Source organism: Gymnoscopelus microlampas (assembly GCF_963454915.1).
Source record: "Gymnoscopelus microlampas genome assembly, chromosome: 2".
Classification (NCBI taxonomy): Eukaryota; Metazoa; Chordata; class Actinopteri; order Myctophiformes; family Myctophidae; genus Gymnoscopelus; species Gymnoscopelus microlampas.
The window spans coordinates 16,046,971-16,119,059 of record NC_139939.1 but is presented as its reverse complement, the minus strand read 5'-3'; the positions used below and the strand labels follow the sequence as shown (position 1 = coordinate 16,119,059).

Below are 72,089 nucleotides of genomic sequence, written 5' to 3'. Positions count from 1 at the left end.
TTTTAAAGGAGTACAATTCTAAAACTATTAAACATTTCAAAGATTCCTTTTCAGGAAAACATGTCCACAGTAAGATGAACATTTTAAAGTATGAATGAGGTTACTAGGCGTATGTATGTAGTTGTAAGCCTGCCTTTAAATATCCATTTCCGCATTAACAATGCATGGGGCGCTTAAAGTTAAATATCTCCAAAACTACAAATGATTTCAAAGAAAAAATCTCAAGCATGCATGTCCACAGTAACGTGGAATTTTTGAACTGTGAATGGAGTTTCTAGGTGAAAGTGTTTTTTTGAGGTCCCAAAACCTTCCATCCGCCTCCATTATAAATCTCTGAACTTTTAAAGGAGTACAATTCTAAAACTATGCAACATTTCAAAGATTCCTTTTCAGGCAAACATGTCCACAGTAAGATGAACATTTTAAAGTATGAATGAGGTTACTAGGCGTATGTATGTAGTTGTAAGCCTGCCTTTAAATATCCATTTCCGCATTAACAATGCATGGGGCGCTTAAAGTTAAATATCTCCAAAACTACAAATGATTTCAAAGAAAAAATCTCAAGCATGCATGTCCACAGTAACGTGGAATTTTTGAACTGTGAATGGAGTTTCTAGGTGAAAGTGTTTTTTTGAGGTCCCAAAACCTTCCATCCGCCTCCATTATAAATCTCTGAACTTTTAAAGGAGTACAATTCTAAAACTATGCAACATTTCAAAGATTCCTTTTCAGGCAAACATGTCCACAGTAAGATGAACATTTTAAAGTATGAATGAGGTTACTAGGCGTATGTATGTAGTTGTAAGCCTGCCTTTAAATATCCATTTCCGCATTAACAATGCATGGGGCGCTTAAAGTTAAATATCTCCAAAACTACAAATGATTTCAAAGAAAAAATCTCAAGCATGCATGTCCACAGTAACGTGGAATTTTTGAACTGTGAATGGAGTTTCTAGGTGAAAGTGTTTTTTTTAGGTCCCAAAACCTTCCATCCGCCTCCATTATAAATCTCTGAACTTTTAAAGGAGTACAATTCTAAAACTATGCAACATTTCAAAGATTCCTTTTCAGGCAAACATGTCCACAGTAAGATGAACATTTTAAAGTATGAATGAGGTTACTAGGCGTATGTATGTAGTTGTAAGCCTGCCTTTAAATATCCATTTCCGCATTAACAATGCATGGGGCGCTTAAAGTTAAATATCTCCAAAACTACAAATGATTTCAAAGAAAAAATCTCAAGCATGCATGTCCACAGTAACGTGGAATTTTTGAACTGTGAATGGAGTTTCTTGGTGAAAGTGTTTTTTTGAGGTCCCAAAATCGTCCATCGACCTCCATTATAAATCTCTGAACTTTTAAAGGAGTACAATTCTAAAACTATTAAACATTTCAAAGATTCCTTTTCAGGAAAACATGTCCACAGTAAGATGAACATTTTAAAGTATGAATGAGGTTACTAGGCGTATGTATGTAGTTGTAAGCCTGCCTTTAAATATCCATTTCCGCATTAACAATGCATGGGGCGCTTAAAGTTAAATATCTCCAAAACTACAAATGATTTCAAAGAAAAAATCTCAAGCATGCATGTCCACAGTAACGTGGAATTTTTTAACTGTGAATGGAGTTTCTAGGTGAAAGTGTTTTTTTGAGGTCCCAAAACCTTCCATCCGCCTCCATTATAAATCTCTGAACTTTTAAAGGAGTACTATTCTAAAACTATGCAACATTTCAAAGATTCCTTTTCAGGCAAACATGTCCACAGTAAGATGAACATTTTAAAGTATGAATGAGGTTACTAGGCGTATGTATGTAGTTGTAAGCCTGCCTTTAAATATCCATTTCCGCATTAACAATGCATGGGGCGCTTAAAGTTAAATATCTCCAAAACTACAAATGATTTCAAAGAAAAAATCTCAAGCATGCATGTCCACAGTAACGTGGATTTTTTTAACTGTGAATGGAGTTTCTAGGTGAAAGTGTTTTTTTGAGGTCCCAAAACCTTCCATCCGCCTCCATTATAAATCTCTGAACTTTTAAAGGAGTACAATTCTAAAACTATGCAACATTTCAAAGATTCCTTTTCAGGCAAACATGTCCACAGTAAGATGAACATTTTAAAGTATGAATGAGGTTACTAGGCGTATGTATGTAGTTGTAAGCCTGCCTTTAAATATCCATTTCCGCATTAACAATGCATGGGGCGCTTAAAGTTAAATATCTCCAAAACTACAAATGATTTCAAAGAAAAAATCTCAAGCATGCATGTCCACAGTAACGTGGAATTTTTGAACTGTGAATGGAGTTTCTAGGTGAAAGTGTTTTTTTTAGGTCCCAAAACCTTCCATCCGCCTCCATTATAAATCTCTGAACTTTTAAAGGAGTACAATTCTAAAACTATGCAACATTTCAAAGATTCCTTTTCAGGCAAACATGTCCACAGTAAGATGAACATTTTAAAGTATGAATGAGGTTACTAGGCGTATGTATGTAGTTGTAAGCCTGCCTTTAAATATCCATTTCCGCATTAACAATGCATGGGGCGCTTAAAGTTAAATATCTCCAAAACTACAAATGATTTCAAAGAAAAAATCTCAAGCATGCATGTCCACAGTAACGTGGAATTTTTGAACTGTGAATGGAGTTTCTTGGTGAAAGTGTTTTTTTGAGGTCCCAAAATCGTCCTTCGACCTCCATTATAAATCTCTGAACTTTTAAAGGAGTACAATTCTAAAACTATTAAACATTTCAAAGATTCCTTTTCAGGAAAACATGTCCACAGTAAGATGAACATTTTAAAGTATGAATGAGGTTACTAGGCGTATGTATGTAGTTGTAAGCCTGCCTTTAAATATCCATTTCCGCATTAACAATGCATGGGGCGCTTAAAGTTAAATATCTCCAAAACTACAAATGATTTCAAAGAAAAAATCTCAAGCATGCATGTCCACAGTAACGTGGAATTTTTTAACTGTGAATGGAGTTTCTAGGTGAAAGTGTTTTTTTGAGGTCCCAAAACCTTCCATCCGCCTCCATTATAAATCTCTGAACTTTTAAAGGAGTACTATTCTAAAACTATGCAACATTTCAAAGATTCCTTTTCAGGCAAACATGTCCACAGTAAGATGAACATTTTAAAGTATGAATGAGGTTACTAGGCGTATGTATGTAGTTGTAAGCCTGCCTTTAAATATCCATTTCCGCATTAACAATGCATGGGGCGCTTAAAGTTAAATATCTCCAAAACTACAAATGATTTCAAAGAAAAAATCTCAAGCATGCATGTCCACAGTAACGTGGAATTTTTTAACTGTGAATGGAGTTTCTAGGTGAAAGTGTTTTTTTGAGGTCCCAAAACCTTCCATCCGCCTCCATTATAAATCTCTGAACTTTTAAAGGAGTACAATTCTAAAACTATGCAACATTTCAAAGATTCCTTTTCAGGCAAACATGTCCACAGTAAGATGAACATTTTAAAGTATGAATGAGGTTACTAGGCGTATGTATGTAGTTGTAAGCCTGCCTTTAAATATCCATTTCCGCATTAACAATGCATGGGGCGCTTAAAGTTAAATATCTCCAAAACTACAAATGATTTCAAAGAAAAAATCTCAAGCATGCATGTCCACAGTAACGTGGAATTTTTGAACTGTGAATGGAGTTTCTAGGTGAAAGTGTTTTTTTTAGGTCCCAAAACCTTCCATCCGCCTCCATTATAAATCTCTGAACTTTTAAAGGAGTACAATTCTAAAACTATGCAACATTTCAAAGATTCCTTTTCAGGCAAACATGTCCACAGTAAGATGAACATTTTAAAGTATGAATGAGGTTACTAGGCGTATGTATGTAGTTGTAAGCCTGCCTTTAAATATCCATTTCCGCATTAACAATGCATGGGGCGCTTAAAGTTAAATATCTCCAAAACTACAAATGATTTCAAAGAAAAAATCTCAAGCATGCATGTCCACAGTAACGTGGAATTTTTGAACTGTGAATGGAGTTTCTTGGTGAAAGTGTTTTTTTGAGGTCCCAAAATCGTCCTTCGACCTCCATTATAAATCTCTGAACTTTTAAAGGAGTACAATTCTAAAACTATTAAACATTTCAAAGATTCCTTTTCAGGAAAACATGTCCACAGTAAGATGAACATTTTAAAGTATGAATGAGGTTACTAGGCGTAAGTATGTAGTTGTAACCCTGCCTTTAAATGTCCATTGCCGCATTGACCAATGGCAATGGATATAGAGCACCGAAGTGTGACGTCACTGCCAGTAGAGGGCCAGTAGAGGGCCCAAGAGTCAAGACCCAAAAGAGTCTTGAGTCGAACGCATTAGATCCAAGTAGACATCAAATTTCTCTTTTGGGCCTTAAGTCCCAAGACTCAAGGCCCAAAAGAGAAATTTGATGTCTATACTTGGATCTAATGCGTTCGACTCAAGACTCTTTTGGGTCTTGAGTCTTGGGACTCAAGGCCCATAAGAGAAATTTGATGTTCATACTTTCTGTGGTCTCTTGCACGCTCTTCAGTGAAAGATCAGATAAAGGTGCAAGAGTCGGGTAAAAGTTTGAAAAGCGTGCTGGTTGGATTTGAACCGGGAACCTTCTGGTTACAAGTCCTGTATCTAAACCACTGCACCACAGAGGTCCTTACCTGTTCTGTTGACTTGTGTGCAATTTTCTCAAAGATTAGATAAAGGTAGTGCATTTATTTTTTCACCATTGGGTCACTGGTAATTTTCGTTTCGGTAAAATGTATTTTACCGAAACGAAAGTTAAATCCGAAAAAATCACTAAGTGTGGAGGCCAAAATCGTCCCCCAAAAAAACTGTTAGGAGTACGTTTCAGGCAATTTAGAGTTGATTGGTAATTTTCGTTTCGGTAAAATTTATTTTACCGAAACGAAAGTTAAATCCGAAAAAATCACTAAGTGTGGAGGCTCAAATCGTCCCCCCAAAAACCTGTTAGGAGTACGTTTCAGGCAATTTAGAGTTGATTGGTAGTACCATTTGTAGTGACTTTTTTTGGTCCCTAACATTCATCGAGCTCTGGACTTAGTAAATTTATTTTTTCACCATTGGGTCACTACCGAAACGAAAGTTGGTCACTACCGAAACGAAAGTTAAATCCGAAAAAATCACTAAGTGTGGAGGCCAAAATCGTCCCCCCAAAAACCTGTTAGGAGTACGTTTCAGGAAATTTAGAGTTGATTGGTAATTAAATTTTCGTTTCGGTAAAATTTATTTTACCGAAACGAAAGTTAAATCCGAAAAAATCACTAAGTATGGAGGCCAAAATCGTCCCCCCAAAAACCTGTTAGGAGTACGTTTCAGACAATTTAGAGTTGATTGGTAATTATCGTTTCGATAAAATTTATTTTACCGAAACGAAAGATAAATCCAAAAAAATCACAGATTGTGGAGGACAAAATCGTCCCCCCAAAAACCTTTTAGGAGTACGTTTCAGTCAATTTAGAGTTGATTGGTAGTACCATTTGTAGTGACTTTCTTTGGTCCCTAACATTCATCGAGCTCTGGACTTAATTTATTTTTTCACCATTGGGTCACTACCGAAACGAAAGTTGGTCACTACCGAAACGAAAGTTAAATCCGAAAAAATCACTAAGTGTGGAGGCCAAAATCGTCCCCCCAAAAACCTGTTAGGAGTACGTTTCAGGCAATTTAGAGTTGATTGGTAATTTTCGTTTCGGTAAAATTTATTTAACCGAAACGAAAGTTAAATCCGAAAAAAATCACTAAAGCCCCAAGTAAAAGTTAGAAAAATGTCCCTGTGGGATTTGAACTCAGGACCTTCAGTATGCAAGGCCTGAATCTTAACCACTGCTCCACCATGGTACATACTTTCTATGGTCTCTTGCACGCTCTTCAGTGAAAGATCAGACAAAGGTGCAAGAGTCGGGTAATAGTTGGAAACCTATCCTAGTTGGATTTGAACCGGTAATCTTCTGGTTGCAAGTCCTGTATCTAAACCATTGCACCACAGAGGTTCTGACTTGTTCTGTTAACTTAGCCTATCAAATTTTGTACGTTTTTCCCTTTAAATATCCATTGCCATTGACAATGAATGGGGCGCTTAAAGTCAAATATTTCAAAAACTACAAATCATTTCAAAGTAAAACATCTCAAGGATGCATGTCCACAGTAAGGTGGACTTTTTGAACTGTGAATGGAGTTTCTAGGTGAAAGTGTTTTTTTTTTAGGTCCCAAAACCTTCCATCCGCCTCCATTATAAATCTCTTAACTTTTAAAGGAGTACAATTCTAAAACTATGCAACATTTCAAAGATTCCTTTTCAGGCAAACATGTCCACAGTAAGATGAACATTTCAACGTAGGCTATGAATGAGGTTACTAGGAGTAAGTATGTAGTTGTAAGCCTGCCTTTAAATGTCCATTTCCGCATTAACAATGCATGGGGCGCTTAAAGTTAAATATCTCCAAAACAACAAATGATTTCCAAAAAAAAATCTCAAGCATGCATGTCCACAGTAAGGTGGCATTTTTGAACTGTGAATGGAGTTTCTAGGTGAAAGTGTTTTTTTGAGGTCCCAAAACCTTCCATCCGCCTCCATTATAAATCTCTGAACTTTTAAAGGAGTACAATTCTAAAACTATGCAACATTTCAAAGATTTCTTTTCAGGCAAACATGTCCACAGTAAGATGAACATTTTAAAGTATGAATGAGGTTACTAGGCCTAAGTATGTAGTTGTAACCCTGCCTTTAAATGTCCATTGCCGCATTGACCAATGGCAATGGATATAGAGCACCGAAGTGTGACGTCACTGCCAGTAGAGGGCCAGTAGAGGGCCGAAGACTCAAGACCCAAAAGAGTCTTGAGTCGAACGCATTAGATCCAAGTAAACATCAAATTTCTCTTTTGGGCCTTAAGTCCCAAGACTCAAGGCCCAAAAGAGAAATTTGATGTCTACTTGGATCTAATGCGTTCGACTCAAGAATCTTTTGGGTCTTGAGCCTTGGGACTCAAGGCCCAAAAGAGAAATTTGATGTTCATACTTTCTGTGGTCTCTTGCACGCTCTTCAGTGAAAGATCAGATAAAGGTGCAAGAGTCGGGTAAAAGTTTGAAAAGTGTGCTGGTTGGATTTGAACCGGGAACCTTCTGGTTACAACTCCTGTATCTAAACCACTGCACCACAGATGTTCTGTTGACTTGTGTGCAATTTTCTTAAGGATTAGATAAAGGTAAAAGCCCCAAGTAAAAGTTAAAAAGATGTACTTGCGGGATTTGGCCCCCCCTAAGTGTGGGGGCCAAAATCGCCCCCCCAAAAACCTGTTAGGAGTACGTTTCATGCAATTTAGAGTTGATTGGTAGTACTTTGTAGTGACTTTTTTTTTGGGTCCCTAACATTCATCGAGCTCTGGACTTAGTAAATCTTTTTTTTTCACCATTGTGTCACTACCGAAACGAAAGTTTGTCACTACCGAAACAAAAGTTAAATCCGAAAAAATCACTAAGTGTGGAGGCCAAAATCGTTTGAATCTTTGAATCTTTACAGTCAGTTCACCTTCTTTTGGGTCTTGAGTCGAACCAATTACTCCCGCGGAGACATCAAATTTCTCTTTTGGGCCTTGAGTCTTGGGACTCAAGGACTCAAGATTTTGGCCTCCACACTTAGTGATTTTTTCGGATTTAACTTTCGTTTCGGTAGTGACAAACTTTCGTTACGGTAGTGACACAATGGTGAAAAAAAATGTACTAAGTCCAGAGCTCGATGAATGTTAGGGACCAAAAAAAGTCACTACAAAGTACTACCAATCAACTCTAAATTGCCTGAAACGTACTCCTAACAGGTTTTTGGGGGGACGATTTTGGCCTCCACACAGTGATTTTTTCGGATTTAACTTTCGCAACCAGAGACCACAGGGACCAGGTGTTTGAGGACAAGGCGTTAGAAAAACAACTGTTAAGTGTGGAAATTGAATTCTGACGTTATCTCGTCTTGGAAATAGTCTTTAATAGCAGTTTTTGTAGGCAATAAAATTATGTACATCCATTTTCCATTTTTTACAGGAGCTGTCTTTATTGGAAGGCGTCTCAAAAACACCAGTGACAAACAATGTCACAGCAACCCGGTCGTGTCTGGGGATGGAAATGTGAGGCTATGAGGTGTTTATCTTTCGGATTTAACTTTCGTTTCGGTAGTGACACAATGGTGAAAAAATAAACGTACAAAGTCCAGAGCTCGACGAATGTTAGGGACCAAAAAAAATCACTACAAAGTACTACTACTACCAAACTTTCGTTTCGGTAGTGACAAACTTTCGTTTCGGTAGTGACACAATGGTGATTTTTTTTTTACTAAGCCGGCCTGTGAATCAGAATGTTATAGGTTTGAAATGGTTGTCAGTGCATGACAAAACAAGCTCAGATATGGACGGATGACAGCCTCCCGCAGATTAAAGGCATATAACGTGTAATAATTAAATATGTAATTCCTATTAACTTCAGTAATGTAGTGCCATGTTTGAACACTTAAATTACAATTTGAGATTACCAGTGGCTTTAATGTTTGCTGGGGAACAGTTTATGATAGATTTAATGACAGTTTTTAGATCACATTATCATCTGATTTATAGATACTGAGCAAAGAAGATTGGATGAATACAAGGAATGTTGCAGGAGTGTAACAGAATGGCTGACATGGTGAAGTTTACAGATATGGATGGTTAATGTCAACATAGATTATGGTTATTGTTCAAAAATGTTAGCTGTGTAATAATGGTTGACATGCTGCTGTGGATCATGAAATAGGGTCAGGGTGTTATTGTCACTTAGCACAGAGAGAGATGAGGAGCCTATTCAGGAAAGGGTTACGTTTTCTCACTCTTCTATAATGTAGAAGTTATAAAGAAGAATAAAATTAAAAACATTAGCAATTAATGAAGCCCTGAGGCAAAGCAAGAATTCATAAAAGTGTTTGCATAATGCATATTGGTTTGAAGAGTGAAGAGTACATTTGGTATTGAGGACAAATATATGAAGCATATATTTTAGAAGCATGTAGTTACGTACTTTTGACATTTCTATTAGCAAAAATGCATGTACAAATATGAACATATATTTGCACATAACTGGTAAAAGCATTTCCATTGCAGTACTTTGACGGCATACTGTGTACATACTATACTTCTAGTCCGATACCAACTTTCCTGTGATCCAGAAACAAAAGTCAGTTTCATATATTCAACTGCACATTTTCTTAGTTTCATCCAGACATGATACTGACCATGATACTACCCTGGCATTGGCCAGACTGATAACGTGGATTCACTCTCACGTTCGTCCCCGGTAAACGTGTGAGTGAATCCACGTTATCAGTCTGGCCAATGCCAGGCTATCATGGTACTACAGTAGTTGGTGGTTTAGGAAGGCCCTCCCTCGGGTCGTCTGTGACGCGTGTGTCGAGTCTGAAGTCGGTCGGTCGAACGGTTCTCGAGATACGGGGATTACAGACGCACGTAAGTATGTACATGTAGATTCTGTGAATTTATTGTAATAATAAGATGGGTTCCCAGATTGAGCTCTAACAAATAAAGTTATATCTGGAATGACCTTTTAGATCTACACAGGTCTACCTGGAATGACCTTTAGATGTATCAAATACATGTCTGTCTGCCTGTCCTGACCTGTAGAAAGACAGTGTGGTGCAGTACAGTAATAAGTGACCAGCTGCTCAGTGTGAAAGGAGTGTTTTCACGTGTCCTCCTGTCTCCACAGACAGACCTAGATTTGAACAAAAGCCTCCCTGGATAAAAGGCTGTCAGAGGCTTGTATTGTTGTTCACTCAATGACCACACAGTCCCTCCCAACCAGAGACCACAGGGACCAGGCGTTTGAGGACAAGGCGTTAGAAAAACAACTATTAAGTGTGGAAATTGAATTCTGACGTTATCTCGTCTTGGAAATAGTCTGTAATAGCAGTTTTTGTAGGCAATAAAATTATGTACATCCATTTTCCATTTTTTTTCCATCTTTATTGGAAGGCGTTGTGCTTTTGCGTCTCAAAAACACCAGTGACAAACAATGTCACAGCAACCCGGTCGTGTCTGGGGATGGAAATGTGAGGCTATGAGGTGTGAGAACAGGATGTAACCGTATCTTTGGAATAACAATAGTGACACAAACTGGTCCTAAAATGTGGTTTCCAACTTGCATGCCAACTTGAAGCTTTTCATACAGCACTGTGCCAGACAACACTGGTGCTGTGATGCAACTCTGTAGAGTCTACTGTATCATGTATCTGAGAAGGAAGTGTTGTGCGGCGGCTCATATCAGGCCAGACTGGCACAACAGTATGGAGGGGGGGTCGCATGAATTCCCCCCGCAATATTGTTGCTGTCGGGCAGAAACCTCTTATCTCCATTCTAACTTTGTGTGTTTTTTTGTAAATGAATGCCCTACTTCAGTGGTTCTCAACCAGTGGTCCTTCTGGTGGTTCCAGGGGGTCCCCAGCAAAAGGTGTTAATACATTTTCACCCCTTTATCCATATTGTGTAAGTTGGCTATTCAAAAATAGCAGATATACAAGCTCACAGCACGTCACTTTGTGCCGCGCTGCGAGCTTGTATATCTGCTATTTTTCAACATTTTCAAAAAATCTTGAAAGTGCTTGAAGAATTTTGTAGAATTTTGTCATTTTTAACACAAATCTTCTCTTCTGTGGGTCCCTGGCACACAATGTTTTCAGATGGGGGTCTGCGGCCAAATGTATCCTTGGGGTCCTTGGCATGAAAAAGGTTGAAAACCACTGCCCTACTTGATCATACTACTACAGCGTCACACAAAAGCATTAAAAGTAGCAGATCTGAAAGCGCGAAACGTGTAGATCTGCTACTTTTGCCATTTTTGAATTTCAATCCGGAAAAGTAACAGTTTTGGACATATGAGGTTTCCACCCGAAAGAGACGATATATATACTCTTTTTTTTTGTATTCATTAAATTCATGCTCCACCCAAATCCGTGGGAAATTACCAGATGTATGTTATGTTTAAAAGGAGTAGAGCTAGTCCGATATATCGGATTGACTGATATTAGCATTTTGCCCCATATCTGTATTGGCAGCTAAAGACACCAATATGGCCTATTTGTTTTTGTTTTTAATTCATGGAGTTTGTGTTTGTTACAAAATACATAATTATGCACATTGTTGATTAAGATAATCATAATCCGGTGCATGCATTTTGAATGCATAAAGAACATTTCGAGCCTTGAAAAATTTGCATGACCTCTAAAGAGTCTCAGTCTTAAGTTTTCTAATCAACTGTAGTCATGAATATGTATTCCAGCCCAAGGGAAAAGACTGAAGGGAAAAACCCCTCAAAACAGCCAGAGTTTGACTTGCAATGTCCTTAAATATTCCAAAAATGGCACAACCTTCCCAAGTACAGTAGTTGTAGGATTGTTTTAATTAATTCCTGTGCACATACAATCTAAAAAAGATGATGCAAGAAAACTGACGCATTAAATTATAGGTATTTTATCCTAGTAAACTGCTGTTGGTAGAGAACAAGAAGCATCTCTTACAACTGTACCGCTTCATGTAACAAAGTGTACTCGACAGAACCCCCCATGTCCAGTTTCTGCCTGGGTCCAGAATAGTCTTTAACCCTCAAAATAAGAAATGTGAGCTGCACAGTCTCTGCTTTAACAACTGTGAAACTGAACATAGCTAATAATATAGTACAAAGGTTTAAATGCTCTCTAATCAAAGGGACAGTGATGAAAAAAACATGAGTTCATCTTTAGCACAACCTTACTGAAAATATGGCAATAGAAACTTTCTGAAAAAGAAATATACCCCTTAAATACCCTACATAAATACCCCGGTCCATCAGGAAATATGCAACGGCTATATGAAATACCTGAAATATCAAAACATTTGCATAGAGTGCTACACTTCCTTGACATATTTTTTTACATAGCATGTATAATGTACATCTGTGGTTCCCAAACTGTTCAGTTTAAGACCCAAAAGATACATTTGATGTCTTTCTGGGACCCAAACTTAAAAAAATATATTATGAATGAAACAGTCCCATTTCTAAAATAGTAACAATAGCTGAACTACAATCTTACAAGGTGTCACGATGTGACGCATTGTGAGTCTAGTATTTTCACTATTTCTCCAACGTTTTTTTAATGTATGGATTATTTTTCTTGTATACATTTCTACAATTCGTTAAAAAAGATAATTTGTATTTTTTGAAAATCTTTTGAAATACATATTTTTTAGATATAGGGAAAAAGGGGGGAAAATGTGAATATTTCCCATAATATTTATGTGACCTAAAACAGGGCCCGACCCATTGTTTGGGAACCACTGATATATATTACAAAGCGGTACCAAGTTAAGGCGAAATAGTACAATACTAAGAAACATCCTGGTTGTGCTGCACAGGTCTGACATGTGAAGTCTATGATTCTTCCCGTGATGCATTGTGGGAAAGCGAGTTCACTAAAGGCTGTAGGAAAGCTGTACATTCAGAAGCTCCTGAGGTACGGTTCTGAACAAAAACCAAGTCATACAAACAACAAAATTAAATTAAAATTAAAACATTTAAAAATAAATGATCTCATGAAACCCCATTTCATGACTTACAGTATAAGAACCTTAAAGACAATAAATATGATTTGCATTCTGCACAAAAAAAAGATGACAGTGATTTAACAGGTATGTGTACATGACAACAATGTGTGAAAATTAAAGGTGCTGTAACTTCCTGAAAGTGATTTTTTTTGTTGCTAAATGGCTCTATATTCTGATAGTAATCTTGCTAGAGTTGCAGCCCATTGGTGAACAGAAAAAGCATTTTCAGGTTAGGATACCAATTTGAGCCAGGAGAGAGAACTCATAAAGGATACAGGCTAAACAAGTGAAAGGTGATGAACAAATAAGTGATCAGACCAAATTTGGAACTGAAACACTATACATTTTAAGATGATAAATGAGTACTACTCTTCCCCCTTGACTGGATGAAACTGTCAACCCACCTGAACATTTTATTTTCTATACGTTCTGATTATTATCAGAATATAGAGATTTCACTTTTTAACCAAAAGAAATATAACTTAAAACTACCTTTAATGTGTCTCCCTGTGTAAGTGAAAATGACAACACCACCTGTGCAAACTACTCCAATAAGATCTCCGTTACAGTCAATATACAGATCGTGCTGCCCTTTCAAAGGTTCAACCTCACAAAGCAACATGGGAACACTGGCTCCACATGATGCTCTGTTGAGCATGCAATCCTATGGCAGTGGTTCTCAAAGTGGGGTCTGGGGACCCCCCAGGGGGGTCCTTGAGCGGGTTCCAGGGGGTCCCCAGCTAAAGTAGTTACTTAAACACCAGCATCCGTATTGTGGGGAGAGCTTTCACATAAAATAGCAGATTGTCAATAGAATCGACAATAGCTTGTCGATCGCTCAACCATATGGGGTTTAAGTGGTTAACAGAGCATCAAAATCAGTTTAACCACTTGAACCCTTTATATACATTGGCTATTTTCTAACAATAAAAAAGGGTAAAAACACAAATTGTTTATGGGGGCCCGTGGCCAGATACATGTTAATTTGGGGGTCCTTGACTATGAAAAAGTTTGAGAACCACTGTCCTGTGGCATCGACAAGGCAGCAACACTCCAGAAAGGCCACATAATATACACTAGTAGTGTTACATAATTATTGTAGTACCACATTATACACTAGTAGTGTTACATAATTATTGTAGTACCACATTATACACTAGTAGTGTACATATTGCAGTACCACATTATACCACTAGTAGTGTTACATATTGCAGTACCACATTATACCACTAGTAGTGTTACATATTGCAGTACCACATTATACCACTAGTAGTGGTACGTATTGCAGTACCACATTATACCACTAGTAGTGTTACATATTGCAGTACCACATTATACCACTAGTAGTGTTACGTATTGCAGTACCACATTTGAGTTTTGGACATCGTAGTCGCAGCTGGTTGTTGAGAGGACATTCAGACAATAAGGCAGGACGCCTGGCATTTGATGGGAAAATCAAACCAATTAGGACAGCTGACGGGGAAGATGGTTACTCGGATATTCTTTTAACTCCCCCACAGTTCCAAGGTTCCATTCGTGTCTTTGGTTTATTGACCTATTTTGAAGCGGTCCGTTCAAAAATGTTATTAGCTGGTCATTCAAATATCATAAGAGTAGGTCAGTTTTCTGCTGCTGAAAATCTGGAACGTTGTGCTTGGATGTATACAAGGCAAGTACCAATGACAATCATCCAAAAGTATTGCAGTTAAAAAGGAAAATAAATTTAGGCTAAAATATGTACTCTGCTAAGGCCCACTGATTATCTTGGAAAAATATATTATATATTCTCTTTTGTTTTTTAAAAGTTACCTAAAAAATAGCTGTAGTAATAAATTCATACACAAGGTTCATTCTTCATCAAGTAGTGCCGGAAAATATAAGATACAGACAAGGCTGACGCCAATTACATACCCTTTTGTATACCATGTTAACGACAACAGAATGCGGATGTTGTTGGCATGCACACATTTTTTGTACTTTTGAATACTTCATTATATATTAACAAAAAGCATGTACTTCTGAATGCTTAAGTATTTTCAAAAGCAAGTTCTCCAGAACTTTAACTCAACTCTTTGAGTGAGTTATTTTTCACTTTTTTAACATAATTATTTACAGTATACTTTGACTCAAGTACTGGAGTTGAGTACTTTGTCCACCACTACCTAGTAGTATATGATCTGGATAACACCTCGCTGGGGAATTCCTCGCAGGGCTCAAGGCTACTTCTGTCAGCGCACCCGCCTCGTTTTCACTGCCAACTGTTTTAGGTCCGTATTCCTTTGGCGTCAACATGGTACGCAAAAGGCATTTAGTCGCCATGGTCCACATTACTTCCGTCATTTGACGGCGTCAATATGGGAACGCAAAGGGCTGCCCCTGGCGTCACGATAATGACGCTGGGGGGTTTCAGCCCAATCACGTTACAGGACAACTTTTACATTTTCCAGACATCATACACACACGTGCGCGCCGACAGACAAAATGTAATCCCTAAGTCTCGCCAACCCAAGCGGGCAAGACAAAAAAATGTCTAAAAATAGTTCTTTCAAACAGTTTCTTTTTTTAATCAAAGGAGGACCGATGACAGAGCCTGGTGGGATGCCGTCACTCCTCCATTGGAATGTATGATAATATGGAGTGCTCCTGAGCAATGGCCGCCAGCTCTTTGAGGAACTCCGTGAAGAGGACAGTGGCGAAGACCTCGGTGCGAGCCAGAGAAATGGTCTTAGGTTGTGGTGGTGGGGGAGAACTCTGCAGTGTCAGCCCCCCTTCCCCATGGCTGGAACCTCTGGGGTGGCCAGGGGCTTTGTCTGAAAATAACAATTATCCCATTAAAACCGGGACAGCATCCGTGTCATTTTAGAATTTAGCTACAGTATATAGTATAGTATACATATATATAGCAATGACGAGTTTTTCAGCTCTTAGATTTAAAACGGTGGTTCTCAAAAACAGCAGATATACAAACTCACAACTCGAGCTTGTACATCTGCTTTTTTTGTAAAATCTTGAAAGTCTGAAACATTTTCAGACGCGGCCAAATACATATCATTTTGGAGGTCCTTGGCACGAAAAAGTTAGCAAACTACTCGTTTAGAAGGCATTTGTAGAATCAGTCTCAGGTCTTGAAGGGTTATTTATTGACGTTGAATAAAAATGGCCCAAGTTGGGTATCGTTGCTGTCGGGCAGGAACCTCTTATCTCCGGATTATTATTTTTTTCCTAAATGAATGCCCCACTTGATCATACTACAGCGTCACACAAAAGCATCACAAGAAGCAGATCAGCAAGCTCGAAACTCGGCGCGAAGCGACGCGTTTCGAGCTTGAGGATCTGCTACTTCTACTACTGTTATTTTTTTATTTGAATCCTGAAAAGTAACAGTTTTGGACAAATGAGGTTTCCACCCGGCAGTGACGGTATGCTGTGTTAAGCCTTATTCAAGCTCAAAACGCGCCTCATCCGATACGCGTTTTGAGTTTGTAGATCGGCTAGTTTCAATGAGTCGTACGACGGAGCATAAATTAGGCACTAGTTATCTAAATGTTATGAAAGTGTTGTGTTCATAAAGTATTCCTGTTAATAAAAAAAGAATATCGAGGTCAAGTTGTCAACTCCTATGATGTCACATCAAGGAGATATCTTTAGCAAAACATTACAATCACTAAACAAGGTCCTCGAGTAGCCGTTTCTAATATCAAGACAACCCTTACAAGAAAGGAATAAAGATTCCGTTCACCCACTTGAAAATTCCCTTTAAGTAGCCTTCTTAGTGAATTTATTTTTTATATGTTAGTATTTTGTTTCATATCTTGTAAAACTCCACAGGGAAACATCAAAGTCTAGTGGTTGTCTCTTAACAGCAATTCTGCTTGATCAAAACAAGATCAAGTAGAATGTATTCTTGTCCTCATAGGAACCAAACAGATCTGATATGGTAGATAGTTTCTTTTTTTTCCCATCCGTAGCATGGAGGAGGGGGGCCAAAAGCAATGCAGATTTATTTCTATTTGTAAAAGCTTCAAACATATTCAAAAACTCTGTGCGGAGTATAGCAGATGTGCGGTTTGAGGACAGTGATTCTCATACAGGGAATAATGAATAATGAAGTTGGAAAACAAGAAAGCCCCATTTTTTAACCCATTCAATCCGGGACCGCATCTCTGTCATTTTAGGTTTCTTTGGCTGTTCAAAAATAGCAGATCTACAAGCTCATAGCGCTATGAGCTTGTCGATCTGCTATTTTTGAAAGATCGCGAAAATTCGTGCAAATCTTAGAATTTTTTAAAGCGAGGATTTGTAACTCAAATCTTTGCTTCTGGGGGTCCCTGGAACAACAATATTTTACAAATGTTCGCTTAAAGATAAATATAATCAAAAATTTGCCAAAAGAAAATCTATTATTTTTTTTTAAACGGCACTCTATGAGCTTGTATATCTGCTATTTTTGAATAGCCAAAGAAATCTAAAATGACACAGATGCGTTCCCGGATTGAATGGGTTAAAGAGTATGATAAACCAGAACACTATGAAGTCAACATTTACATTAGCCGATTCTTTATGCAAGCAAGATCAATACGGAACATCGGCTCAGGCCTCGACAAACCAATGGAATATGACAGTTTAAAATACATTCCATTTGTAAGCAATGAAGTAAAAACTTGCAATTTGAGTTTGTGAAAAGCTTGTTTAGTTCCAATTGCGCCTCCTCAAAACATTTTGGGCATGAATAAACATAGCTGATATCGTCTCTTGTCGGGTGGAAACCTCATTATGTCCAAAACTGTTACTTTTCAGGATTCAAATAAAAAAATAGCAGATTTACAAGCTGGAAACTCAGCGCGAAGCGACACGTATCGACCTTGTGGATCTGTTACTTTTGATGCTTTATTGCTTTTGTGTGACGCTGTAGTATGATCAAGTATAGGGCATTCATTTACGAAAAAACACAAACAGTTAGAATATGGAGATAAGAGGTTTCTGCCCGATAGCAACGATATGCTTTAAACATTCTTTGACATTCTGGCAGTGCTGGGAGAGGGGGGGTATGTTTTATCCCTGCTTCTGACCAGAAGCAGGGATAAAACAAATCCCCACTCAAATAAATACATGCATTTGCTTTGCTTCAGGGGAATGTAGACCGTCTGATATGTTCATGTTTGATAACCCTTACATCACTATATTGGGCAAATTAGTCCTAATTCGTTTTTTATTTAAAAGATTGCCAGTCTAAAAGCTCACAATGCGTCACACTGCAACACGTTGTGAGCCTGTAGATCAGCTCTTTTTGCTATTTCACATACAACAACGTATATAAGGCTTAAAGGGGTTAAGAAAAGATCCCCCGCCTTCTGTTTGTGTTTGTTTTAAATCAAACCCTGAATCCTGGCAGTTCAACCTATTATGTTAGGGATGCAACAGTCTAATCGATTAGCTATCGATAGATGTGATATTTTCGCTATTCTCACCTTGTATTTCCGGTCAATATTAACTGTACAATAAAACAAATATGCAACTAAATCTACATATTGTCCAAAACTGTTGCTTTTCATGAAATGGGAAAAAATATAACCTGTGTTCCTCTGGATCCAGTGTAGTTATTATTTAGTTACACGCTCTTGTTAATACTTTTCATTGGTTACATACTGTATATCGTCTCTGTCAAGTGGAAACCTCATATGTCCAAAACTGTTACTTTTCAGGATTCAAATTCATAAAAAGCAAATCTGCAAGCTCAAAACGCATTTTGAGCTTGCAGATCTGCTATTAACCCATTAAGACCTGAAGCCGATTCTACATGTCTCCTAAATCTCAACAGTATTCTGAAAAACGTATGTTTCTACAGTATATCAGTGGTGCTCAATGTTTTTCATGTAAAGGACCCCCAAAATTATATGTATTTGGCCGCGGACCCCCATCAAAATATTTTGTTCCAGGGACCCCCCAGAAGCAAAGATTTGAGTTAAAAATGTTTGCTTTAAAAATATATATATATTCAAAGATTTGCACACATTTTCAAGATTTTTCAAAAATAGCAGATCTACAAGCTCATAGCGCGGCACTCGGTGCCGCGATGTGAGCTTGTATATCTGCTATTTTTGATTAGCCCAAAGTGTGAAATAATGCTTTTTAGTTCCAGGTCTCAATGGGTTAATGATTGACCTGACGCTGTAGTGTGATCAAGCACGGCATTAATTTACTAAATAACACAAAAAGTTGAAATATGAAGATGGTTTCTGAGGTTTCTGCCCGACAACAACTAAATACTTTTCATTAGCTCAATATTTATATAAAAAAAACACAGACACACTGAACCACTTTCAATGTTTTTTCCAATCTAGTATTGTGGTGGATTAGAGTGAGTTGCCTCTCACCATGTGCTCCAGCAGAGGTCTCTCTAGCTAGGAGCCAGTGCTGTGCAGCCGTGATCATCTCTGGGAAGTCCTTCCTGCTCACACACACACCTTCTATCTGGTTCTTTATGGAAGCTAGGACCTATACACACACACACACACACACACACACGCACACACACACACACACACAGAGAGAGAGAGAGTGTCATGTCCAGTGGTGGGAAAAGTACTCAAATGTTTTACGTAAAAGTATCAACACTGCTATGTAGAAGTACTCTGTTACAAGTAAAAGTCTGGAATTAAAAATTTACTTGAGAAAAAGTACAAAAGCATTGGCATCAAAATGTACGTAAAGTACCAAAAGTAAAAGTACTGAAATATTTGAAAATAGCAGATCTAAAAGCTCACAACGCGCCGCGATAGGGCTAAATTGGTTAATGCATGTTTTATAATGTAATCATTTATATCTGCTGTAGTAACTAGTAACTACAGTTTTCAAATAATTGTAGTGGGGTGAAAGTACAATATTTGCCTCTGAGATGTAGTAGAGTAGAAGTGAAAGTACAGAAAATTGGAAATACTCCAGTATAGTAAAGAATACCTCAAAATTTGACTTAACTCATTCAGTGCCTGACTCATTCAGAGCTCATTCAGAGCAGTTTGGCTCTGAGTGCCAGAGCCAAAAATACATTGTAAAAAAAAAAGCTTAGGAAGCGAGATACAGCCTTTTTCAGCAAGATGTTAAACAAGAAGTGAATGGAGCAGCAAATCTTCAAATCATGATATCTTGGGTTCTGAACATTATTTTATTTTCATGACGTCGGCGACGTTGGCACTCTGGGCTTATAAAAAACATGACGTTGGCGACGTCGATGGCACTGAATGAGTTAAGTACAGTACTTGAGTAAATGGGAACGGCCCTGCCTGTTTTTCAGTTCATTGAGTGACTACTGTATACTTAACGCAGGCGGAGCGGAGCTCCAGCCGAGCACTGAACGAACTGGTGAACGAATTATTTGAATCCAACTTTTTGGTGAACTGTACTGAATTAATCAGTACACTGAAAAGAATGCCAATTCCCATCACTTATGTCCCCGCAACCCGGCTTAATTAGTCCATTGTAGATAATCAGATTATTTTAACCCATTAAGACCGGGAACGCATCTGTATACGCATCTATGAGCTTGTAGACCTGCTATTTTTGAAAAATCATGAAAATGTGTGCAAATCTTTGAATGCATATTTTTTAAAGTGAATCTTTGTAACTCAAATCTTTGCTTCTGGAGGTCCCTGGAACAAAATATTTTGAGATGTATATATATATATTTTTTTTATTATTATTTTTTTTTTTCAAGAAACTGTTCGAATTTAGATTTTTTTTTTAGAATGGGCCTCAGGTCTTAATGGGTTAATCTAGAAGAGGTTTAAATGAAACCAAGTACACCCATGGCTGCTGTCCTCTTGTTAAACCCGAGCTCTGCTCTCACAGCACAGCCACACTCTCATTAGCATCCAAGCTCTCTGGTTCAATTATAGATGAACCCAGCAGATGGAAGAAAACGCTCCTCCAATATCTCAGTGAGGAGATGTTGAACATGATACCATGCTCTGATTTCACTGCGTTCCTATACATCCCGTCTCACTTCTCAGCAGTTGAAGCCTTATACTTTGGTATAATTGGCATCCTGTCACGCACTGAGAATACACAATACTACAAGTTCACAACGCGCCGCTCTGTGGTACGTTGTGAGTTGTAGAAGGTCTTTTCTCTGGTGCGCAACTTTAACGTAAGTATAATAAATCAGACGTAAGCTGCTGGCTTTTTGGTAGATTGGGATGTTCAGCGTCCAGTTACATTAACCGATTAATACCTGAGGCCGATTCTAAAAATGTCTTCTAAATCCTAACAGTTTTCTTAAAAACCTATGTTTCTATGTCAGTGGTTCTCAATCTTTTTCATGTCAAGGACCCCCAAAATTATATGTATTTGGCCGCGGACCTCCATCTCAAAATATGTTGTTCCAGGGACCCCCAGAAGCAAATATTTGAGTTAAAAATGTTCTTTAAAAATATACAGTATATATATTTAAAGATTTGTACACATTTTCATGATTATTAAATAGCCAAAGTATAAAATAATGGTTAAAGTGGTTACACAGATGCGTTCCCGGTCTTAATGGGTGAACACACTTCCAGGGTTATTTTCATGTTAACATGTGTGCGTGCACCCCAGACAGTTGTTGAGTTTCTAGATTCATTTAATCAGACATGCCCCCCTTCTATAAGCTCTTTCAACTTCAAACTCTATGTTAGACGCATTGATAACACAAGCTTCTGGTGAAGGATGTAGTCCTAATGAAAGGGGAGACCGTCATTTTTCAATTAGGTATTTAATTATGTTAATATGTTCTGCATCAAGGAGTCCTGTAAGTCCATGCACGTGTGCTTTCAATTAGTCTTGAAGTTGAATGGGCTTATATAGGGGAGCACACAAAAGTCTCAGTAGACGATGAAAATGACCCCGGGAAGTGTTTTAAAGTATATGATTGAATGAATGAATTATTTTATTTAAGTGTCATGCCACCTCGTGGCCCATCCCTCATGGGCTTATATGACATCTTTTCAGGCAGTTACAATATTCAAAGTTATCATTATTAATGACCCTTTAATGACCCTTTAACAAGAGAATATTAAACTCTGTTTGCTGGTTCTTATTTGGCCAGCTCAGCGGGCGTTTCCCTTAATGGTTCTCTAACCCTGTTTTTGTCTGGAACAATGTGCATTTGAAAGAGACACAAACACTCTCAACCCCTACACACCACACACCACACACACACACACACACACACACACACACACACACACACACACACACACACACACACACACACACACACACACACACACACACAAGCATGTTACCTGGTACAAGGAACGGACGCTGGGCTGGAAGACCATGTTGGTGTTGAGGAGGAAGGAACGCAGCAGGGGTTGTGGGTAGGCTGCCAGCTGAGCCAGGATGCCGGTCAGCAACAGGTTGACATGGACCGAGTTCTCCAACATGTTTTCCAGACGAGACAACAGCACGCTGACAAATGGACCTACAGAGACACAGGGTCAGAGACTTTAACCACACGAACCCTAGTGTCCCTATTCCTGGCATTGACATAAAGGGCAAACAATAGAGAGCCGGATTCTGACGTCACTGCCGCAATTTTTCCTATTGATTTCGCGATCTAAGATTTCCTAATCTTAGATCGCGTATGGGATTTTCACAAATTTGTGAGCTTGTACTTTTGATGGAATTGAATACTTTATTAGCGGTGCGCAAAAAACCCAAGAAAGCCTATGGCTTGTTTCCATTGGGGTCCTTTGTACTCAATTCATCGAAACATTAATGACAGACAAATATACTAATAATACCATGTAAAACATCATAGTTGGAAATCAAATCGAAAAATATGTACAGTAAACAGTTCAAGGCTTTGACTTTTACAGGGGCCAGTTTCGAATTGCAGACACCTGTAAGTGTTCTGTTAGAGCGGTTTTCTGCTATGAAGAACTTAGATGTGGAGGGAAAAAAGGAGGGAATCAAGTATACAGTAGACTACTTGAGAAGGGGGGGCGTGGTAACATTCTTATGAGACTTGTGTTCTTATCTTTTGCCGTTCAACTTTTCTTCCCTCTAACTATCTGTGGATTTATGTACACAGCATCCTATTAGCAGTGACCCAATTTACCATCCAGGATTATTTAATTCATAATTTCATACCACTAGCATGACCGAAACGACTGGAACGTTGTTACATCTTATAAATATTCTCTTGAAGCGTGCAAGTGGCCCTTTTGATCTTATATGTCACTAGTACACAACTAAATGGTACAATTTGTCAAAACAGGGTCGACAGATGTTCTGAGAGGATCATATTCACTTTGTTCTTGTGTAGTGTCCCTATTGTGGGGTGAACCGTTCACAAAATAGCCGATCTACAAGTTCACAATGCGTTGACATGTTGTTAACTTGTAGCTAGATCTTTTCAAAGAGATCTGGTGTAAAGAGAAAAAAGGAGGGGGGCCTTGTATAGAACCCTGGGGGACTCCATTCAGTGAAGTATGTCGTCTCTGTCGGGTGGAAAATGTCCAAAACCGTTACTTTTCAGGATTTGTAGCAGATCTACAAGCTCAAAACGCGTCGCTTTGCGCCACGTTTCGAGCTTTTAGATCTGCTATTTTTGCTACTTTTGTGTGACACTGAAGCATAACCAATTAGGGCATTAATTTACAAAACAACACAAAAAGTTAGCGACGATACAGGGTTTAAGTGGCTGGACATTAACATTTACAACCAGCTCACCTGTAAAAGGTGCCGAATGGCTTCTGGTTCCACTTTTGGGCTTCGTCGTCCCAAACGGCGACTGAAGCTTCTCCGGCTCCGGGGTCTCCGCGGAGAAGGAGCCAAAATCCATGTCCTCCTCGTCCATGTCCACCGTGGGGGAGGCGGGGTTCCGGACCACCTCTCTGTCCCCTTTAACGGAACCGCTGCCCGCCGCCGCCGCTGCTGACGCCTCGGCGCTCAGGGTTTTTATTAGATCCTCGTACTGAGCCAGGAGGTCCTCTCCAGGCTCGCCGGTAATGCTGCCGGGGCTCTGGAGGTTAGAATTGCAGTCTGGTTGACCTTTCATCGCCTCAGCGTCCGAACTGTTCTCACCGTTATCCTCCGACATGGCGGAAGGAAGCGCCAGGCTGAGACCGTTTGGGAGGCTGAGCTGCTTGGGAGACGAGCCCTCCTCCTCCTCCTCCTCCGCCTGTGTCCCGTGGGGGTCGTCCTCCTCGCCGTCCTCCTCGCCGGTGTCCCTGCTGTCGTTCTTGGCGACCAGGTTATAGACCATGACGTCGTCCTGGAAGTCCGACTCCTCGATGTAGGAGCCTTTGATCAGCATGGTGGCCGTCCTCCTCATCTCCTGGATGTGCCTGGGTGTAGGGACGCGACCGTTAGTCATAGTATCCATTTTTATTCAGTATTCAGTGAAAGAGAGAGAGATAAAACAAGGACAGAGAGAAGGACATGCAGCAAAGAGCCTCAGGTCGGATTCGAACCTGAGTCGGATTCGAACCTGGGTCGGCTACTTAACCCATTAAGACGCATCTGGGAACGCATCTGTGTCATTTTTAGATTTCCTTAGCTATTCAAAAATAGCAGATATACAAGCTCATAGGAATATGCAATTAAGAATACTTTATTGACACCATTTAAAAGCAATACAATTACCTTTTAAAACAAACGTCGACATGGATATACACTTACTGGTTTCCATTGTAGTCCAATGGAAACAATAACAATTGTTGCACAACTAAGTATAGAATAAGGCTTAAGTGGTTAATCAGACTAATCGATTTAGTTGACCATGAAAAAATCTATACACATTTTTTAGCATTGATTCAAATATAGATTGATAGCTAGATAATTATTAGTAGATAGCTAGATAGACAAATAGACAGATTAAAAAACTTTTCACTTTTCCATTATTCGATTAACTGAAAAAGTAACCGATAAGACTAATCACTAAGAAGATCCTATATTTGCAGCAGTACCTGGGCGGCTCAGCAGGGGGCACCAGTGGGGGCTTGCTCCCCTCATCAGCCTCCTGGGCGGGCTGCATGGGACAGGCGTCATAGCTGTCGTCCCACTCCAGCTCCAGCTGGTTGACAGAGGGGGGCGTCTCTGTGGTCTGGGCCGCGCTGGGCCCAGGAGGACACGAAGACGATGGCTGCTGCTGCTGCTGCTGATTAGTATGAGTATGATACAGGGTTATTGTACTAAAAATAACTAAATAAACAAAACTATGATTGAAGAAATATGTGTAGGAGTCAGGGATTAAGCTTTTGTTGTTGGAACATTATTTCATGACATACTATTTGTTACAGATTTTCTTTTTTTAACCAATGAAGGGCGTTTATAATGGCAGATCTACAAGCTTCATGCGACACTCGCTGAGGTGAGGCCTGAGGTTCACCCTGCAAGATTTTATTTGAAAATAGCCGATCTACAAGCTCACAACGTGTCGCATCGCGACGCGTTGTGAGCTTGTAGATCTGCTATTTTCAAATAGCTGATGTATAAGTTAAAGTGCTCGTGTGGCTCATAGTCGCTTCTTTTGGGCTGGTTTTCCTAGACCTGGTTGCTTGTTTCTCTCACAGAATGGCAACACTGCTCCAGATCTGTAACAACCCTAAGCCTTTCGAAAACTAAAAAGTAAACTAGACCCTAAAAAACGAATCAAAACTAAACTGGAATAGAAAACAAAATGATAATAAAACCGGCAAAAAATGGCAAACGATACCAACCTTGGTGTGATGCTGATGATGATGAGGAGGCAGTCTTTTGGGCACGGTGGGGACTTGCCGGCCCCTGACCCCTACGTCCTCCAGGACGCCAGGCTGGTAGTCCTCGGGAGGCGGGCGCTCACCGTCGTAGGGCGCCGACCAGACCTGTAGGGGTGTCCACAGTTAGTCAAACTAATCCATTTAATTATTTGAAAACAAATTGGTAATTTAATAAAATGATCGATTAATGCTAACAAGTATAGTGCTAAAAGACTGTTACACCGGTGCGATCAATTTAATGTCACCATTATAATTATACATTTTTTAATATATTTTTATATATTTATATATTTATTGTATTCTTTTTCTTTCTTTTCTCCATTTTTTTACTGGGCAGCTAATGCACAGAAGATGGCAAACACCCAGCTGTATTCACTTGAAGTCGCACTTTTTCAAAAGCTTGTCCCTGGATCCCTATTTTGAGCATGTCAATACAGGTGAAAAGTTTTAATTTAATTGATTTGTTGATATACAGTATAATTATATATTTATTTAATATAAAAATACCTGCACGTATAATTATATATTTTTAACCCATTAAAACCGGGAACGCATCTGTGTGACCACTTAAACCATTATTTTATACTTTAGCTATATACAGTATATATCTGCTATTCAAAAATAGCAGATATACAAGCTGATAGCGTGGCACCGAGTGCAGCGCTATGAACTTGTAGATCTGCATTTTTTGTAAAATCTTGAAGATTTGTGCAAATCAACCTTAATGTATGATAATATATCAATTAATCAAATTGAATTTGATTAATTGAAAACGCTATGGATAGAAAGTAATGGGTAAGTGTCAGACGGCCAGCCTATGCAGACCTGGCAGGCGCGCAGACAGCTGGTGATGCCTCGCCGGGCGTCGTACAGGTAGTGCAGGTAGCTGACATCCAGGTAGATCTCTGAGCCGATGACACAGGAGTTACCCGAGCTGTCAGCCTCCACCTCCAGGAAGCACTCCTCTGTCCCTGATTAGAGAGAGAGAGAGAGAGAGAGAGAGAGAGAGAGAGAGAGAGAGAGAGAGAGAGAGAGAGAGAGAGAGAGAGAGAGAGAGAGAGAGAGAGAGAGAGAGACACACACAGAGAGAGACACACAAACAACAACCATTTCAACTCAATGTTCGAAACAGGTTTTGGGACATACAGACATTGGTAGTTCATAAAAGGATACATTATTCACATGTATGTATGTGTATATCTACACACCGTCTGTCTGTCTGTCTGTATCAATGACCTAGACCAGATGTCGAGGACCCTCAAATTGACACTTATTAGCCCGCGGACCCCCATTTCAAAAGATATGCCAGGGACCACCCCCATAAGAGAAGATTATTACGGCTCTAGCAGTGATTCTCAACCATTTTAATTTCATGGACCCCCAGTTTGACATGCATTAGGCTACAGACCCCCATTTTAATGGCATTTCTATCGCTGGGACAACAATTTATATTGTAAAATCAAACAAATGGACCCGTTAAGAGTCAATTTGGTTCCATTTGTATACTGTCAGAGTTACAGACCCATAAGGGTCCATTTGGTTCCTAACTATCTATCATTTAGCTGGGGACCCCCTGGAACTCCCTCAAGGACCCCACTTTGAGAACCAATGACCTAGACAAGTCTTCTAGCTTGTCTAGGTCCCCAACTAAATTGATTAATCTGATAAACCACTTAAAGCCTATATGTTTGGTCCATATATGGGCATATCTGCACGCATACCACATACGGTCACCGTCTGCCCCAACTTTATTTTGTCGGACAGAAACCTTGTATCTCCATACTTCAACGTTTAATGTTTTCTTTTATACATCATACAATATTGTCACAAAAAAGTAGTTAAAATAGCAGATCTACATCCTCAACATGCGATGTGTCACGTTGTGAGCTTGTAGCTCACAACGTTAAAATGGGGGCTTGTAGCTAATTTCACTATTAACTTTAGATACATATAATAAAAAGGCACACGCACACAATGTTCCCCTCCCATTGGAAAACAGTAGCTACTGTATTTTTTTTATTTTTTTCTATCTTAGAAAACCGTAACGTTTTAGAACATGTTTCAACAGGCAATTAAAAAGTCAACATAAAAATGTAATAGAAAGAAATCTGTTTTTAGTCAACTGGATCACGATTCAGCAACCGAGTCGAAAAGCAACATGCTGTTCACATCCCTAGCACCAGCCCTAGCCACCACCCTCCGCATTAAACTCCTTTTGACTTTTTTCTCCAGGCGTGAGCGGCTTGTGTTGCTGGTGCTCGGTTTCAGGTCACTGAGGTTCGGGTGTTTCTTCTTTCTCTTCCCTCTGCCCCGCCCCTTCCCTCGGCCGAACGCCATGTCGGAGCCCAGGTCTTCCCCGGTCGCCACCTCGATCTCTCGCATCAGCTTGTAGTCGCGCCAGTCGGGCTGCTTCTTCCTCGTCCTCCTCTCCTCCCGTTCTCTGTCCTCCTGTCTGGTGGGCCGACCCCGGGCGTCACGAGGGACGATCACCCCGTGGAAAGGACACTTGACCCTGTCCTGCCTCGGACACAGCGTCCCGTTGGCCAGCGGTGCGTGACAGTGGTGGTCGACGGGAGTGAAGCCCTCCGGGAAGGAGGCAGGGTCTTTGTGGACTGCTGGAGTCGTAGACGTGGAAGGACGGGGGTCTGGGCCGTACTCCTCTCGGAGGCGCTCTAGAATGTGTGGCTCAAATCCCTCTTTTTCTGGAACCTCTTCAAAATCATCATCATCATCCTCCTCTTTGTATTCAATGTGGAGCTCTTTGTGTTTCTCCAGAGCGGCTTCCAGAGACATCTTCAGATCCAGAGCTCGCCTTAACAGCCGCTGATCCAGGCCCGACCTGGTGAAGACCTGGACCCAGCTCTTCACAGCCGGCAGGTGTTTGTCTGTGATCAGTCGATGGAGGTCCGTCACCGCGGAGACCACTGCCTCGTTCTCCTCCGTCTCTTCAACGCGGACGCCAGGCTCCAGGCTGATGTCCAGACTGTACGAGTGAGAGACGAGGCCAGAGCTGCGAATAAACGCCACTTCATCGACAACCTCCTCCGCCTTCATCGTCCCCTCGATGCTTCTCTCCGCCTCTTCCTCGCTCACCTGCTCCTCCTCTGCCCTCTTCCTCCTCTCCTCATCCTCGTCCAAAGCTGTGCGTTTCCCTTCTTCTTTGGCTTTCTTCCTTTTCTTTTTACCCGTCGCTGCTTCACTCTTCCTGTCCTCCTCTCCTCCTAGGCTCCCGTTGTCTCTCCTGTCCCCCTCTTCTATCCTGGCATTAGGATTGGCAGACACCACTGTATCAACGCCTGCAGTGAGCGTTCGTTGATCGATGTCGGGTGGCTGCAGACTCTGGGGGCTTCCGCTGGTCATTTGTAAGTCCAACATGTCGAACCCGGTGGAGTAGAGCAGCTTCATACAAGAGTCCATCTCGCTCAGAGTTTGCTCCATCTCCTGGCGGGACTCCTCCATCTTTTTGGCAGCCTTCTCCACTTTCTCTCCATAGATTCTCTCCATCCTCCTCCGGCCGTCCTCCTCTCTCCTCCTCTCCGCCGGCGTCCAGGACTCGACGCCGTGGAAGTCCACCTTCTTGACCTGCTTGAGGAAGTGATAGCCCAGCGCCAGCTTCTTATAGGCGGATCCGTAGGAGGCCTGCCACGATTGGACGGTCCGGACGGCCAAGCACTTCAGTTTCCTCGCTACCTCTTTGGGAGGCGGGAGGGGCTGGTCGAAGTCCGTTTCCACCGTCAACTCTACGAACACCTTGAAGTTATCCACCAGCAGGGTTCTGAAGTGGTGCGATCTGGAGAAGAGCTCCGAGGCCATCTGGAAAGCTGACAGCCTGATCTCTGCATGGTCCTGGCTGAGTTGGGACATGAGCGAGCCGTACGCGTGGTCTACGTAGTCTTTGGAAACCTTGCAAATCTTCTTAACTTCTTTCATCTTCTCTTGGCTGAGCTGTGGCTCCCCTGACGTGGTCAGCTCCTCCACCAGCTCTGACAGCCGGGCGCTTCGTGCTAGATCCATCCCAACCACAACCGCACCATGACTAGTTTAAGTCTTTCCGTATAGGAACGTACGACCATTGAGGTAAGCCTGCACACAAGCCTGTGGCTACAGTTAAACCCGGGCAACGGTTTATGTTGTGTCTGACGTCACATGCTCATATATGGAGATCCCCGACAGTCAGTGCAAATTGATTATGGCCAAGTATGGACATAGCTAGAGAGCGATAAACAGTGAGAGGGATGGGAGAGAGAGGGGGAGAGCTCGATCAGGAGTGAGAGAAGGAGAGAGGGGAGGAGGAGGAGAGGAAGGAGGGAGAGAAAGGGAGAGCCTATTTCACCCAAAACTGGAACCTGAACATGCCAATCAATGCGTCGCAAAGCGGTTGCCAGCGACATGTTGCCAGCGACACGTTGCCAGCGCAATAACCCCGGGCAAAGCCAATAATGCAGCGCAAAAGTCCCACGTTTTCTGCTTGTAAATGTGGACAAAAAAGAAGTATGGAAATATTCAGCCAGGAAACACAGAGGTGGAGATTGGCAGTCTCGCTCCAGCTCGACATGCAGATCGGCCGGGTGAAAAGCAGCATTAGATGAATGTTGGCACGCTCCGCTCTCTGCACAGCCCTCATACGGCGCAGAACTAATGACTGTGACGAGCAGCAGGCGGGGGGTAAAGCGATTTAATAAGAGCTTCCCAGCAGGAGGGCTCAGCATTGATAAAACACCTCTAATCAGACGCCTCATATGCATGAGCCAAGAGAATGCAAATTAAGCAAAGACTTAGGCATGCATGGTAGCCATAGCAATATATTTGGAATGGGCTTTGGCGTGCACAACATGGCGTCTTTATATGACTAATAAAGTCATTGTTTTCAGTACTTTATGGAGCATTGGGGTAATAAAGCGACGTGGCAGGGAGGCCGCAGAGGACACAAATGACTCCATTTTGTTGTACGGTTAGCGATGATTAATGTTAATGTAATAACACTACAACTGGCGTGATCACAAATTGTATTTCTTATACAAAGCATATTTCCTGCTCGTTGTAATGTATATAATATAGCTCTGTTAATCTGCTCTGTGAAAGGCAGAACACTTTAACTTCTCCAGGTTTTCTTATGTTGGTTTGGATACTGACAGGCTGAGACAAACGCCAACCAAGTAATGTTATATTGCTAGTCAAATCTCATTCGTCGTGCTACACACTACACTTGCGAGCAACAAGACAATGAAGTAAACTGCCCTGAATACAACAAAGAGTAATGTTCACACTCTTTGTTTTTTTTATCAAGTCTGAACAGCAGCAACATGGAAACTGATTAGACTTTAAAGTGGCACTATGTCACTTTTTCTTAATGAATAAAATGTAATTTTGTCCAATCTGTATACGGTAGAGTATACAATATAACTTTTACAATCGGGGTGGTTGTATTTTGTCTCCCTGCTCTTCTATTGAGACATTTAAATCGTATCAAAGGTCATGTCTCACCTAGACACAGGATCTGGCATGAATTTTGACCTGATGGTCAAGATTCAATGTATCCCCTGAGCAAGCAGGCCGGTTCTATTAGCTCAATGGTAAAAAATGTCGGCACTTGCACAGGAAACCGGGTTCAACCCTGGGGTAGAAGAGGAAAATTACATAACCAAATTCCTAGGTGGTTTGAAATATGATTCAAATCTGTCGGACAAAAATCGGACACTGAAGCCTGATAATACTTAAAAATAGACAAAAATAGGCGATCTACGAGATTTTTCTGCAATATCTCATTTTATAGTTAGTTAGGGACTACGGATGAAAATTCCAAAACTCCAACATCTTTACACTGCATTCCAACTTTACTGTATGTCGTTTTGTTGCTGTGTTCATGAATATGTTCTGTCCCTCCCAAATACACAAATAACGTAAAGTACAACACGCCAATGCCATGTAGTTGTGAATATTCTGATGGTCAAGATTCAATTTATCCCCTGAGCAAGCAGGCCGGTCAAGGACCCAGGGCTCCTTGGGGGGGTTCCAGGGGGTCCCTAGCAGTAGTTAACATAGCAGATCTAAATAGCAGATCTACAAGCTCACAGCGTATAAATCTTCTATTTTTTTTTTATATTGAAAATGTCTGGAGAATTTTGAATACTTTTGAAAAACAATTGACACAAATCTTCTCTTCTGGGGGTCCCTGGCACAAAACGTATTCAGACGGGGGTCCGTGGCCAAACACATATCAATTTGGGGGTCCTTGACATGAAAAGGTTTGAGAACCACTGTAGTTAGCCTACTGAAGATCAGAGGGTTAGAAGCCCATCAGATTTGCCTGCAGCCTAAACAAAGCCAGAAGTCTGGATCAAAGGTGGCCTGCAATTGTTTCAGCTATAATGTGCAGCACATGGTAGCATGACAGCCGGTCTGTAAATGAGGAGCGTAGAGCAGAGACACAGCCTCGCTCAATCTGGCGATCAGGTGCAGGACAGAATGTCAGCATAAACAATGATGCAGTCTGCACACTGTTGTTAGCTCCTACTGTTTATTGCAGAGTTCAGCTTAACGTTTTAAATCACTAATCCTGACGAATGAACACATAGGACCACAATGGAAACAACAAGTCCCCAGGACCTTGTAGCCTTTATGTCTGACTTAATGAAGACCCTTTGGCAATCGAAATGTTGATCTGATCTCTGAAATAAACAGTGGGAGCTAGCAACAGTCTGTGGACTCTTGTTTTTATGGGGTTTTTTTAACAGTCGGTCTGCCCAGAGGAAGTTAGGCGTCATTCCTATCTTTAAACACTCAACCTTTCTTTCTTACCAAAAATAGCCGATCTGTATAAGCTCACAATGAGTCACTATGTGAAGTGCTGTGAGCTTGTAGATTGGCTATCTTCGCTAATCGGCATATGACAAAGTACTGTATGTAGGTAGGGCTTATATAGCATCATGAGCTCTTAGATTTTTTTGGTGAAGAGATTTCGTGAAAAAAAGAGTACTAGTGTAGTTGAAACTCAAGCCCGTTTTACTAAGTGCAAGAGGCTTTCATTTAATAATGTGACGTGTGTCCACACCGGGAGTTTCCTCTCACCTGTGCTGGTGTTGTTGTGGCCCTCGCTGCCCTTTGACCAGTGGATGGAGTCCAGCTGCCGCAGCGGCGGCGGGCTGCGTTCGGGGGAGCAGCACGACGGCGTGAGGGCCAGCATCTTGGCGGCCGACACGGAGTAGCAGTCTCTCTCTCGGACCACGCGGCGCTGACTCAGCATCATGTGGTTGCAGGGGATCAGGTACCTGAGACGGAGAAACACATCAGCGAAGGAACAGGAAGTCAGGAACATTTAGGAAACCGGCGTGCAGCTACTGTAAGTACAAGTCAGGACTTTAAAAAAAAAGGGGGAAAAAAGCATTGATAAAAAATTGCAGTTACAAACGTGTGTGTGTGTGTGTGTGTGTGTGTGTGTGTGTGTGTGTGTGTGTGTGTGTGTGTGTGTGTGTGTGTGTGTGTGTGTGTGTGTGTGTGTTTGTATTACTACCACAAGTATTGTAAAACGTGTGTGTGTGTGTGTGTCTCTTAAACGTACACTAACCTCAGTATGAGTTGTAGCATAACATCCTCACAGTACAGGCCAATGAGCGTGCGAAACAGAGCCAGTGACACAGTGCCCAGCTGCAACACAATGAAGAGACACTCGTAAAAACCAGGGCAGCAACGATATATATATTTTTTTTAAAGTTCTATAACTGTTGCATTCCCTAATAACAACTGTTCCACATGCCACACAACATGGACCATCACAGAGGTGCTTATAGAGTCACAAACGTCACGTTATGATGATGTTATGATGACCAGGTCCCAGCTGTCTAAATGATGAGCAATAATCAATCGAAGGCAGTGTCTAATAAAGATGTTTGACTCCGAATTGTGGTTACAGTATGTATGTACCAAGACCAGAAGGTTGCAGGTTTGATTCCCATAACAGCCAAGCGAGTTTACGACAGGCTCCATCTAACAGGCACGTTCAATAAGGCAGTAATTAATTAGTTAACCACTTTCAACGTGGTGTCCCTATTTTGGGCATGTCAAGAATAGAAGAGGAGCTTCCCAGCTTGTGTTTGTGTCTCTGTGGTGACCCGCTGTACAGTACCTGGAAGGGTGTGTTGACGCGGCTGACCAGGGTGTCCAGGATGTGGACGTTCTCGTGCCGGTGGAGCAGGATGAAGGACAGGAAGGTCTGCAGGAGGGCCGGCTCGGAGACACTCCTCAGGAACAGGTCCAGGTACGCTGTGGTGGTCATCACTTCTTCTAGGGTCAGCTACGCACAGGGAGGGGAGGGTGTTAGTGTGCGTGTGCGTGTGCGTGTGCGTGTGTGTGTGTGTGTGTGTGTGTGTGTGTGGGATATATTAACTTCTACATTTGCCACATTTGTCCTGTATGTCAATGGAATATACAATATGCAAAGTCCACAAGAGTTGATAGTCCATATCACCAGTAGACAAGGTGTCATCAATGCCTACATATATACTTTACTTACAGTATTATGATTATTAAAATCAAAGCTACACTCCACAAGTTGTATGTCTCTCTCTCTCTCTCTCTTCCAAAGAGAAAAGGTAATTGCAAAAATGATAATTGAACTACAATAAAGATGGCCGTGCATCTAGTGCCTGTAGGGAGATCACCATTGTGAGGGGGGAGACCACCTCCAGCCTCCACACAGATGCACTAGTTATATTGTGTTAACATACTCTACCATACAGATTGGTTAAAATAAATTTTTATACACTAAAATAAGTCCCGGATTTGTAACCTTAAGACTTGGCAAAGGCCACCGACCTTGTGTAGAGCTGGTGCCAGCACGGGCACCAGGAAGCCATTGTAGATGTATCCCACTAGTTGATCTCTGATGTCAGGGTGAGCTACCTGGGAACAGTTCAGACACAAGATGTTAATTATCACAAACATTAAAGTAGAAAATACTAACCTAGGGAATAGATCACTTCCATACAATATACAAACTACCGTCTCAATAAGAACCTGGCGACAACTAGACAAATACCCATCGGAATACATAAATTGATTGAATATTCAGTTAATTTATTATTATCGTTGATATCCTTGTACAGTGAGACGTACAATCACACAAAATGTACATGTATCAAAAATGACATGCAGTGCATTGTCCCCAGAGTAAAGGGCTGAGAATGGAACACTGCACACAGGGAGCTACAGTAGGCTGGTGTGGTTATCGGATCAGCTTCCTCCTCACCTGGATGACGGCATTGCAGAACTCCAGGGAGTTGAGGAACTGGATGAGGGCGGGCATCTGGATCCAGTCCTCCCTGTGGAGGCAGTGCCACTCCTCGCTGGGCACCTCCAGCTTGGTGGGCAGTGACGAGTACAGGCCACTCAGCCCTGTGGCCAGCACCTGGAGAACACAGGGAGACACAAGGGGACAGCTCAGACACAAGTCCATCCATAGACCCAAGGACTTAAAAGGGGGATGAAACCCTATAGGCTGATTTTGTTTTCCAGTTCAGGTAAAAAAGAAAATACAGCAGGGTAAAAACATGGCAGGCTGTATAAGACTGACTTTAATTAAATGAATAATGGGTGTGTTCATTAGCACACCCAGAGCCATATAAGGAGAGTTGCGTCACCTCCGTTCACTTCATCGGGCCAGTCTTCTACAGAGCCATCTATTGGCGAATAGTGACAAAGCCCTGAACCGGAAGTTTACGGAATGCACTGGAGTCGTTTGATTAGCTGCAGCTGTGTTGCTTACTGTACTAGCCTGCCATGTTTTTAATGGCCACGGGTGAACGACATCCTCACATCAGTGTTAGTCAAGGACAGCTTCTTACAAATCCTACTAGACATGATAATAAAGACAGGTGATAATACAGATTCTTCATAAGGGCCATTTTTTATGCTATGTTGGTTCATTGAATACACAATGGACCACAATGGAAACAAGTCCCCAGGACTTTTTTTGTGTTATCCTTTTAGCCTAAATGTCTGACTGTACCTCGTACTGTTTACATTTCTGACTAATAAGTATTCAATCAATCAATCAATCAGTTTGTGTTATTCACTGATGGACGGCCGTGTGGTCCTGTGGAGACACACACAGATGTCACCAGTACTGTAATTCTTTATGAGACAAGTTTCTACACCATCAGCACAGAGTCAGACAACCCGCTCTCCTTTACCAAACAATATGGGCTATGATTAATGCCACGGGTTCCTCGCCATATTATGATGATTATGCAAAATAATTGCGATTATCTCAAATAATTGTGATTAGGCGATTATGTAATAATTTGCCAGGCCTGCACAGAGGAACACTCCTCCAGATGGCTCGCCCCTTAGGTGCCAAGCGGTACAAACAACCCTGTCATTGTATGATTTGTTATGTGTTTCTATTTTAAACACTCATACCATTTACCCCTTTTGTTTTCATTTAAACCCTATCTGCAATTAAAATCTCCCTTACAGTAACCCCCCCCCCGGCCCCCAACCCCACCCCACAAAAAAGCTTTGAATTCTCTTAAAAATCTTCAAATTGAGTGAAGTATTTACACTGGATAAGCTGATACATCACGCTAACTGTCTCACCGTCCCCAGTTGGGATATTTGATATACGATGTGGGAATATGATGACCAGATCATTGTCATTATTTCATTGACACCTGTCAAAAGGAATTATATACAGAATCAAATACTGCACTTATTTGTAATTCAATTATGTATCATGCCAATAAGGCATACACACCACTGCAGTTTATGTATTGTGCATTCATTGACTAGAAGGAGTGGACTGCCCACTCTTCTGTTAAAGCAATATAAAGATCAGCTCTATTTAGCCAGAGAAACTCTATTTAGACAGAGAAACTCTATTTAGACAGAGAAACTATATTTAGCCAGAGGAACTCTATTTAGACAGAGAAACTCTATTTAGACAGAGAAACTCTATTTAGACAGACACTCTATTTAGCCAGAGGAACTCTATTTAGACAGAGAAACTCTATTTAGACAGAGAAACTCTATTTAGACAGAGAAACTCTATTTAGCCAAAGAAACTCTATTTAGACAGAGAAACTCTATTTAGCCAGAGAAACTCTATTTAGACAGAGAAACTCTATTTAACCAGAGAAACTCTATTTAGCCAGAGAAACTCTATTTAGACAGAGAAACTCTATTTAGCCAGAGAAACTATTTAGACAGAGAAACTCTATTTAGACAGAGAAACTCTATTTAGACAGAGAAACTCTATTTAGACAGAGAAACTCTATTTAGACAGAGAAACTCTATTTAGACAGAGAAACTCTATTTAGACAGAGAAACTCCCACTCACCGTGCATCTCCTCATGCACTGTACTTTCCTTTCTGGAAAGTAAACAATAACGCACTCTAAACAGAGACTATGAATAAGCACCAGTTGCTATGTGTAATATTTACTTAGTCGTGCGACAGAGTTGCGTGGCAAAAATGCCAGATCTACTGGAAATGCCAGGGTTAATGTGGTTTGAAATGAAGTCATACTTTATTGATCACCGTGGGAAAATTCATCCTCCATATTTAACCTATCCCAAGTACTGTATCTATGACTATTGGGCACTGGGTAGCCCAGGGACCAGATCCAGCTCTAAAGGCCAGTCAGTCCCTTGCTAAAGGGCAGAGGTACAGAGCTCCCTCCGTCACTCTACGACAGTGGTTCTCAACATTTTTCGTGCCAAGGACCCCCAACTTGATATATATTTGGCCGCGGACCCCCATCTGAAAAGGTTTCGTACAAGGGATCCCCAGAAGAGAAGATTTGTGTAATCTTCTTAAATATTGTAGACATATAAATGCTCAGTGGTTCTCAAAGTTGAACCCCCTGGGTCCCCAGCAACCACAATCAGTTTAACCACTTTAACCATATGTTATACTTCAGCTTTTCAAAAAATACCCTATCTGCAAGCTCACAAAATGAAATATTTGCAAAAATCGTTTTTTTCTTTCTAAATTAGGGATAATTCATAAAACGTTAACACAAATCTTCTCTTATGAGGGTCCCTGGCAACAACAAAAAAAATCCTTTTAGGTTCGGGTCCCCAGCCAAACACATAAGTGTGGCTGTCCTTCACATAAACATTTTTGAGAACCACTGGGCTGTAACGGGCATAATATAAGTAGCTCAGTCCAGAGAGCTGCTGTACGCCCAATGCAGAGCCCTTACATCATCACACCCTATTACATAAGCAGCCTACATCCACAGAGCATGTACAACGCCCAGCCTCAGCCGCGTATGGGTCAGACGCAATGGGTTATTGAAATCCAATATGTGTGTGTGTGTGTGTGTGTGTGTGTGTGTGTGTGTGTGTGTGTGTGTGTGTGTGTGTGTGTGTGTGTGTGTGTGTGTGTGTGTGTGTGTGCGTGCGCGTGCGCGTGCGCGTGCGCGTGCGTGTGCGTCTCACTCTCGATGAGATTAAGTATGCAGAGTGTTGATACTGAAATACTATCTCTCCCCCTCTCCCTCTCTATCTCTCTATTAAGTGTTGGCACAGTGTAGGTTGTTAGTGTTGGTGTGTTTCACTAGCTTTCTTTGGCTGTGGAAATGCTATGGACTATATCAGCTGCACGTACTGTAGCTCTCTACTGGGACAATAATAATATTTTGACCGTGCACCCATATGCATTTGACATCATATATCTGACATTATGTATATTTGACATTGTGCCTTCTTGTTATCGGACTTTGTTTTCCTTATTTCTTAATTCTCTCTCTTTTTTCTTGAAACTACAAAATGTCAGGAGTTTGTACAAAACAGAATTTCACCCACTCTTACACCTGTGCGACAATAAACTTGAAGTTGAAGCAGCTGAAGTTGAAGGACATTATCCTTCAATAAAATCCTCGTAAAAAATACATAAACCTACAGTAAACCGATCTACCATCTCACAACGCGCCACAACGCGTTGTGAGCTTGTAGATGGGCTATTGTCACTATTTCTGAAACATTTTGAAAGTGGTTAAGTGTGTCTGTGGTAATATAAATATAGGCCGAGAGATGTGATCCGTGTCGTTCACACTGACCGGACAGAAGTAGGTGTTCTCGGCGATGTGCTTGGCCACGCGCGTGTTCTCCGCCGACAGGGACATGATGAGCAGCAGGGCGTCGCGGGCCTGCTGGCCCACCGTGCCCTCGCGGTGGATGAAGGGGATGAGCAGGGAGAAGATGAGGAAGTTGGCCGCCCCCTGGTCCTCACTGGTGTGGAAGAACATCTCCAGCACCGACGGGTCCTTGGCCAGCACGCAGCACAGCTGGTTGAGCAGGAGGACCAGCTCCGCCTCCACCTGGGGGGGGGCAGTGGTGGGAAATGTAATTAAGTACATTTTACTCAAGTACGACGCTAAAGTGCAGTAACTATGCAAAGAATCAAACTGATTTAAAAAAAGGCCACTTAGCCCATTAACACATTGACTGCCTAGATCGAGTTAACTCGATATTAGCGTTTTTTTGGGTTTTTTTTACTTTTTTTTTTTTTATTTGACCCAAAGACCAAGGAGATATGAATTTTCGAAGATCTTTACTCTCATCCACTTCCTTGTTAACTTAAAACTTTAAAATTTTGTATCTCGGCTCCTGAGTACTTTTTTTTTTTTCATTGAAACATCTCTGGCATGAATAACAATAGGCAGTGAAAATAATTCAGGCAGTCAATGTGTTAAGACCTGAGGCTGTTCTACAAATGCCTTCTAATTCAGTAGTACTCAAACTTTTTCAAATGTTTTGTGTCAAGGACCCCCCCGAAGTTTTTGTATAAATACCCACTCAAACGTTTTCAAACACTTTCAAGATTTTTCTAAAATGTTCAAAAATAGCAGATGTACAAGCTTGCAGCATGGCACAAAGTGATGTGCTGCAAGCTTGTATATCTGCTATATAATGTTTGAGAACCGCTGTTCTAAACCACTGTTCTAAATCTTAAGAGTTTTCTGAAAAACTTATGTTGCTAATATATATACATGTATAGATAAAATCTAAAATTACACAGTTTTAATGGGTTAAACCCCATACGTTATTGAGCGGAGTCCCTCAGGGCTTTATACTAGTGTCTTTTCTGATTTCGCTGATATCTTTGCTGAAAATAGAAGATCGCCAAGCTCACAACACGTTGCGTAAAGTGTTTCAACTGGCCATCCAAATAATGTATTGGTATTTAAGTGATGTTGCAATTCTTGATGTAATTGTTTATCCCCCAAAATCATGTAGGCTGGTTTGACCTTTGAGACACATAATTAAGTCAATGTGTCCGATAACGTAGTTACTGCATTTAGGCTTTGTAAGTAAAATTTTTAGGTACTTTTACTTTACTTGAGTGTGTCTACTTTTCAACAGTTTGTACTTCTACTCCACTACAGTATGTCTCAAAGGCAGATATTGTGCTTTTTATTGTATAGTAAAAAACATAAATGAAGCAACTAAAACCCCATTTTATATACTTCGGCTATTCAAAAATAGCCAATCTACAAGCTCACAATGCGGCGCGATGTGACGCGTCTATTTTTGAAAAAACTTGTACTTTTTGTATTATTTTGATGCCAATACTTTTGTACTTAAACGTAAAATTTGGATTACGCGACTTTCACTTGTAACCGAGCATTTGAGTGCTTCTTCCACTTATACTGACCTCCGGCGCCACGGCCGCGGCACCCGAGCACGACGACAGCAGCATCATGAGCGGCCGCAGCACAGGCTTGTGGTGCAGCAGGGGCTGGCGCGCCTGGCCCACCAGCATCTCGTACATCTTCAGCTGCTCCAGCTTCATGTCGTCGGTGAACTGGCGGCGGAGGCTCCACACGAACAGGCGCTCCATCACATTCTCCATCACCACGAACTCCAGGATGGGGCCCATGGCGCCCGCCTGGCCCGCGTCCTCCTCCATCAGCAGGAAGAGCATGTGCTCCACGTAGTTCTGCACGGCGCTCGCCTCGTCGCCGGGGATGGGGCCGAAGCGGAGGGCGCCGCCGCCGCCGGAGCCTCCTCCACCACCGCCGCCGCTGCTGGAGCCGCCGGAGCTGAGGCCCATGGAGCTCAGGGAGGTCAGGACGGAGCCGCTCCGCAGCGGGTCGTGCTTCTCTAGGATCTTCACCACCTGTGGAATGGGACGACGAGGGTTAATAAGGCACTGGTTCTCATTTTGGCCACGGACCCCCATCGGAAAATATTTTGTACCATGGACTGCCTGGAGATAAGATTTGTGTCAAAACATTTTCTCTCTCAAATCCTATTGAGATCCTATTTTTTTTTTAATCCTATTTTTAAAATATAGCAGACGTACAAGCTCACAGCGCGCCACTTTGTGAGGCGCTGTGAGCTTGTACATCTGCTATATTTGAATAGCCAAAGCATAAAAGATAGATTAAGTGGTAAAATAATGGTGATGCTATGATAACTAAAGCCGCTCTGCAGCGGGTCGAGTTTCTCCAGGATCTTCACCACCTGTGGAGGACCAGGGTTAAAAAGGATTTATTTTAGATGAACGTTTTGAGGCATTTCTTGGGTTATTGGACAGTATATAGTGGAGAGAAATTAAAGGATAGAGAAAGGATAAAATGATGTGCAGTTGAAAACCATTTTATATACTGTATACTCGCTGTTGGGTAGAAACGTCGTCCATATTTCGTATGTTTTTTTTTCTCATAAATGAATGCCTTATTTTGTGTCACACAAAAGTAGTGAAAAAAGCTGATCCACAAGCGAAAAAATAAAAAAGGAGGCCAACAAAGTAATTCCATGCTTTTTCCCCCCACATGAATCAAGATTTTTTGGAAAATAGATTTTATGATGGAAGCTGGGCAGGAATTGTGTGTTTGGCCTCTTATTACCCTCAAACTAATTATATGCCCTGTGGCCACAGTGGCCTCGATGCCCCGCCTGCACTGCCCCAGTGTCCCCGCTGATTTCACCCTTTTCTCCTCTGCCTCTTTCCTGTCAATATGGTTTTAGACACCAGTGTCTTTTGTTGGGATTCTGAATTCCCCCTTTACTCCCCATCATCATCTTCAAATGAGTCCAGTGACTCAGATTAGTCCAGCGTGCTTGAACTTTTGTGTTTTTTGGCCAAATATCAGGCAAAAAACATCACTAGGGTAGTGTATTGAGGCAGTCAATTCCATTCACTTGCAGTTGTAACAGTAGCAGTGTAGTGTTTGTGCACGCTGAATTATGCAGTACAGTGTAATATGGCAATCATGCGTGATAGAAAACACGTGCTTGAGTATACATATTTTCCAAGGACTTAACATAACGGTGTGAGTCAGCATTTTCTTTTTATAGAGGTAAACATGGGTCAGCAGCAGCAGCGCTGTGTGCTTGGCCTCGTATCATACCAGGGTAGGACTTAACCTACACCCTTTTCATTCAAATGACTGCAACCAACTGTTGGGTGGGAAACTCTTATGTCTAAACCGTTACTTTTCAGGACATGGAAAACAGAAAAATGTGTTCCAATGGATCCAATGTAGTTATAATTTAGTTACAAGCTCTTACAGTTACAAGTTAATACTTTTCATTAGTTCAATATTTAAAAGAACCCACCTACACAATTAACCACTTCCAACCTAGCGTTCCAATTTTGGGCAGGGTAATTATAGGCAAAAATAAAATAAAAATATAGCTGCAAGCAGCGATAATACGGGGCCAGTGAATAGAGAGAGAGAGAGACATGGAAATGGAATAGATTGAAGAGAGAGAGAGTGACATGGAAACAATAGATTGATGAGAGAGAGAGATGGAAACATAATGGTTTGATTGGACATCTCAACCTATTGCCATTAACAGGATTCGAACTCTCAACCTTCAGACTAATAGGCTGCAACACTACCTATAGTGCTATAGTTTTGTCCAGGCTGATATTGTCTGTTGAAGATCATAAACTCTTGCCTTATTTCATGAACCAAGCCCCTGTTTCACTAACACTAAGATCACTCGTTCACAAACCATTTACCAATGAAGAAATTGTACCAAACCATGAAAAGTTGTGAAATTGTAGATCAGCTATTTTCAGAATGAAGTATGTAATACGTTGAAAAAACGTACTCTCAAATAAGCATTTCAGGTTATCTTTACCATTTGCACATGTATTCATTGATACAGTCATGTTGTTTGCAATTCAACTTAAATTAAGTCTGCATCAAGTGAGGCTTGAACTGGCGACCTTGAGATTGTGAGGCATTCATTTAAGGGAGACGCCATTGGCCCAAAGCATTTTAGGTTATCTTTACCATTTGCACATGTATTCATTGATAGTCATGTTGTTTGCAATTCAACTTAAATTAAGTCTGCATCAAGTGAGGCTTGAACTGGCGACCCTGAGATTGTGAGGCCTTCATTTAAGGGAGACGCCATTGGCCCAACAGATAAGTAACTGTGAAAAAGGAGATCACACAGATGATACAGTTTCACGCAAATAGCTGAAAAATCCTGGGTTTAAGTGTTTTTCAAACTGCTCAAAATTGCGGACAATCTAAGGGCGGAGCTTACTGGTCAAAGAGATAGATGTGTTCCTCATGAGTCAAGGCACATGTGTAAGCAAGTTTCACGACTTTCGGCCAAACGAGGCATGACTTATGCCTGTTTAAAGTCTGCCTTTTCAAAAAATTGCTATAGCGCCCCCTTTTGGCCAATTGGAGTGAGATTGGTTTCAGTGATATTTGGAATGACCCTGTACATTTCTGCCAAGTTTCAAAGAAATGTGAGTCTGCATGTATGTTTTAGGCACAGATGAATAATTTTCATAAAACTGTAATAGTTAAAATCTATCTCCTCCTGGGATTTTTGAGCAATCTGCACGAAACATTTTACACATGAACTTTGGACCACTGCCTACAAAAATTTCCAACGGATTTTCCATAAGTGAAAAAATGCAGAAGTTAGGAGCCAATGACTGTTTTTCATATAATTCAAAATGGTGGGCGATCTAAAGGTCAGAGGTCAAAAGTCAGACCACGAAAGTTGTCGGGCATGAAGAGACGCATGTGTGTATCGAAGTTTCATGGTTGTAGGTCAAACAGGGCATGAGTTGTACCTGTTCAAAGTTGGCACTTTCAATTGAGTGCTATAGCGCCACCCTTTGACGAATGAGTGTGAGAATTATTTCTTGGTAGTTTTTCATGAGCATCTACCATATGGCCGAGTTTCGTAAAAAGCGTATGCACGGTTAAGCCAGAACTGGCAAAAACAAGTATTTTTCAAACTGCTCAAAATTGCGGAAAATCTAAGGGCGGAGCTTAATGGTCAAATCGATACGTGTGTTCCTCATGAGTCAAGGCACATGTGTAAGCAAGTTTCACGACTTTCGGCCAAACGAGGCATGACTTATGCCTGTTTAAAGTCTGCCTTTTCAAAAAATTGCTATAGCGCCCCCTTTTGGCCAATTGGAGTAAGATTGGTTTCAGTGATATTTGGAATGACCCTGTACATTTCTGCAAAGTTTCAAAGAAATGTGAGTCTGCATGTATGTTTTAGGCACAGATGAATAATTTTCATAAAACTGTAATAGTTAAAATCTATCTCCTCCTGGGATTTTTGAGCAATCTGCACGAAACGTTTCGTACTTGAACTTTGGACCACTTTCTACAAAAATTTCCAACGGATTTTCCATAAGTGAAAAAATGCAGAAGTTAGGAGCCAATGACTGTTTTTCATATAATTCAAAATGGTGGGAGATCTAAAGGTCAGAGGTCAAAAGTCAGAGTGTGAAAGTTGTTAAGCATGAGGAGACGCATATATGTATCCAAGTTTCATGGCTGTAGGTCAAACAGGGCATGAATTGTACCTGGTCAAAGTTGGCATTTTCAATTGAGTGCTATAGCGCCACCTTTGGACGAAAGATTGTGAGAATTATTTTTTGATCGTTTTTCATGACCATCTACCATATGGCCGAGTTTCGTAAAAACCGACAGCGCGGTTCAGCCAGAACTGCGAAAAGTGGCAGAAGAAGAAGTGACAGAATAATGCGAATAACAATACGTGTCCAGAGCAGAGCTCTGGCCCCGTAATAAAATTCCCCAATCAGGCAATCAACATCGAAAATGTTGGGACGTTTTGAATAATCTTTATATATATTTTTTTCTTCTGGGGGTCCCTGGCAGAAAAAAAAATCAGATGGGGGTCCGCAGCCAAATACATATCAATTTGGGGATCCTTGACATGAAAAAGTTTGAGAAGCACTGGTTTAGACAGATGCTAGGTTCATTGTTTACATGGTATCCCGAGTTTCTGTGAGGTACGACTTTGCACATGGCTCTCTCTGCACTTCTACTTATGTGACCGTTTGCCTTGTTGTCTGTTGAGTTCATTGCTTACTCAGCTCATTCAGATCTCTCACTTTGCATGTCGCTCTGGATTAAGAGCGGTCTGCTAAATGCCTAAATTGTAAATTGCACAAAACACAGCCGCGTCCCGTCATCTGTGATGTGCAAACTAGGTCAAGTCCAGTAGAGGTCAGCTCTGTTTGGCAGAGCAGTGAAGCAGTCCATTGTGTTGACAGTCACTAGCTTGTTCTGTGTGTGTGTGTGTGTGTGTGTGCGTGTGTGCGCGCGAGTCTGTGTGTGTGTGTGTGTGTGTGTGTGTGTGTGTGTGTGTGTGTGTGTGTGTGTGTGTGTGTGTGTGTGTGTGTGTGTGTGTGTGTGTGTGTGTGTGTGTGTGTGTGTGTGTGTGTGTGTCAGTCTCTTGAGTGGAGACCATCCCCAGAGTTAAACAACAATGGCCCCAGTGTCCCCGGCCTGCCTGTGCTGCCATAGCGATGGCATGGCTCACAGTAACAGAACACCCAGGTAAAGCATGACCAGCAGAACGGCTCCGTTACAGCAAACACACACCATGGGATGAGCTGTATTGTTATCCTGTATCTGTTCGGTTATGTGACGGGCAAAGAATTTATATGTTTTAACATTTTGGACAAAATACAGAATACTGTATGAATGATATTGTCGCTGTCGGGCAGAAACCTCTTATCTCCATATCTTAACTTTTTGTGTTTTTTGTAAATTAACGCCCTACTTGATCATACTACAGTCACACAAAAGCATCAAAAGTAACAGATCCACAAGCTCGTTTTGAGCTTGTAGATCTGCTACTTTTGCCGTCTTTGAATTTTGAACAGTTTTTGGAATTGAGAGAAATATAAAGAGTGAAAGAGATCAGATGACCCGCCAGAGACGATATAAATGATATACACTGCATATTGGACCCTCTCTCTCACGCTGTGCATGCTTGCCCAGGATGAAATCTCTCCCGTGCCCCTCTCCTGTGCCCTCCCCCTCTGCCACCCTCCTGTGCAAACCTCCTGTTCCATCCTCCTGCACTATCCTCCTCTGCCACCCTCCAGGGCCATCCTCCACTCACTACACCGTCTCCCTCCCAGCTTTCCTAAGAAGGAACAAGACTAAAGCCTGCTTTAAACTTAGTTTTGCATCAGCGTGCCGAAAAGTAGCAGGATCTACAATCTCACATGTGACACGTTGTGGGCTCGTAGATTGGCTATTTTCAGCACGCGACATTGGCCTGCAACTAAGTACACATTAAGCTTTCAAGAGAGAGAGAGATTGTAAGAGATACTATATTGTAATCAGTGATCAAGAACCATATTGCAAGAGATTAGCCTACATTGTGCCTATTTTAAATCTACACACCTGCCTGACTCTAATATATTGAAATCTGCACACCTGCCTGACTCAAACCCTTAACAGCACGTTTAGATCTGTGCCTATGTGATGCTGATACACATACTAACACGTTAAGCCTTGTGTTCCTACAGTATACAATACCTTCTCTTTACTCTTGTATAATTAAAAGTTAAACAACTAAAGTAGGACTGCTCAAATTAACCACTTTCAACCTATTTTGGCCGTGTCATTATAGGCAAAAATCACTACTCTAAAAGCTCACAACACATCGTGATGTGACGTGTTGTGAGCTTGCAAATCGTCTCTTTCCGCTGCATGACACCATCGTAATACTTAGTCTAAAAAGTGGTTGAATAATGTTTTAAACTCAAAAATGCAGCTAATATTAAACTTTAACTTGCATGCGTGGGTAAAACATCCATACTGCATTGTGGTGAAGAGAAGAACGAGGCCAAGGCCTTTCACAGCGCCAACTCCCACAGAGGTAAACACACCCGCGCCTCAGCCCAGCCAAACAGCCATCTTAACATAGCCAAGATTCTACTGGCACTGACCACACTCAGGCTAGAGCAGCGGTTTTCAAACTTTTTAATTTCAAAGACCCCCATAACTCTGAGAGTGTACAAAGGGAACCAAATAAAATATTAATGCCAAACAAAAGAAACACCATAAATGTGTGTCGGTATCAGGAATAAGTTTGTTCTTAGTTTGTTTGTTGTTTTCTTTCTTTCTTTTTTCCACTTTTGTTTTGGGGGGGGGGGGGGGGGGGGGGGGGCATTTTTAAGCATTTATTTTAGAGTTAGTTGAGAGAGTCAGCCTTATTGGAAAGCAATTGAGCCTCTTCCTTACTTCTTTCACAGGTGTTTTTTACCAATGATTCTAATGAAGGCTCTGTTCTATTTAGTGTAGTGCAGTGGTTCTCAAACTTTTTAATTTCAAGGACTCCCATAACTCCATTTGGTTCCATTTGGAACCCCCTCAAGGAACCATGAGGGACTCTCGACCACTTTTTGGGACCAGCAATCTTTCCAGAGATGCAACATGCACAATATCAGGACACACAGTCAACTCAAACTGGGGACACACTGATGAAGGCATTTTGTGCCTGTGTGGTATGCGGCCTAATCATTCGGCTATTGGGTCACCCTCTAATAAAGAAACTTTGAGAGCCAGCTTAGCTTAGCTGGAAAATCTTTTCTTTTCGGCAAATTAAGCCCCACCGGTTTGAACATGGGAAGTTAAGCTACTTTTGGATATTAACTATGGCAGTCTGTCTACATGCTGATGGGGCTTTGGCGTAATAAGCCTCAGATGGATTTGGGGATAAGTTTCCATGATTGACTATTGTTTCTCATCCCTACAAGGGATTGGCATTTAGATTACGGTGATGGAAATCCTCAGCATTCATTTAAAAATCTATATTCTGATAGTAATTATGCTGCTATAGAGTGTTAGAGCCTTCTGATTTTGCTTTGTTGTTTTAACTTTGTTCTGTAAAGCACTTTGTAACCTTGTTTGGAAAAAAAACACAATACAAACTAGAAAATGTGCTCCTCGGAGCACAGGTCTCCACCAGTAGTAAAAAGGGAAAGTAAAAAAAATAGTGTTGGGCATGTGCTGGCCTGCCCATTGACCATCAGGTCTAGAGAGTTCATGGGAGCCGTAGTGTGGCAGTTAGCAGGTACTCAAGTCCTCCTGAGGTGTCAGGAGGACTTGAGTCAGTGGACCCGTCAGCGGACCCGTGCTATTTTAACCAAAGGAAATCACTCTCAGTTTGTACTGGAAAGTACTGTTCCTGATTGATCCTGTCTAAGCTATTTATATTACATATTGTGATGTCACGTGAAACTTGACCAATGTTAGGTGTTCTCAGACGGACACACACGCACGGTCGGGTCATTTGTACTGGAAAGTACTGTTCCTGATTGAACCTGTCTTACCTATTTATATAACATATTGTGGTCACATGCAGCTTGACCAATGTTGGGTGTTCTCAGACGGACATATACAGAGACGGACGGAGAGGAAAATATACTCTCCATTAATCCTGTCAATATTACATATTGTCACGTGTCACTTGACCAATGTTAGCTTGGCTGATGGATAGGTGTGTCACGTGAAGCTTGACCAATGTTAGCTTGGTGGACACACGGAAGGACGAGAACGAAAACAATAGTCTCCTGGCGGAGACAATAAAACTGATGATTACCTGAGCCCAGTGGTTCTTAAACACAATCATGCATGTCTCTGGGTCCACCCCTTTCAGCACCAGAGCCTGCTGCTGCTGCCCAGAGTCTCGGCGGTTGCCGTTGGCGACCATGGAGGCCATCATGCTGACCGCTCTACGCCGTGGACTAAACCATGTCACAGGAGGATGGGGGGGTGAGGGGGTGAGGGTCCTCCTCACTGCTGGCCGTCTGCCACCATAACCACAGGGGGGCCGGTCAAGGCAGCGGATCTGAGGAGGAAACACAGATGCACATGGAATTATCATGTATTATTCTATTATTTATTTATTTATTATTTTTTTGTATAATTTACAATAATTACAAAACAAATACTATGTATGTACAATTATTATTTATTATTGTGTTGTTACAATGAGGTATAAAATGACCGTATATGATTACACAGTGTAGGATAGACGGGTGTGCGCACGCACACACACAGTTTCTCTTTCTTCCGTCAATATTTGTGGAATAAAAGACTGAGGTACAACATATTCATAACAATATGAGACAATACATTATGAGTATTTGTTGCACACACATATGCACGCACGCACACACATGCAGAATAATACCAGGTCACATGACTCAGAGAAGGACAGAGAAGGACGCACGCGCACACACACACACACACACACACACACACACACACACACACACACACACACACACACACACACACACACACACACACACACACACACACACACACACACACACACACACACACACACACACACACACACACACACACACACGTCAAGAGAAGTCAGTTTACTGGTCGAATACTGCGTTGAGAGCATTCCAATGCTAAGTGCAGTGCTTCTCAAACGTTTTCATTTCAAGGACCCCTAGTTTGGTGTGCAGCACCGTGCATATTTAGACCACGGACCCCCATAACTCTGAGAGTGTACACTCCATTTGCACACTCTCGGGAGTTACAGACTTCTAAGGGTCCATTTGGTTCCATGTGTACACTCTCAGAGTTACAGACTTCTAAGGGTCCATTTGGTTCCATGTGTACACTCTCAGAGTTACAGACTTCTAAGGGTCCATTTGGTGCCCAACAATCAAGAATTTAGCTGAGGACCCCCTGGAACCCACTCAAGGACCCAGGGGATACCCAGTGCCCACTTTGAGAACCACTGGCCAGGTGGATTCCAGCATGGGCTTAATTGCCACCAGCCTCAGTCTGTGACATCACAAAGTGACGGACGGGTTCGCCTGAGTTAAGCCCTTTTTGCATTTGTTTGGAGGCCACAGACAGTTCATGTATGTATGGTATGCAAAACAACAGCGTCTGTCTCTTTACATAACTCTTGGCCACATTTCACGTCAGCAGGGTCTACGACTTGACATTCAATGGGGTGTTTCACTTTAAAACATGTCTGAGGTGATTCTAACGTCTACTCTGGCTTTTGCGTGCACCCCAGACGCTTATTAAGTAGTTTTGATTCAATACTTAAGACATTTTATATTCATTTGATCTGTGAATGATAGTTATCAGACTCTTGTATAAACCCATTCAACTTTCATGTTAGACTCATTGATCACACACATGACATCCCCGCTTCTGGTGACTGATATTGTCCTCCTAATACAGGGGATTCCCCAACTGTGGTGCGTGCACCCCCTGGGGTGCGCAAGTCTAGGGGGTGCCGTGACATTAATAGTGTAATGGTCGTGCTGGTGTTATAATTACTCTAAATAAATAAATAATACATAATTTCAAAATAGATTATGTTTTAATTAATAGAAAAAAATCATGTACCCAAAATGCACTTGACTTCCTGCCAGAAGCTTAACTAGTGTAGGTCATTAATTATTAATTCATTATTATGCAGAAAGTTCCATTTAAAATCAGGGAAACTGTCCGGTGGTGGTCATGAAAGAGGAGTTACAACCATTAACTACTGGTGCTGTATTCTCTTTAATAACTGCTGCTATGGTAGCCTAAACATGTATAGTTAATTGTGGGCTCGGCAATGCAATCACCGTAAAGTTCACTTTATATCATTATTCTCTCTACTTTTTTGAATGCGAGAGCTCAATAGGCCTATATTGCATATTGTGTTGTGTTTTCTTCTTATCTGATTCAAGTTGATGCCTTTAATGTGGCTATAAATAGACTATGTTGGCTTTTTTTTAAAGGTGTCGGGCATTGAGGGTGCATCAGCTATAGGTCAGGATGTAGGAGGTGCATTGCCTAAAGGATTTGGGAACCGCTCTTCTAATGAATGGGGAGACCTAATTATTTCATGCATGGACTTATAGGACTCCTTTATGCAATTACATTATTAAAAAAAATATTAACCCATTCAATCCGGGGACGCATCTCTGTCCTTTTAGATTTCTTTGGCTATTCAAAAATAGCAGATCTACAAGCTCATAGCGTGGCATGAGCTTGAACATTGGTAACTCAAATCTTTGCTTCTGGGGGTCCCTGGAACAAAATATTTTACAAATGTTCGCTTTAAAGATTTATTTCAAAAGTAGCAGATCTACAAGCTCATAGCACGGCACTCGGTGCTATGAGCTTGTAGATCTGCTATTTTTGAATAGCCAAAGACATCTACAATGACAGGGATGCGTTCCCGGATTGAACGGGTTAACATAATGAAATACCTAATTGAAAAAATGGAGGTCTCCCCGTGTATTAGGACAACATCAGTCACCAGAAGCAGTCCAGCATGGGGTTTGAAGTTGAATACCGTAGTCCAAACTCCAGAGTTGTGACAGTGGAATACAGTAGTCCAGTGACAGACGTGGGAACGTAGAAACGGCAACAGGATCATTTGTCATTACTGGAAGAGGCCATTACTGTTAAATATTACAAAGAGTTTCTTTGACAACACTGGCAGTGGAAGAAGTGAGGTGTCTTTTCCAAACAATGTGAATTCCTTATGCGCTGGAAACCTATTGAGTCCTGCCAAGTCAAACTTTTTGTACGGGACATTTCGAAACACACAAAAGGTCAACCATAAATACATACAGAAATATTGGAAATTACTCATTAATTTCTATGTTGCCAATTCCTCCTTGTTATTGGAACTCGTTACTCAGGATTTTAGAAGCGTCTCCCAATCTGGGGTCTGTCCTAGCCCCCCTTGGAGGGCCTGTCATTATGTTTGTCAAAAAAAAAATCCCACACATTTTCTTAAGTTTAAAAATAGCAAAAATTGCCAATCTTCAAGTTCACAACGCTTTGTGACGTGAAGATCGGCTATTTTTGCTATTCGTCATACAATAAGCACATGTGCGTGTGCGTGCACGTGTAGGAAATCTCAGCTTTTGTCAGATGTAAGAAGAAAAAAAGGTTAGGAACCAGTGGTGTAGGTCAGTAGTTCTCAACCAGCTGTGACCCCCAAAAATAATCATATTTGAACTGGGGACATCCCACCCTGACAAGCAATTGGAGTGTAGTTGAGGCATTCAATTTAGTTTGACTCGGTTCCACAGATAAACATTGTGAAAATAGCAGATCTACATGCTCACAACGCCTCGCAATGTTGTGAGCTTGTAGATCAGCTATTTTCAAAATGTTCTTTCTTATAATATTTGACAAGTTGGCCAATGTTTGACCAGTTTTTATAGTATAGATTGTTGAATACTTTTGAAGCAGTGATGGTCTTCTTTGGAGGTATTAAAAAAGGTCTTAAAAGTCCTTAAATTGTCACGTCACTGTCATCTGGGGACCCTCCCAAAATCATCTGGGGACCCCCCCTGAGGATCCCGACCCACAGGTTGAGAACCAGTGGTGGGTAAACATCTCCTTATCTCTCCAGTGTCTCCTCTCTGTTCCTCCCAGACGAGAAGTGAATGGATTGGATGATAACTATCAGTCCACTATGAAGTGATGTCATGCGCCCAGAGCCTGTATGAGAAGCACATACCTCTGGAAAAACCACAGCACTGCTCCACCGATCTACAGGTCCTATCCCTGCCTCATCAGAGACTTTTATGTAAGCCTGGCTATAATCACACCATCAGTAGATAGAAAAGAAGAAACTAAACTCCCCTCAATGCATTATAATGGTATTTCAACTTGACAACAATTCTACTGAACTGCCACTGTCTGTGGAGACAAAACAGTTCAGACAACAAGGCGCTCCAAGATGACATTTTACTACTATACGAGAAACTATGCATCTTTAAATATACAGTATAGAGCTAGAATACAAGACAACACTGAACATAAAAACAATGTTACTGTAGAACAAAGTTCCTCGCTCACACGCGATACACACAGTACAGAAAGAACTGGTAAAGGGTGATTTCTGTTTTGTCGAGCACCAAAAACACAGCAAATCTACAAGCTCACAACGTGTCGCAGTGTGACACGTTGCGAGCTTGCAGATCTGCTGTTTTCGGTGCATGACACGGCACCCAACCGCTTATAAATCAGGCATAAGTTAACCAACGAACACACAAGCAGCAGCTGCACGCCACACACACCACACACAGTACCAAATTAGTTCCACCCCCTCTTAAAAACGGCTTCTCGGCCAATCACGGCACAACCTGTACTTTTGAATGAACTCTACTCCAGTACCACAGAAACTCCACAGTCCAGAGACAATAGCAGACACGCGCTGCTCGCATTCTGCACTGACTGTGCTCACATCTGCTTTGAGTTAGGGCAAAGAATGTAAAGCTCGCAGGAGAGTGGGTCGTTTTTTTTTCTGAAAGAATTTTAAGAGGAGGGGAACTGTGTCAGAATCCATGTCGGCGGAATTCCTCCTACCTCCTCTGGAGCATGGCGGCTTGGGAAGTCTCTTTTTTTTATGAGACATTAACTGAAAGAAATCTCTCAAACAGTTAAGCGTCAGGCCTCATCCTTGTCCCGTTGGCGACGGCATTGACGGGTAAAAAGAGAAAAGAGAGACACAAAGATTGTTCCAAGCTGAGAGCGGCTGACAGTGTGAAGTCCAGGCTGTGTGTGAGCGGAGGCGAGGTATGTGAGGAAATGACTGGACATGAGTAAGCAGCTTAGAACTCCACAGGATGGGGAGAGGAGGTCACAGAGAGAGAGAGAGAGAGAGAGAGAGAGGAGGAGGAGGAGGAGAAGAGAGGGGAGGGAAGGCTAATGTCAGATCTAATTCAGTGGTTCTCAAATTTTTTTCATGTCATGGACCCCCAAATTAAAATATTTTTGGCCACAGACCCCAATCTGAAAGTATTTTGTGCCCATACAAGATTTTTTGACCCCCATACAAAAATATTCCACATTTTTCAAAGATTTTCAAGCGGAAATTTTTTTTATAGCCAATCTACAGGCTCATAACTGAGCTTATAGATTAGCTATTTTCAAATATCTAATGTATATGAGGATTTGAGCACCACTGGCCTAATTTATTCTTTGTCTTGCGACGGTGACGCTCAACCAAAATAACAGATTTTTCGGATCAACGGAAAAAGACAATCAGTCACACCCGTGCGAGAGTGAATATATAGTCCAAAGCAACTGTATGTCAATGCTGATGTCATTTCATCAGGACTGGGCTACTGTATGCTTACATGATAATGTTTGCCATACTTGCAGGAGAATAACACCATGTCATCTCCAATTAGTGACTGGAGTATAATGGGTCTCCCTTCGTAACCCTGTGAGGCCCAGCATTCTGACCGCTCTCTGACACTAGCACCGAGGCACCATGGGAATTAAGTCACGTGATGTAGTCTTGCAGCGCTCAAACTGCAACCTGCTACATGCACTCTCCAGAGAGGTAAACTGATGGCATGTAGAGCCTGGCCCCGTAGATCTACAAGCTCACAATGAGTCTCGTTGTGAGCTTGTGGATCTGCTTTTTTCAAATAGGGCTTGAGTGGTTAAAAAAATAAAGTTAATTTTACATTACAGTTTATTTTTTATCAATCAATTGTTTTATTTGAAAGTAACTTAAAAGTTTAATGTTTTTCTAATTGATTTCAAATGTGTGCACTTTTTTTCTTACATTATTAAAAATGTTTAAAAAAATTGATGTCTCTGGTAGGCAGGTTTCTGAACTGTCCACAGCCCTCCTTTAATTGAGACACAGAGCGAGTAGACAGAAATGGCGCCATCTCATAATGAGCATTAGTCAGGACCAATTATATGAAGATACGGTTGAAAATGGGTGAATCTAATGGCCAGCCTCAATGTTCAGACAGAACATAGATACCAGAAAACACATTCTTTTGTTTTATTTAGAGTAGCCAATTTAGTCAATTATGCCAATTAATTCCTCCTCATACACATGTCTGTGTGTTGTCACTGCTGTTGCATCGTACTGGCTCATCTGCCAGTGAGGAGGACGCAGCGCCTCCGCCCCACTCCCCGCTGTCAGGTAGAATAGAATAGATAGAATAGACTACTTTATTGAAACAATTTAAAAGCAATTCAATTAACTTAAAAAAAATAAAAAAAACGTCAACATGGATATACACAAAAAAGGCAAAGCTCTTGTTTCCATTGTGGTCCATAAAAGTTCTGCCCCAGCCTGTAGGAGTACTGTATGTGCCGTTAAAAATATAACCCTCCCCGTCTGGCTTCCCTCCCCTGAACACGGGCCAGTGTGTTCATATAGACAAGCGACAAAGCCCGATGCACTTTCTATAAAGTAGGCATAATATTTTCCCCAAAATGTTAGCATGTGGAATCCTGTCTTAGGCCTACTGTATATCCTATAATTCACAACCAGCAACCTTTAAACCTTCAAGATTAACAACACAAGACACCACAACTGAGACCAAATACGAGAGCTTTAAAATAATCCCCAAAAATCATCCAAGTTCTGGCACGTCAACCCAGCAAGGTACGAGACTAGAGCCCAAACAATACATTGGCCATAATTTGACTTTTTTGACGATATATGAGCAATGTGTCCCGATTTTAAACCGCTTTCAATGTGCCGTCTCTATTTTCTTTGTGCGTTTTTTTGCTTATAAGTTAAATGTTCTCAAATAGAAACTTTAACAAAATCTACATCAGTAATAGGTGGTCTAGGACTCTCCAAAATCGTGATCGGAGCCAAAAATCAAGCATCGGACATCTCTACACAAGACTGATCCTTGTTTAGTATACATAATGAAATGTGCTTGGCTGGCTACGTTAAGAGAAGTTATGACCTAAGTCATACTCTCATTCATCTACTGCTGTCAGACCCAGAGAGTCCACGGTGGCCTACAGCGGACAGGATCATGCTGACACAGAGCTGCACAACACACATAACCTGAAATGCGGTGGAGTCACAAATAGGGCTTTTCTTTCATTGGAAAATAAATGAGCATAGGCTAACGTTGCATTGGTAGTATCAGTGCTTGAACTGCATTTGCGATTCGAGAGTTTGAGTAATGCATTTTGTGTCTTCATGTTGGTATTCTAATGTCTCTTGTGACTTGAATGTCTGTGTGTGTGTGTGTGTGTGTGTGTGTGTGTGTGTGTGTGTGTGTGTGTGTGTGTGTGTGTGTGTGTGTGTGTGTGTGTGTGTGTGTGTGTGTGTGTGTGTGTGTGTGTGTGTGTGTGTGTGTGTGTGTGTGTGTGTGTGTGTGTGTGTGTGTCATGTCATGTATGTTTATAGTGTAGGAGTTGACAACATACCAGTCTCATCCTGACTGTCTGCAGTCTTTATCCAATTATGACAATTTGGTAATTAAGTCAAATATGTTGCTTCCGTGTCTTCTCTGCAGACTATAAGGCAGTGAAACAGCCTGGTGCAGCCCTCCGTAAGAACCACAGAAAAACAACAATTTCTGTGGAAAAGGACATACAGTACTGTACCAGATACACACCAGCGTTAATTTTGTCGACTAGAACTATGATGAAAAATCGTCGACTTCCTTTTTTCACTGGCAAAAACTAAATAAAAACTAAGCTATGATGACTAAAACTAAATACACTAAATGACAATTTCATCAACAAATAAAACCTACACGGAAATGTCAGGGAGGGACTAGTGGAGGAGAGATCCAGTAGAACTAAGACAAGTCATTTTATGCTTGGCTGCGGGTGGGTGTCATGCTCATAAAACAGATAATCTACAAGTAGATCAGCTATTTTTGGCACACAGCTAAGTATAAATCAGGCATTATGACGCCATCACTCAAGGCCTGCCAAAATACATTTACTTGACCAAAACATTTCTGTCAAAATTGTTACGATTTATTGGCAAAATTCCGTCTCTATCTTTAAGAAGCGTGCATTTCTAGATGAGGATGGCCATTATGCCATGAACGAGGCACATACTTCTGTTCTGAATTCACAGTGACATGCAGGTTTCACAGCTCCTTGTTAAAGCGCTCAGACGCAATGCATTACGACACACAAACGGTGCTCGCTTTACGCCCACGTTACATTACAAGTACATGTGCTGTTCTGAACTCACAGCTCTGGCTGCTGACGGCATGCTGATGCACCCTGCAGACTAAAGCTTATCTCCTGCAGATTAAAGCCCTTGGCTCATCAATCTGAACAAGGAGGGACTGCCTTGACTTGCCTTCTCTCTCTCTCTCTCTCTCTCTCTCTCTCTCTCTCTCTCTCTCTCTCTCTCTCTCTCTCTCTCTCTCTCTCTCTCTCTCTCTCTCTCTCTCTCTCTCTCTCTCTCTCTCTCTCTCTCTCTCTCTCTCTCTCTCTCTCTCTCTCTCACAACGTTTAGCTGATGATCCAGAGCGATCAACGGTTGGCAGGTTCCGTGATATGCCGGAGGATCAACCGACAGCTGAGGAAACAACGTTTTGAGACTTGTTTGGGCAGACAGAACGACAAGAGAGAGAGCGACGTAAGACAAAGGTCATGATGCCGTTTCGAACCCATGAGGTTGCGATCAGGTCTATGCATGCATGCAGTGCGAGTTAAGCCTGAGCTATGCCTAGTTGCGTGCCAAAAATAGCACATCTGCCAGCTCACAACGCGTCGCATGAGCTTGCTATTTTTTCAAGTATAAGTCAGGCTTAACCACATGAACCCTAAAGTCCCTATTAATCTGGAGCAAACGTTTGTCAAAAATAGCAGATCTACAAGCTCACAACATGTCGCAGCATGCTGTGAGCTTGGTAGATTGGCTATTTTAATTTGTATTATTTCATTTAGTGTAGAGGGGGAAAAAAGGAGTAGATCTGCTATTTTTGAAAGATCATGAACATTTGTGCAAATCTTTGAATATATATATTTTCAAAGCGACCATTTGCACCTCAAATCGTTGCTTCATGGGGGAACAAAAGTATTTTGAGATGGGGGTCCACGGTCAAATACATATCATTTTGGGGGTGCTTGACATGAAAAGGTTTGAGAACCACTGATGTAGCAACATGGGTTTCAAAACCTGTTAGGATTTAGAAGACATTTTGTAGAATTGGCCTCAGGTCTTAATGGGTTAAGTGGTAACTACCACAACACTCCAGGGCACGCTGTTGTAGGGGATCGAACACATGGCCTTACAGCCTCTAACCACACCACTGCCCTGTCAGTGTGACACACTACAATAGCATGCTAGGCTGTTCCCATTCTGGACACTCAGTTTCAGTTTGTCTTTAGTCATATGGGCTCAACCCACCCTCCACTCCCATGGTAAACATGATGGGAAAACTATAGAAGGCAAACTGGGCTGTATCGTGTTGCTGGGTGTTATTATTGAACTCCCCATTTAAATACTGGGTGTGGCCAGGTCCCTAGAAGAGCTAGAGGCTTCTAAAGAGCAGGTAAATGCCCACGGGCTGATGGGAGAAAGCAGCAAAAGATCTGAAAGCACAATGAGTATCTATGGAGGTTTTGTAACCATTTCTGGATAGTTGCGGATCTGGTTTCTGGCACTGTGTGATGCTCTGACATCCCAGGGGGATGCACGCACGTGCGCACACACGCGCACACACGCACACGCACACGCACACACACACACACACACACACACACACACACACACACACACACACACACACACACACGCACACACGCACACACGCACACACACACACACACACACACACACACACACACACACACACACACACACACACAAGGGTGTAGTCTGTCTGAATAGCTGACAATCCGGCAGCCACACCTTAAGACACTAGGCCGCTGGAACTTGCAGCGGAGTGCAAACTCAGCACATGTGATTTTCCATTCCGATCGACACTGTACGAACAGCGTGTGTTTCAAACACCTTGAGGCCAGACATTCTCACACGAACCGAGGAGAGGATTAAAACAACGGCACTGTTCTCTGCAGTAGCACTTCTAGACCTGGGAGTACGTGTACACACACATACATACACACATCACCAGAGACCAGTGTTTAGAGAGACATCTGCAGCAACCAGTGTTGCCAGGTCTATGAAAACAATTAAGCCCAAAAGAAGTGACTACGGCCCATATGAGCACACACACAACTATTTGAAAATAGACGATCTACGATCTTGTGAGCTTGTAGTTCTGCAAAAAAAAAATACAGGAAGTAAAATCGACACATTTTTAATGATGAAAAAAGTTTGCAAAAATGAACAAGAGCTTGTGACTAAATAATAACTACATTGGATCCATTTGGATCGTGCGTTCATGTGGGCGAGAGAGAGAGATTCTGTCCCTGCAGAAGCGTACAGTCTCCGGATGGTGACCATGGTAACCCCAGTGACAGACAGGCCCAATTAACCCATTTAGACCTGAGGCCGATTCTTTAAAACAAATCTAATATAAATAAAAACATTAAAAATATCTCAAAATATTTTGTTCCAGGGACCCCTAGAAGCAAAGATTTACAAATCTTCACTTTAAAAGAAATATATATTCAAATGCACAAATGTTCACCATTTTTCAAAAGTTCATGAGCTTGTATATCTGCTATTTTTGAATAGCCAAAGAAATAAAAGAAAATGACACAGATGCGTTCTCGGTCTTAATGAGTTAAAGTGACATCAGCTGTTGAAATATTCACAGCTGCAGGTGAAGCCACGCAGATAAGGGCCTCAGGCCTGGCCACAGCTACTATTTATATACACGCCTAAACCTCCATCAGCAACACACAGATAAAGACCTCCGTCCACACTGTAGTCTTATCTGTGTGTCCACTCATTCCTGGTGTCCAGTAGGACAGCAAAGTGAATACACTGGTGGAACCATTCTTCACCTGGAGAGACAGGCCTGGGTTGGATAGGACGGTGGCTCTCAAAGTGCGGTCCGGGGACCCGACACAGATCCTTGAGGGGGGTTCCAGGGGGTCCCCAGCCAAATGATTGATAGTTGGGAATCAAAAATGGACACTTATGTGTCTAAAACTCCAGAGAGCTTACAAATGGACACTAACGGGTCCATTTGGTTCCATTTGTATGCTCTCTGAATTCATTTAACACTGATGATACTATAGTGTACTGTACATTGTAGTTAGGGCTGTCACGATTACAAATTTAAGTTGACGATTAATTCTCACACAAATAATTGCAATTAACGATTCAATTGTGTTTTTTGGCACAAAATTGGCACAAAACACCTGTAGCTAGGGCTGGGGCAATATGGACAAACTCAAATATCACAATATGTTTTGACTAAAATACCTTGATATCTATTGGGATGATAATATTGTATTATGATGATAAAATAAAAATTCTTGGAAGTTTGTTTTTAAACTAGCGAAAATAGGCGACGTAAAACGCTCACAACACATCTCATAAAACCAGGAAAAGAACACAAGTGCCATATCACAATGCAATATCCCAAATCCCAGGCAATATCTATACTCTCGTCATAATATTGATATCTTGATATACTGCGTCTCTCTATCTCTCTCTTATCAGGTCTGACAGGTGCAGGGTTGACTGCAGAGGGGAAGCTTTAGGGAAGTTTTGGATGATCAGATAAGACATGTGATTATCAGACACATACAGTAGCTGCCCCACAGCAGTCTGTGCTCAGTTCAAACTGAGGAAAACCCAGGCTATTGCCATCAGCACAGGAAGCTAGCGGCAGGCCAGGGTGGACCAGCAATTAGTTAGCATCCTGCCACACAAATGAGCCAGGCTCAGCCCACTGCTGAAGTGTCCCAACTGAACCACTGGCCGAACCACTCAACCAAAACCTGCTGGCTCTCTCTGGAGATTAGAGCATTTGAAACAGGTTTAACACACACACACACACACACACACACACACACACACACACACACACACACACACACACACACACACACACACACACACACACACACACACACACACACACACACACACACACACACACACACACACACACACACACACACACACACACACACACACACACAGTTGCTGGGTGGGGATACTAGGAGGAGAACTGGGATTGGTAACACTGGAAAGACAAACAACAAACACAACAGCATCAAATAAACTCCTGCAGCAACAACACTCGATATGACCTGAAGTATAAAGGCTCCTTAACGCACACAGCCATGTGTTTATTGGTCACTTTTTAACGCATCCAAAAAACACAGGATTTTGTTTTAACATGCACCAGGTCACAGAGAAGCTTTGTGTTCAACATTTTCATTGTCCATTTTAAATTGAACGTTTTGTTTGACACTTTATACCTGGTGCCACTATTTTGGACATGGCATTATAGGCACAAATGTGATGTGAGGCATTGTGAGCTTGCAGATCTTTTCACTTTTCACTTCATTAGAATCATTCGTAACAACACCTGTGAAGGAAGTAAGGAAGAGACGGAAAGCGCTCATCTACACAGACTCACAACGGTTACAGATCGGCTATTTTCCGACCGTTGAGTTGAGACAATTAAATCTCGCCTTAAGTCTCACGTTTATAACTTGGCTTTTGATCCCGTTTGATTCACTGGCTGCTGACACTGCTGCGTCTTGTATTCATTCTATAGCGATGCGTTTCTTTTGGTGTTTATTTTGTTTTTTACTTTACTGTGTTTTTTGTTGTAGTTTTATTTCTTTTAGCTTATGTAGTGTATTTAACTTTTTTTAGATTTCCTCTGCAGCATTTAGGTAATCCTCGCGTTGTAAAATGTGCTAAATAAATAAAGTGGATTGGATTGGATTTTCGGCGAAGAGATTTGGTGTAGAGGGGGAAAAACTCGGGGGCCTACAATAGACCCCTGGGAACTCCGGTCAATGAACCATTATAGAGGGTTTAAGTGGCTCTTAAGAAGCCGTTGGAAACACCTTTTGTTAAGACAGTCTCTTGTGATTAGGAAACGTCTGCGGTCAACAATATCATGCGTTTGACATCTCTCCAGGTAGTATGTGTGCAGTGTTGTCTGACACTCATTACAATGGGAAAACACCACTCCTAAACCACAAACAGGCCTGTTAATCTGAAGAGTGGCTGAGGAGGATGCCAACAGTTGCAAACAGGAGAGCATTAAAGACTTCATTCCCATATGGGTTCATATAAACCAGATCAAAGAAACAAGGCCTTCTTCACATGATGTGCTGTGTGTAGTTCTCTTTCACTGAGGGAATACACAACCCAGCTCAATCTGCTGCTGGACAGGACACTACTTCACTGTTCTGACAGAGACAGATGAGGACAGTCAATGAGAAGGGACACACACACACACACACACACACACACACACACACACACACACACACACACACACACACACACACACACACACACACACACACACACACACACACACACACACACACACACACACACACACACACACACACACACACACGCCTACTCAATTGCACCTTCTATTCAGTGCCTGGCTTCAAGCCATTTATATTGGCAAGGTGAGATATGATCCTTGACCTACTCTCTGTGTGTGTGCGTGCGTGCGTGCGTGCGTGTCTGTCTCGGATGTTGAGACCGTGAAATCTGCAGGATTAGACCACCTCTTCCTTGCACCATAAACAGTGCTGCACTAGGGGGAACATCCCTACCTTGTTGCTCTACTGTATAATAGTGGTTCTCAATTTTTTTTCATGTCAAGGACCCCCAAATGAATATGCGTTTGGCGGCCATCTGAATATGTTGTGCCAGGGACCCCCATACAAGGTTTGAGTTGTTAAAATGTTTAAAAAATATCCCACATTTAGGGCAGGAACCCCTATTTGTAACTATACATTTTAAGACGGGAACCTCTTTTGGGGTTGTTGTTGCTTGTACAGTATATAGCAAGTAGCAACATATTTTTTTTGTATGTTTTGAATAAATATATACGTTTTTCAGAAAACTTAGGTCAGGATTTAGAAGGCGATTTTAGAATCAGCCTCAGGTCTAAATGGGTTAAAATATATATGTATAAAAAACATGATTTGGGGAAAATAGCCGATCTACAAGCTCACAGCCCCTCGCAGATGAGTTGTGAGCTATAGGGTTCAAGTGGGTAAACAGATGTTGATGCTACAGTTGCTTAACCAATTTCGCTGGGGTCGACTCTTAAACCCCTTAATGACCCCTGGGGGTCCCCGGACCCTATTTTTAGAACCACTGCTCTAATATTTGCCTCCAGGCATGCACGCAGGCTTCAATGACCTCATCATGGTGACTGTAGTGTACAATGACAGCCGGTGACATCACTCCCTGTTAGATGTGGGTATGTATAGCTCTGCCTTGACCTATTCCCTACGGACAATAGCGCCGACACTGGAGATAAGAGGTGTGTTTACTGCGGGCACATCCTATCTCTGCCACCCCCCCCCCCCCCCCACCCCCTAGCTACTTCCTCTTCAGCTTGTCTGCATCAGGCCTCACCAGCTGATAAAAACACAGAGCTGTGTTTGCATGGAGGATAGAGGTGTGCGTGCGTTTAGTTCAGATATATAAAGCCAGTGTGAAGGCAGCAAGAGAACCACCAGCCCATGTGTCACAGTCTCATCATGTCACAAATTAATCAGTGAAAAGTACAAAGCTTTAGAAATGATTACTATGATATTAATGTGACCTACTGCTGTCGTCCCAAGAACATACACTAGGTATAATATTCTCCAGTGAAATTTGGATCATGAAAATGGACCATTTGGATCCATTTGTACACTCTCAGACAAATGAACACTCAGGACTGTACAGGGCTTGTGACATTGTGTCTTGTTCTTTCCACTGTCCTGTATGTGTGCAGGCAAAGGAGATGCAAATCCCAGCACATGCTCTAGGCCAGTCATCACACAGTAAATATTAGCTCACGCTATGCAGCTATAGCTGGCTGTAATTGTTTCACTTTGTGTTAGCGGCAATTAACGTTCCAAGGCAAATAGACATAACCTTGAAACTTGCCGCATGGAGCCTAAGGACTTTCTAGAATCGTCTAGTTTCATTCATTTATAACGAGGAAGGCCCATTTCAGTACAATTTGATCATTAATGTGTTCATCCCTTTAATATTGCAGCTGGTAAAAGGCGGAGCTCGTTTTTATTCAACTTTATATACAGACCTAAAATTATTGGTTGATTTATAATTACTTTTATTTTAATGTATTAATCTAAATCTCCAAAGCAACTAAAGCTGCCAAATAAAGGCAGTGGAGTAATATTTGCCTCATGAGACGTAGTGGAGTAGAAGTATAAAAAAACATACCACAACTTATACTTCAATCAATACAGTACTTGAGTAAATGTCCACCACTGTTCAGAACCATAATAGAGCTGCCATAGGTAGACAGTGTGTATTCACAAAGGATGAAGAAAAGAGTGACAATGCAATATAAATAGTGTCCCACTCATAAAGTGAGACACATTGTAGCTTGGGTACTATTGACTAATAAAGTCACACCAAATTTCCTAATCAATGCTAAGGCTGGGCAATATATTGATATTATATCAACAACGTGATATGAGACATAGTATCTTGATATGGCATAAGGGTTATCTTTTCTTGGTTGTAATCACTTAAGCCTTATTTTATACTTTGAAAATGTGTCAAAAATGTAAAAGAACATTGATATTATATAACAGTACGATATTATTGTCACAAAATCAATAGAGGTATTTGGTCAAAGATAGTGATATTAGATTTTGTCCATTTCTCCCTAATAATCAACACAGGTAATGATGTGTTAAGAGAATGCGCTCATTCCAGTGAAATACACCGGAGTTCCACAGGTAACTGGGCCATAGAGGTAACACTACACTCCAGATAGATCACATCACAGCAGGGCCAGGAGAACACACACACACGCGCACACACGCACGCACACACACACACACGACTCCTTTGTTCCGAGTCACCTCCCAGGGCCAGTCAGGGTCTGAAAGGTGGGGGTCGTGTCTGTGTGTTAATCCCAAACACGGGATAAGGCTGAGCCATGCTGAGTTCATGCTGGGAACAGGAGCTCAGGCTAGCATGGACACACTCTTGCAAACAGGCGTGCACGGGCGCACACATACACACACACCTGTTGCGTTGGCATGGTGACCCTGGCACCTCTCCACTGTTCTGGTCACGAAGTATGAGCAGATTACTGCCCCTGTAAACTGTGTCACCACTTCATACACTCATGTGTGTGTGTGTGTGTGTGTGTGTGTGTGTGTGTGTGTGTGTGTGTGTGTGTGTGTGTGTGTGTGTGTGTGTGTGTGTGTGTGTGTGTGTGTGTGCGCGTGCGCGTGCGTGTGTGTGTGTCTCAGATACAGCTGTGATCTTTTCAACATCTGACTGACACTGGTAGGTTGTCGGACGCATGTGATGTTTCATTTACAGCCACAGCTTTGAAACAACACCCAACCGTTTACTCACAGCATTGTGTAACATTCTGCCTGGTTCACTTCACAATAACAACAACTTAGCCAGGCTAAAACTGATGGACCACCCACCTGAATCTCATTCTCCAACTCTCTCATCTACAACCATTTAAAGATGCTGTAAGTGATATGTTTTGGTTAAACAAAACGTTTTGTGTAGTTAAAACGTTAATGCTCTGTATTGTTATAGCAATTGTTGCTACAGAGTGTTTGCTCTGCAACATGAGTCTCTGTCCCCTCATCTCCAGCTCTTTAATAAACATACAATATTTGTTTCAGGTGGGTTGCCAATTTCACCCAGGCAGGAAAGAGGATCCATTTATTTTATATTGATCCAATTTCAATTTTGTCTGCTCATTTCTTTGTTTACTCACTTCCAATGCCATGTGTTTGTTGTATTTCTGTAGTTCTCTCACCTGATTGGATAACATTTAAGTATCCCTACCTGAAATTGATTGATTGATTGAATACTTTATTTAGAAAAGACATGGAAAAAGTACATGGAAGTACAATTCACAATACATGGTCCTCTAAAATGGACCGCTCATAAAACCACAATGGCTTATAAAAAAAAAAGGGAAATGTATCATCCACTTACTAAAGAGCTGGCGAGATAGAGAGAGAGCCCTGTTACTGAACAAACACTCTGTAGCAAGGATTATGGGAATATACGTAGGGGTATTTAACCATTATTTTAACAAAGAAAATATCACTTACACCACTTTAATCCTGACAATAACTGCTATTCACAGTTCAACATACAGCGATAATGACACTCACTATAACTGATGGTCTTATCTGGTGTCAGACAGCTTGGTTTCACCAAGCTCTCTATATAAAGTGGGCCGACCAGACTTTCTGCTATGTGAAACCAGCTAGTCTGGTATATTGGACCACTGAAGTGTGTCCAGCTATCCAACATGGAAGCATACAGTAGCTGTCATGTAGGCCTAAAGGTGAGACAACATTAACCCCAAACCCACTATATATAGTAAAACGAACCTGAGTTGCAACTTGCAACTAGGCTGCTTTTTTCCCTCTACACCAAATATCTTTGCCCAAAAATAGCAGATCTACAAGCTCATAACGTGCTCATAACATATCGCATTGCAATGCATTGTGAGCTTGCAGATCGGCTATTTTTGGCTAATGTTCCTCCCAGAATATGGATGCTAGGGTTCAAGTGGTTGACCACTTGAACCCCTTGCATCACTATTCTGGGCATGTCATAACAGGTGGTAAACATTATATGAAAATAGCAGATCTATCTACAAGCTCACAACGCAACGTGTTATGAGCTTGTAGATCGGCTATTTTCGGCAGAGATTTCAACCCCTGGGGGCTGAGGATAGACCCCTGGGGGACCCTGATCAATGAAGTATATTGAGTTTAAGTGGTCCCCCTCAAACAATTGGGGGGGATCAGAAAAGGAAATGGGAATAAATAAAACGATTCTGTCTGACCTACAGTATGGCAGTATGCATTGAATTCATGAATTCATGATATGTGTAGATCTACACATATCTCCGTAGAACAGAACTACAAGCTCACATACAACAGGTGGTATAGCATTTTGGGCCATTTATGAAAGATTTTGACCATTCTTGACAGACTTTGCCTATAACGACATGCCCAAAATATAGGACACCGGGTTGTCATGGGACATGACAACAACAATTGCATTCATGAATATCTATAAGTGATCCTGTTGTGTACCAGACAGTAAAACAGATGTGACAACATCCCTCCACCACACAAACATGGATCCGTTCTCAGTCCATCCTAAAACCATATACTGTAGGTAAAAGTCAATATATCAAAACAAGTGCAGGACTCAAGTGTGAGTCAACAAAGCCAACAGGGGAGTACTTACTTACAGTAAGTTCATCATAGGCTACTACTGTATCTTTCCACATTTCAGAGGCTGTACGAGCAACATCAGACTATTATGATCGACATTGATTTACAAGCCAAGCAAGCTTTTTTTGTTTGTTGTAAAAGTACACCCCAACCCCAACTATTTTGTTAAATAAAAGATGGCCCAGCATGAAAATTTGATGCGTTTGTTGGAACTGGGAAACTCAACACTGCACACAGAAGCTTCTCTTCATCTCCATGGGAATTTGAGAAGCTCCAGTCCAAAAAAAAAGACTCATCTCAACAGTAATGACCTGGGAGGAATTAGGAAATCAATGTAGGCCAGTGGTCCAGCCAGGGGACCCTCAATAGTTCCTTAGGGGGTTCGAAATTGTCCCTTGCAAGTCTGTAACTCTGAGAGTTAAGGGGTTCTTTGAAATAAAATGAAAAAGTTTGAGATTGAGAACCACTGATTCTACTTACTGTACTTTTACTTTACTGGAGTATTTCCAATTTTCTATACTCTTACTTCTACTCTCCTACACTTGTGAAATGGGACATTCTGCATAATGAGTACTTTCTACTTTTGGTACTTTAAGTACACTTTGATACCATTACTTTTGTACTTTTACTCAAGTACATTTTTAATACAGGACTTTTACTTGTAAGAGAGTATATCTACATTGCAGTATTGATACTTTTTACTTAAGTAAAAAATGTGAGTGACTGTGTGTTATTTATGGAGCCACAACACAAACACGTGGAAATTACAGCCCAACATGTGCGCCTGTCACGTGATGCACCTTAAAGTTACCTACATGTTTATAACGTACTGTATAACAAAGGGTTAACTTATGTAATTTGGGCTTTAAACACCCCCAACCACGCACGCGCGCGCACACTCTTTCTCTCTCTCTCCCTCTCCCTCTCTCTCTCTCTCTCTCTCTCTCTCTCTCTCTCTCTCTCTCTCTCTCTCTCTCTCTCTCTCTCTCTCTCTCTCTCTCTCTCTCTCTCTCTCTCTCTCTCTCTCTCTCTCTCTCTCTCTCTCTCTCTCTCTCTCTCTCACACACACACACACACACACACACACACACACACACACACACACACAAATCACCGCGTCTCAAACAGCTGTCAGTGGGGGAAAAAACGCAATTAATACCCCAAACAACAGGTTGCCTAAAAAATACATACAATTAAAAGACATTATTTACATTTAAAAGTATTATATTATATCCTTACCGTCGCGGAGCGTGTTATTTCTGAACTAGAAGCGCTCTGTAACTGTTTGAGCGACGCGTCCACGCTCCTCCTCGCGTATGGTTTCCTTTCCAACACACACCAAAGTACAATGTTAAGTCGGGATATACACGTTTCCAAAGCTACACGTCCATTGACTCGCTTTGTTTGGGCGAAGAAGGTCCGTAGAATGAGCTCCGTGTGAAGTGTGGAAAACAACCAACCTGATCCACACGTAACATACAGCCTATAGGTGAGACTGGCTGACTGCTGTAATCCCTCTGGGTGACGCTCCACCCACTGTGCTGAGTAGCTATGGTAGAGTTTTTGCTCGACCCATGGATCACACCACGGTCGTCCGTCATGACCGGTCATGGATGAACTTCAACATAGTGTTTGCACTATCTCCCCTTTTGGTCCGTACATCTACATAAACGTTCAAATATAAAGTGCTTACCCTATGGTCACGGATGTTACAATTAAGTACGGGTTCTCAAAAGTACCCGCATCTTCCGTATTGTTCAATAAAAAGCCTTTTAATCCGATTGGTGGCCATTTTCTCATAGTTATAATATATCAGAGTGCAATACACCTTCCAACTGTCACGTAGTTTCCCGTGGCGAAAATACATACGGAGAAAATAGCCACCAATCGGATTAAAATGCTTTTTATTGAACAATACGGAATATACTGGTACTTCTAAGAACCGTACATTATTGCAACATCCGTGGCCATGGGGTAAGCACTTTATATTAAACTTTTGAACGTTTATGTAGATGTGCGGGCCGTAAATGGAGAAAGTGCAAACACCAGGTTTAAGTTCATCCACGACAGTCATGTATCTGGACTCTAGGAGTTGAGTAAAGATAGAACGAGATTCACGGATTCGCAACAGATTCACTCTTACGGCCTCAATAGCTATTGAACAAAACAAGGTAGGTAGAGTAGAAACATGGCAGTTCAGCCTACAGTCAGTGTGTGATGATGATGCAAACACTGTTTTAAGATTGTTTTCTCAATCTAATATAAGACTGTTACATATATGAGACTAGATGTTACATATTTGACAGGATACCATATAACTATGACGTACAGACAGTAGCCTAATGTCTGATCGATCAATATTCGGCCAATCCAAGACCTTGTGGAGCATGATTATGATGAATGAATCAAACTTTTTTACTAAAACAAGACAATACACATAGTTTCGCACGCTTGTGCAAATGCAGCGCGATACAGTCTCCGAGAATACAATACTCTTATAAATACGGTTTCAATTCAAATAGTTGCCAAATTAGCGCTCTGAGAAAGTTTTTCCGATCTATAGTGACATCTAGTGGGAGAATTGTTAAAATGATTTTTCCTTTATTTCAGGGATCTTCAACGTTTTTCGAGGCCAAGGAGTCAAGGACCCCTTATAGCTGAGAAAGAGAGATGAAACCGTTAATTTCTCTCTCAGCTGGTTTCACTTCATATTGTTGTATAAAATTGTGTCACAGATTAAACCTTTAATTAGATTTCATAGATGGCTTCATAAACTTGTTTGGCAGCACTATCATCAGCGTGAATTCATGGTTTTATTTTTTAGCAGCTTAGCAAATAAAATCATGAATGTACACAACACTGCATGTTCCCCCAGGCCGGCTATATGTTCACCGCTTACCAAAGGTTTAGGATTAGGGTTGTAAGCAGGGACATATCATCCCATTTAATATTGGTAAAATAATTTTATGGCAGTGAGCTGGTCCTTTTTAACATTATTTACTAAATTGACTAAAAATGTATTTATACGCTCAAATATGTACAGTAATACAGCCTATACAGAACAAGCCCCCTTCTATATGGCTGTAACAGGGCCCTCAGCCGTACTATAGGGCCCATTTAGACCGTAAATCCTGTAAACAGGACTCCAGGTGCTTTCTAGACCAACAAATACCTTTCTGTGTTTGCATGCCCACCCGACAGCCCTCAAAGATCATTGGCCCAGACCCCTGTGAGTCTTAATCTGTCCCTGATTTTCACCACAACAGCACAAATAATTGACATGAAATGCTCTAAATACATACACAGTATTTGCCCTAATGTAAAGATTACTGAGCTATACGAAAGTGATTTAATAAAGTTTTATAAACAAAAAAGAATCAAAAATTATTTGGAGAACCAGAATCACAATCAACTTTTATTGTCACATCACAGGTTTACAGGTGTAAAGAAGTGGGTGAAATTAGTTTTTTTTTTGTGCAAGCTCCATCGTTTTTGTTGTTTTTGTTAAAAAGAAAAGAGGGGTAGGGAGAGCAAGGAGAAAAATCAAACAGTAAAGAAAAACATATCAATGAGAGGCAAAAATGTAAGATATCTATATATATGCACATAGTAGCATAAACCAGCAGGTACAGTGCACAAGGTTCCATACATAAGGTGCAAGGTGGTAACACTTCACATAGCAGCAGGTATGTACATGAGATTAGACGTTAAGGTAACCGATACATTTTTTTACCCTCAATACCAGCAGTTATCAGCCTCTGGTGTTTTTTGGTGTTTTCACTGTATGTTTTGGTTGCCCAAAAATCTACCAAAACAAACAGTGAAAACACCAAAAACAACACCAGGGGCATTATGATTTCCGAGGGAATTCTTTTGGGGAGTACAGGCTATCCGTATCCGCCGATTCTCAGTAGACTGTATCACAAAACTGTAAAACGTTTACATTGTTTTTTGCCTAATAAAATATTAAATCAATCAAAAAACAAGTTGATTCCTGTCAACTACTTGAATAAATCATAGAATGCTGATTAAAAAAATACAATAAAGTACATAAAAAGGATAACATAAGCTGTTTTAACTCAAGTCTTCTAATTCATTATGGCCAATTTTTTTTTTGCCTCTATATTCCTACATTCTTCCAACATAACGCTTTTCCTTTATCAAGATTTCGCCATTTAATTCTCAAACTGGGCTGTTATACTCAAGGACTGGGCATATTTAAAGGTCAGGTGTATTCTTTTTTTTTAAGTCAGAGACTCCATCAGGAGCTCTGTGATTGTAAGGTCATTTGGATATTTCACTGAGATGACAGAGGGCATCTCTGTGTTCAGACGTGAGTCCAGGCTGTTGCAAATTACAGAGCAATGGGGGAACGAGCTCCCTCTGGTGTGCACAAGCTGTTATTGAAAATGGATCAGACACATAGGAACTCCACTGACTGTACCATTTACTCTGTCAGTCAGTTAAATCCCTCAATGTGCCAGAGGGGCATTTGACTGACATGTCAACCAGTGTCAGTAGCAGTTGACAGTGATTTGCTGTGTCCAAATGATGAGAGGAAACAATCAAAACAGCTTGAATGTCCATTTTGGGGTTATTATTGAGTAATGTGTGCAACCTTGATCAAAGCAGTGTCAGTTAATCTTAATAAAACATGACTGACTAAAGAGATTTGATGGTAGTCAACTGGGAAGCTGTAACATCCTTCTCCAACGTCAGTGTGTGGTCACGTGGTTCCAGGAACCCCCTCGACTGCTCTCACCTCCTCCCAGCCTATATCGGGGTGATCTCGGAAAGGGGGGGGAGGGGGGAGGGGAGGGGAAAAGGGGACATAGATTGGTGAAGCAATAGGAATGACGAGGTGATCTCGTCTTGTCCAGATTCGTTGTCACGGTCTGTGGAAGACGCAGAGAGATCATCTGGTCCATCATCTCCTCCTGTCTGTGAGGTGAGGAACAATGTGCAAGTCAGTCAGAAGAAGATGAACAAACCCTTTCTTCTAAGTTTCAAAACATTGTAAGGAGAATTCAGAAACTTCTCAAACATCAAACATATACAATGTGGAATTGAACATAAAAATACCTGCAAGTATGGCTGCAACTCCCTCATAGTCTCATACAACGGTTCTCCGAAGTTGACTCTGCATCTGAGTACACAATTTGAGAAAGAAAAACATCTGAAACACTGTTTAACCCATTTAGACCGGGAACCCCTATACGTAACTATACCTTTCAATCCGGGAACCCCTTTTGTGGTTGTTGTTGTTGCTATGTACAGTATATAGCAACATACATTTTTTGTAATTTTTGAATAAATATTTGAAATCTTT

General features: G+C 41.4%; 2 protein-coding genes across 4 annotated transcripts; both read right to left on the bottom strand.

Moving 5' to 3' along the window:
* Positions 1 to 14,437: 14,437 nt before the first annotated feature.
* fhip1aa (FHF complex subunit HOOK interacting protein 1Aa) lies at positions 14,438 to 68,272 on the bottom strand. 3 transcript variants are annotated; one of them, XM_084084698.1, is made up of 16 exons: positions 68,000 to 68,272; positions 48,231 to 48,479; positions 40,021 to 40,485; positions 38,423 to 38,683; positions 34,610 to 34,768; positions 34,177 to 34,263; positions 33,488 to 33,655; positions 32,930 to 33,009; positions 32,434 to 32,633; positions 26,191 to 26,336; positions 25,327 to 25,470; positions 24,574 to 24,764; positions 23,336 to 23,952; positions 21,904 to 22,082; positions 19,000 to 19,120; positions 14,438 to 15,435 (listed from the first exon to the last, which is right to left on the bottom strand). In XM_084084698.1, exons 2-16 carry the CDS (start codon positions 48,351 to 48,353, stop codon positions 15,230 to 15,232), a joined length of 3,147 nt encoding a protein of 1,048 aa, XP_083940824.1. In that variant the 5' UTR covers positions 48,354 to 48,479; positions 68,000 to 68,272; the 3' UTR covers positions 14,438 to 15,229. The 3 variants fall into 3 exon arrangements, with proteins under 3 accessions (XP_083940824.1, XP_083940826.1, XP_083940825.1); XM_084084700.1 differs by having other exon boundaries at positions 24,574 to 24,761; XM_084084699.1 differs by lacking the exon at positions 68,000 to 68,272 and adding an exon at positions 52,994 to 53,190.
* Positions 27,493 to 29,379, bottom strand: LOC311065079 (UV-stimulated scaffold protein A-like; the record flags this gene model as incomplete). Its single annotated transcript, XM_084085287.1, has 1 exon — positions 27,493 to 29,379. One exon carries the CDS (start codon positions 29,377 to 29,379, stop codon positions 27,493 to 27,495), a length of 1,887 nt encoding a protein of 628 aa, XP_083941413.1.
* Positions 68,273 to 72,089: the final 3,817 nt, after the last annotated feature.

What these genes read in the sequence shown, in the direction of transcription:
- fhip1aa (XM_084084698.1), bottom strand. Translation starts at nt 48,353, where the DNA reads ATGATGGCCTCCATGGTCGCCAACGGCAACCGCCGAGACTCTGGGCAG. An exon ending in TTAAGAACCACTGGGCTCAG is followed by an intron (nt 40,486 to 48,230) that starts GTAATCATCAGT and finishes CCCATTCCACAG; the next exon opens with GTGGTGAAGATCCTAGAGAA. An exon ending in ATGCTACAACTCATACTGAG is followed by an intron (nt 32,634 to 32,929) that starts GTTAGTGTACGT and finishes TCTCCGTCTCAG; the next exon opens with GTACCTGATCCCCTGCAACC.